Genomic DNA, 72089 nt, shown 5'->3' on the forward strand with positions numbered 1-72089 from the left:
AGGAACATTTATCTTTTCTTTGTACTTAACAATTCAAAGTTCTCATTTATGGGATTTCACAACATAGATTACAATATTTTGACAATTTGTTACTCCTTTTCAAGAATTAAGAGAATTATTAATTATACCCTTATTCAGAAGTCTAACTGAAGCTTTAAGTTAACATTTCCTAATAGGCATTTAATTCTGATTTAATAAGACAATTATTGCATGATAAACAAATATCAATTGATTATTAAACACATTTATTTTGGATTAACAGTGATTCCATAGATATCATAGCCATTAAACATCAGTGAAAAGACTTTCATTAATAAACTGATTTATTTACCGTGGCATAAGTGTCCTGTTCAATCTAAATTAAATATCTATTTGGGATCCTCAGCCTGTAGTGTTACCAAAGGCATCTTCATGTTTGAACGCTGCACAGAAAGCATTTCTAGTTCAGATTCGCAAGATGCAATCTCAAAAATAATCAATCCGTATAAAAAAGACTTTGGTTACTGCTAGATAACTAATTATACAGACACAGCCTTTGTGTATGTCTCTATGAGATATTCTTTGTTATTCTCTTTCTTCTGAACTTTGATGCTGTTTGAAAATAAATTTAATTACCCACTGGTTATTTACACTACATTTATTTCTTCCATCTAGAATTCTTTTCAAATTTTAAACCTGAAGGTCAATATCATTTTAGAGCAGTTTATTATTCATGGATATTGCAGAATTTCCAGAGAGAAAAATTGCTTTATTTTAAAATTAGAAGGCAAGAAAAGAATTGTAAAATGAACTGCATCAGGCCTTATCCTGCAGCACACTGTGGTAGCTGTTTTACTAAATAAAAGCTGCAGGATCAGGTCTTAGTATTTTTCTTCATTAACAACAATAATTTCAAAACTACCATTTAAGCTACGTGTATGTATGATACATGCATATTTATGAAATGATGACAGGATATCTATCTTTTCTCTAAGAGTTTTCCCACAAGACTTTATGGGCCTTACCAGGTAAATTCACACGAGTGAAAGCCCTCACGGGTACGAGTGTCAGCAGGGACGTGCTTTGTGTCCGTTTTTCTCAGCTTTGCTTTTTTAAAGGCCAAATGTTAGGTGCAGCTGCAGACCTCCTTAACCCAGTAAAATGATTTAGTGTGGCTTATGTTTGCCACATTGATTTTATTTTTTTTAATTTTTTAAAAAGTTATTTTTTGAGGAAGGTTTAAAAGCCCTTTATTGCAATAAGCCAGTTAGATGCTTAGATGACCTCAGAAAGAGCAAGCAGTTTTTGTCCCAGTGTTGAGGCTGTATGTAGACATAGCGATTCTTGTCTTTGGTCTCCTTCCCCTGCACTTGTGAAAAAAAAAAAATCTCAAAAAAAAACAAACACAGTCAAGAGGTGTTCAGTGGGGATACCCCCAGCCTGCACTTGGGGCTTGGGGCAGCAGCTGATGAGAGATAGGCAATCTTTTCTCAGAGAGCTTGTCTAGCATTTGACCAGAACAACTTCCTTGATTCTTTATTGTTTATGAGAAATAAGATTTAACAGTGGCTTATACTTGACTATGGGTGAAGGGATATTTTTTCACTTAGACGGGTTGTATATGTTTAGAATGAAAGCTGTCGAGAGAGGAATTCGAGTTGTAATGAGTATGTTGGGATGGAGAAAGTTGCTTCTGCCTGTCTGAGGGCACGTCAGAGCCCAGCCTCATCAGTGCAAACAGCTGTGGGGGCTCCCTGGAGGGTGGTGTTTGGGGTGGGGATGCTGATGGAGGGAAAGCAGCTCAGTTTGCTCCCAAGCCTTAGGCTGGCCGCCCTAGCCCACCTCCAAGCCAGTGCAAACCCTGCCCTTGTTTCCATGGATAGGATCCGACCTGTTCTTGCTACAGCTGCAGGAGATGTGGAAGTGGGTGTTGGTGAGCACACAGGGGGCTCCTTCCTGCTCCTGCAAAGGACTCAGAAAGGTTGGTGAGACTTTTGCATGAGGGCAGAAAAGTGGAGCAGAGTTCCTGGCTTTGTTATTTCTCCCCTCTTCCCCTGGTTGCTTCTGGTTTTGTGCATCACTTTTTTTTTTCCTTGAATGCCTTTGGATCAAATCACAACGTTTGTAATGGTGTTTTGCATGCAGTTTCCTGGGGCTAATGGCTTGCAATCACAAAAAGTGTTTCTGTTATGGCCTCTGTCAGGTGGGACCAGCCCCAGATTGGGCAGGGGGGCTGAATGCACCAGGTGAAACATCTCCTCCCAAACTAGCCACTGATGGATTGCCTCTTCCTGCTGCAGTAAGAGGTGCTGTTAAGACCTTCTGCACACTGAAAGAGGGGTGCAAGCTTGAAGTAAGAAGGAGTTAGGTGCAGAGCTCCCCTCTGTTTCCCTCAGTAATTCTGCAGAAGGGCCGTAGGGAGAGCTTGCTCTGTTCACCTCTGGTTTCACTTAAGCCTTAACAAAGTTGAGTGATCAACTTACAAATGAAGAACTGGCCAAATTGCTGTCGAACTTAAACTGTGATGGGAAACACCTACTTGGGGAACTTGCTATGTGTGGTGTAACCTGGTCTGGAGGTGAAGACAGAGATTTTGTCTTGCATGGTGAAGCTGGGATTTGGTAGAGATGCCCACCTCATTCCCCACTATGGCTGAGCACTGTGAGCAGTTGCTGATGGGGTCTCGTGCTGATGCCACGTTCGACAGCTTGGTTTTTGCAGGGCATCTGAGTTTCTTTACCACGTTTCCTATATCTTCCCTATTACTGCTTTTAAGTCATTCTTCCTTTAATTGGCTCAGGAGAAAGGACTCATTCCTTTGCCTCTAACTTTTCTTTTTTTCCCCCATGAAGTATTTAGGGAAAAAAAATTGCCGAGTATGTAAACTAGAGATCATTAGAGGTTGCAGGGTTTTTTGTTGCTGTTTTTATTTTTTTTTAAAGACTAGATTCAGCAAAATGTTTTCTCCCAGGCTCTGGGTCTCTATTTAGGTGATTTTAAGCTCTGTTATTTATTTATATATTTATTCATTAGATAGGCCCACAGTCAAGGAGAAGGGGAACGCGGGGTTATTAATCTTTCCTGTCATCCACTCACAGATGTGAAGTTCACACCACAGCAAATGTGAAGTCAGCAGTACGCAACCACAAGGTGGAAACTTCAAGCAAAACAGGCTGCGAGAAATGGGGGTGGGAGAGGGAGAACAGGAGGGGAAGAGGGGAAAAGGGAAAGGGGGAAGGGGAAGAAAAAAAAGGACAAGGGAGTGATGAATGGCGGAAGGGAAATGGAAAGATGGATGAACAAGGGAAATGGAAGGAGAGAAATGAGACGGATGGAAAAGGGTAAAGAGGAACAGCAGATAAGAGAGAAGAAAGTCTGAAGAAAGTGGGAGAGAAATGAGAGATGCCGAGACAGAATATTTAAGATAGGGCGTTAATGGAGCTGGGCCCGTCTGGGTGCTTGGATATCCTGAAGATGTAAGGGGTAATCACTCTCTCAGCATGTATATGCTATTGATATGTTAATATAATTTTCTTTTTCATCTGAAAGCAATGAAGTTTTCAAACTGGCTGATTAACTAGGTCTGGCTGGTCCTGTGTACGTACATGTATTCACAAACACGTCATATATAAATATTTATACTCTATACACAATAGTGTCTGCAGATTCCCATAAAGCAGCAGCCAGCATTAAAGGTCCTATTAGTATTGATGTGACATTGGACAGACATGTTTGTGCTGATATAACCTACTGCAATAGCAATCCCAATACAGCTTTTTGGGAATACCAAATGTAAACAGACATTATTAGAAACAGTGAGGATGTTATATTAAAAACAAGCCTGCTCTGATGTAATAGGAGGGGTTTCAACTTGTATTTGGCTACAGATCAGTTAATATGCACATTCTTTACTATGACATAGTTTATCTTTTGGGGTTTTTAAAAATGATTAATTTCTCTGTTGTCTTATGCGACTTAGCTATTAGAGCTGGTTATTTTTATGTAGTGAAAAGAACAGAGATAACTTATCTCCTCATGCATACATATATATTCACACATCCTGCAAACTACATGTTAAATCACTGTTTTAGTTAATTTACAAAGATGGCTGTATACAGAAATGACCCATTAAATATGGCAAATGGTCAGGTTGGCTCACACCATCACCCCAGTGAAGCTAGGCTGCTCGTTCCTCCTCTGCCCGTTTCAGCATCTCTGCAGGTCTGTCCATGGGTTTAAAGTGTAAGCTGCACGTTCGGCCCCCGGGGCTCCTGCACCAGCAGTGCCAGAACCTAAGTGGGGTGGGATGGGGTGGGGAGGGGAGGAGAGGAAGGGAGCAGGCCAAAAAGCCCCAGATCCTCTGTAACAGGCAGCAATGGTAGCCTGGCTCTTCTGGCTTGTGCTTGTCCCCTTTTAAAATGCTTAAGAGCAATTCTTGCTTGTGGTGGCCAGGCAGCGTGTGTCTGAGGTCTAAAGCTAAAAATCTGCCACTGAAAGTACTTCCAGGGTATTTAGCCCTTGTTTGCGAGAAAGGGAAAAACATTCAGTATAATTTACAGGAATCTTACTGTCTGCACCTGGAAACACCTCTGAAAGGGTCCCTTTTCTGGAGTTAACGGGCCCCTTCCCACATTCAGATTCTCGAGGAGTAACTTGTACACAAGCCTTGTGTTTTGGTTGGTTTATTTGATGACCTGCTAGATGCATTTATTTACTGGATTTTTGGTGTTCAGAAGATTTCTGCAGGCTTCTGTGAGTTATTCTACATTTGTTGTAGTATTTTTGTATAACGCACCTGGGGTTGTTAGCTTTAGGACTTAAATACCTGCTTTGTTCTTGTACCAGTCCATAATATTAGACTGCTTGGATAAATCAAGGAAATAGCTGTATTATTTATAGCACGTGTTATTACTTACTGTACTACTGGATCTGTGCTAGAAGGTGACTGAGTCTTTCTGTGGTTGAGCTCGCAGTGCTGAGCAGCACAATGCCACCTTACTTTCCTTTGCTTTATGCATGGTATTGGTTGGACTTGTTTTAATGCTATCAAAAATCACCCATGTAATCTTAACGCCGTTTTTTAGGACCTGAGGATATCTTCTCTCTGCTATCGGGATTCTTAAAAATGGGAATTTGTTATTCATATGTCAAGGTGCTTGCTCAGAGCAGAGGCAGCAATACTGGTTGTGAACGGGTCAGCAATAAGCCAGGGGATTTAGGATCAGTGGAATTAATTTGGCTTCAGTTATTTTAGTTTCGTTGGCACAAGCTGGGAATTTGGCCCTTTTCAGCTGAATACCGGGTTTCAGTGAGTTAATTCGGAAAGCTCTATGGCACAGGACACTTCATCTCCTCCTCTTCCTGGTCAAATTTTCCTGATAGATACTGCTTTCATGTGGATTTCTGGCTTTGGTGTCTTGTATGTGTGCATGATGAAAGTAGAGACGAGACAAACATCCCCTCCCTTCTGCAAAGGCTCAAGATAGAAAGGGATGAAAAAAAAAAAAAGGTATAAAAATAGAGCTGTATTTTTTCCCCCTTGGAAGGACCTCCCACTGACTATATCATTATCCGTCTCATGTAGGATATTGGATTCAGGATCTATAGCAGTGAACTGTGTTAGTATTGAATCTCATTTGATTTAATAAACCTCTCTTCTCCCTTGCCTGCTCAGTCTTTCCAGTCCTTTTCAGGTGGTAGTAGCTCCCCCGTAGTGTTGGCCATAAAGGGACACATAATGCACTGCCCCCTTTATACGGTGATGTGGGGACCTTCATGCTCCACTGGAAATGTAGAATTTTGTTTTGCAAAAATAACCCCTTCTTCTTTCCCTCCCCTTATGGATGTATGTTATGTATGGATGTATGGTCCATTCTATAGGTATGCTGTTTGCTTGCTGTTATTCTCTATGGTTGGACCTATTTCCAGTGAATTTGGTCATCAAGAAATATTTTAAGCAGACTTAAGGTCTGGAATTATTTCAGTTTTTTATTGTATGAAGTATAGTTTTGGAGATAAGCTGAAAATTTTGAGGGGGGAAGAGAAGGGGGAATAAGATTTAATTTCAAGTGAAAGGGAGCATCACAAACTGTTGTCAATTGACATTTTCAATACATTAGAAAGAGGAGGTTATTAAAGAAAAGAATAAAATTTCAAATCCTGCAGAATTAACGACATAGCAAAGTTTATGCTTCAGGAAGAAAGAGTTTTTGGAACCTGTCTTTAATTTTCAAATGGGAGTTCTTTTTCTGGATGTGATGAGGCTTGGTATGTCTCTTGGCATGTATATGGATATTCAAGCTTGGTGTCTTTGGGCTCTAATTTCCCTAGAAGAATTTAAATAAACCTTTCTCAAGCCAATCGGAGTTAACTGTGTAGTAAGAAACTGTGCTCTATGTCTATATTGAACTTGGAAAAAATGAATTTGTGCTCTCTGCTCTAATGTGTCAGGCAAAGCTGGCTTCAGTGAATGTGCAGAGGCAAGGCTTTGTTTTGAGAACTGGAATATACTGAAGCTTGATTACAGACAGTAGGCAAACTGGCAATCCATTTTAGCTTGTTTTTAGCATATACTCCATGTAGGTCGGAAAGATATTAAGTTTCTACAAATTTCAGTAAAATAGAGTGCCTATTGATAGAAAAGTTGCCTAGCTGCTGAAAAAAAAAGCTGTATTCTAAGTGCAATCCCATCTTTGACTCCAGAGACTCCATGAGACCAAGCCAATTCCTACCAGAAGCATATTAGAGACTGTTATAATGGGGGAGATCCAAAGATATGAGGTATGGTACTTTGTGGAACAACTTGTTTTGAAGACAGGATGCTGTATGGAAGTCAGGGTAGCTGAAGTCCTGTCCTCACTGTCAGTTTATACCAACAGGGTTTCTAAAATTTACCTGCATCTCTAGTAGGTTACTGACTCAGAATTTGCAGTAAAAAAATGGATCCCAGTGATTTCCAACATACTTTTTTTCAGACTGTTGAAATACTAGAAGTGATTCTTGGACAAGAGGACCAAATCCTTTCCCCAAACATAGCAATAACATTTGCGGTGCCTTGACTGGTCTCTCATTGGTCCCTTTGCCTTCATAAGGGGTGTGTGTTTGGCAATCCTAGAAGATGCAGCATCTCCTAAAGCATAATCCAATGATGCCAGGCAATGGGAAGGGTGAGAACTGTTGCTTTGAATTGTAAAATCACCATATCCATAATGCATGAAAGGACCTATGCCATAGCACAGGTTTCAGTCCTCCTGCAGCTCTGGAAAATTGGACAACTTCATAGTCTTTCATGAAAATATAATTTATCTCTGCTGCCTTTTGAGTAGTAAATTATGAATTTGAAAGTGACAAATATTAGCAACCTGCCTTTATTGCTAACAAAACTGGGCAGGAGAGAAAAGGAGTCTGCAGAGCCTTTGACAGAATGTTTAATAACTTTTGTGATTACTGTTTCCCAGAGGTGATGTGTATAATATGTATTTTCCCTCTTTCATTTTATCATAACACCTATGCTGGAGACTATTGTTGTGTCTCTGTATTCCTCAACTTCTTCATCAGTCAAAGGTTAGAGAGATTTGAGCAACCACAGTCAAAGCAAAGCTGTGAAGCCTTCTGCATCCTTTTTAAAAAAATGCACTGCTTTAGCTTGGTCCAACAGTATGAAAACGGGCCAAACCCATATCGTAAATAACCGGTATGGTATTAAAAGTCTGTATTACTGGGGCAGCTGAGAATGAAACTATGACAATCATTTTGTAGATGGATGGAGGTTAATTGCAGAACATGCCAAAATAGACTCTATCTCAGGTGTATTCTTCTAGAAGAAAATTAATTTCCATTTTGGGTCCCTTCCTGTTCAGGAAATGTAAAATTTTGCATGGCTTTGGTACCTTGGCTTTGAAATGTTCACAAGATTTTATATAAAAATTGATCACTGAGTAAGATTTCAAGAAGTAACATTCTTCAATTAAAAATCAGTATTTTGGACTCGGCAGCTAGCGTGCGGTTGTGGTTGACGTGAAGGAAGAAAAACAGATGGGGACCAACACGTGTGCCCCTTGGGAGAGAGAGGGACTGCCTGGGAGGTGTGCAGTCAGGGAGCTTGCCAGGGACGTAGCTCTCAAATCAGAGGATAACGGGCTGAGGTTACAAGGTATGTTTAGGAAGATTTTATGGGTAATGTGGACCAGTTTTCCTTCTGAATAGATACACCAGAAATGGGATGAAAGCTGAGTTCCCACTCAGTAAGAAATGGTCCCACAGCTTCTAGATTGGGAGGGAGGATCACATCCATTCCTTTACATCTCTTTTTGTAAGTGCAGGAAGAACTGTTCAGGCTGGCTTAAACTCAAGCAACCAGTCCTGCAGACTGTTATCCATGCTTGGATGAAAGCTGGTACCAGGAACAGGGCAAGGATGCACTTCAAACCACCAGGAACCATCTCTCCTGCAAGGCTTAATCCAACTGTAAAAAATAGCCACATTATGAAGAAATGGAGAATTTTTCATCCTTTAACCAATCTATCAGTTACAGAACACACAGACAGTTAAGGAAAGTATTAAAAGAGGGATCCTAGCTTTTTGCATCAGTGAATAGCTCAGCTAAAGCAGCGCACATTTGCTGGTGTTCCCTAGGTTTGTTGCTGGGTGGCTTCCAGACAGACGTTGGATCCAAAGCTGAACTCTCCCTCTGAAAACATGGTTGTTTTTTCATAACAGAGCTCAAGCTACAGCCAGACGAGCAGGCTGAAACCTAATATGAGCTTTTGCTGCCTGCAGTTTAGGATGGGCTGTTTCTAGTTTCACTTCACATCTATTCAGTATGTGTAGAACTATTAAAACCCTGGGTGTTGCCTCATCTTCAACATCCATAAGGCCATCTCAAGCACGCTGACGTACCTACTCTTCCTGGTCTCCAGCTTGCTTCTTCGAACTCTCATCTTAGTTTCTTTCCAGTCATGGCTTTGTAATGAACGCCATAGTGCCTTCAGGTAAGAAAGCATATTCTAGTTTCCATCACAAACCAGACTTTAGCACCTTATTTCCTAACCTTTTGTACCTTGTCCTTTGATTTTTGGTTTTCTTAACCATTCAGCAAGATGAGGGGTGCATGGTGTTCGTGCCAATGTTTTCTGTGCTCAGGTGAGTGAGATGGCACTGTTCTGCCTGTTGGCAACTTTTCTTGTTGGTAACCTCATAGAAATACAATTAGAAAGCAGAGTATTATCTTCACAGGCTCAAAAATGAGATCGGGTCACCAAGAACAGGAGACAGAAGTCACTTGAACTGCATTTCTTTCTAGCTGTAGAAGGCCCAGGAAGGGTCCAAGTCTGGAGATGCACTAAGTACAGAGAGTAAGACATGATGCAATTTTGATTTGGCTGCTGTCCTGTGGGAGGAACAACCAATGGAATGATGCCTACAACTCATTTTTTGTACAAAAGTGCTTACATCATTAAAAATCACAGAAACCCAGGGTCCTCAGTGCTTAAATCCTTTTGAAAACAGGCCCAGGAACCCCAACCATGCAGACCTTTTAGAAAAGTTTGTTTTGAGAGAACTTCTTCCTGGGATGTTCTCTCAAGGAGCAGCCCCTAAAACATCTCAGTTAAGGGTGAAGAACCACCAGTCATCACAGAAGTTCATGGACAGCACAGTTTGGAGCTAGTTATAAAATATACATAGCTTTTCCACTGTGAAATATTTGGTATTTTAAAAATTAAGACAGTGTTATTTACTTCCCCCACTGCCCCCCCATGACTGGTGTTGCTTATGTGCTGTTGGCAGATGGGATGTGGATCATTTTAATTAGATTTTATTGGACTGTTATACGGCCCGTAATTGTGATCATTACTCATTTTCACTGTGGTTCAGACAGATCCTCTATTTAGACATGATGATATTTTGATGAGACAAGTCCCATGTAACTTGTTATGTTAGGGGCCAGTAGCCAAAGCAGTGGAATTAGGTGTTTTCACAGCATAAAAATTAGAGTAGATTAATAAAGGACGTAATGGTCAATTTGTGTTTCTAATTGTGCCCAGATTGTGGATGCTATGGGCAGAGTGTCTCCTTGGGCTGCTGAGTTCTGCTGAAAGCTGCAGGAAACAAAGAGTTGTTGCAGCAAAAGCCAAGGTAGGGAGATGTGGCATGGAGAAGAGGCGAGCCCCGATTCACCCTAGGGAGAGGGGCAAACCTTGGTGCTGACAAACTTTAGCTGAAGCCAGAGACCTTGTGCTCGTATTCACATCAGCTCCACGTCTGGTCCCATATGCTTTAGGTATGCTCTTTCTGTACTGTGCTTTAGGCATGGCTGTTCTCATGGCAGGTCTGAATCACTGCAAGGAGACTGGGGCTGGAGGCTGAGTCTGAGCAGGGAATGGATCCATAATCCAACAGAGGCTTTTGTGGGAGCTGCGCCCTGCTCTCACACAACCATCTTCTCACCTTCACCCCTTATTTCTTGGTGTTCAGTCTTAGCTTTTTTCTCTTGGATTCTCAGACCCAGAACTGGTATTTGGACATAATACTTCTAGGGTGTGGACCCAGCTCTCCCTTTGTGTCCTGGGGAACATTGGTCATGCACCTCTGCCAGGGATCACAGTTCAAGCAAATTGTCAGAAATATTTAGAGGAAAGATTTAGGTTTTAAGTTTTTACTCCTTATTTGTGAATAAAGTTTCACTTGGCTAATTCCTTAAAATATATATTTCTCTCCTAAAACCCAAAATCTTCTGACCCCCAGCTGCACTGCATTTGCAGATGTCAATGTTGGAGAACTGAAAATGTTGGGGTTCACTGGTTTTGGGGTACAAATGCTATGAGTTGGTGATGCACAAATGTTATCTAAACTGCAAATGTCTCTATCCCAGTAACAAATCTGTGAATTTAGCTTAGCGTAAAAAACATCTGCAGCTAAGGAAATGGGATACTACAAATAGTCCCAGCCTTCTGTAACCCAGTGGGGGATGCTCCAGTGCTATTACCATACCAGTGGGGGACACACAGGGCACACCTCCGTCTGCTTCTCTTCTCCTGGACAGGTACCTCTACAGGGATTCTGGTAAGGGTTACTGTTGTAAATTATAATTGAACTTAATTTTACAAGTCAGATTTTAGCAAGGATCAACTTAGATCACATTGTGTATGCAAATGAGGCCTGTTATCCCTCTGGCTGTCCAGTTTGTGTACATCAGCCATCTTCGGGTGGCCTACAGATCAGCTTGTCCCATGCAAACCCGAAAGGAGCTGAGCTGCCAAGTAGAAGAGAATACCACCTAACTTTACCCGGTACCTTTTATTGGGCTGAATGCGGTTCTCATTCTCTCTCTCTCTCTCTCTCTCTCTCTCTCTCTCTCTCTCTCTCTCTCTCTCTCTCTCTCTCTCTCTCTCCCCCTCCCATCCAGACATATCCACTGATCCACTAGATGCTACTTCTGCTTACAGTTCTTGTAGATTCCTCCTGTGCTATTGCTCCTTAGAAACCGGGGCCTAATTTAGTGCTGGGTAATGCTTACCTTAACTTCTTGCTTCACAGTGTCCTTTTACTCCCTTGTATCTGCAAGTCTTGTCTAGATGCAATATACAGTAAGGCCTCACTTCTCACCTCTGCTGAAAAATAAATGTGATAATCTCAACAGAACCTTTTTGTACTTCTACCTTATCTGTCTTTTACTTCTTTTAAATGATGGAGAAAACACAGAAGAATATTACAACAAACGGACAGACATTTAACTTATAATTTACTTCACTAGCCATTATGCTTTTGTTATAGTTGATGATAGACTCATTTATATTTTTCACGTGTGAGACAAAATTAAATGTTCCTTGTACAGAATCACTTACAAACTAAGTCTCTTTTTTCTTGCTTAGTCAAAAATATTCTAATTTATTAAAATGCCCTTATTTTTTGTCTTTTTTATTTTTCTGGGAATCAGGCCAGCTCACCTGAGAAAATTATTTTTCTCTTTGGGTTAGTTCCAATAAACTCCAAATCTATGTTGCTCCACAGAATGAGAGAACCTTTCCTAACAAGAGAATAATAATCACCAAATTCTGGTATGAATTTTCACACAAAGAATGTGTACTAAAATGGATGAAACATCATGCTTCATTTTCTCATGCTGATTTTTCAAGTGAATAATTGCAAGCCATGATTAATGTCACCCCAGAAATCTGGCATGCTTATTTGTGAACATATTAATGAGTCTAGTTTTATTATTATTCAACCAACTCTAATGCCTTGGTATAAGCCTTGTATTTCCCAGCTTCTCTGTCCTTATCGGATTTTTTTATTTATTTATTTTATTTATTTATTTACTTACTTTTTTCTTGCCTTTGGCTTTACAGTCCAAATTTTAAGGACAGTAGGTTTTGGCTTTTAGAGATTTTAAGAGTCCCCTCCGTGCTGATGGTACGATAGAAATCACAGATACTTCTTTCCTTGTGCCGTTTAAACTTGCTAAGTCCCACTGTGACAGATGCTGTGGACATGTGGGATAGGCAGAACTATTTTACCAAGAGTATTGGACATCTCTCTTTTATCCGGCTCCTGATTGTGTTTGTGACTAAATGTTCAGATAAAAACATGACTTATCAAAATGGAAACCACCAGATGCAATTCACGCAAACTTTCATTGCAGACCAACTCAGAAGCCTTCCTGAGTTCCATGTGTTAGGGGGAGAAAAGTGCATTGGTTTTGCCTGCTACAAGGTAAGCCATGGCCTAGAATTCAAGTGATTTTAGGTTAAAATTCACACATTATCACACTTCAGTATGCTCTACAGCTTGCTGAGCTTCTCCCACGATGAACTCCAGGACAATTAAGTTAAAACCATTAAGAAGTTTTAAGTTAAAGTGTGACCTTCTAGTTTTGACTAGGTGAGGGTTTTGTTTCGTGAAAGCTGTTTTGTCAGCGGTAAGTCCTGCCAGCTCCCAGTGAGAGGACTGAGATGGAAAGAGCTGAGATTAACTATTGCATTACATTGGACAAAGAATTAGGAAACGTCATGATATTGAGTGGATGGTAAAGAGGTGTTTAAAATTTCAAGTTATGAACTGGGAAGGAAATGGGGAAAATCGGTCCTAAGTTTGTATGCTCAGTCATGGGCTTTGAACAAGGTATTAGTACTCTGGAAAGAGACCTGGGAGGCATTTCGTAGAACTCTCTCCTATCGACTCAATGTACAAATCTATGGTGTGCCCACAGTTTGAAAAGTCTGTGACATTTCTGTTCTCTTGAGTGCATAGTGGGAATAGAACAGGCACAGCAAAGGACAACAAAGGTGATTAAATGTATGAAATAATTAGTCACTCTGTATGGAGATGTTAACTTTGGATTCTTCAGCTTGGAAAAGGAATCCCTGCTGTGACAGAGGTGAATAACAGCCTGAGCTACCAGGAGAAAGCATGTAGGGAGCAATTGATCACTGTGTTTCTCACAAGAGAAAATAAAGAATATCATAATCATTTGTCAGGTTGCAGGTTGAATATAAACAAAAAATGATACTTTTTTCATATGACACCTGGGTACACTATGGAGCTGCTTGCTGTGCAGCAATGAGATGTGAGAGCTTGCCTGGGTTCAGATACTGGTGATCACATTTTTCCCATGGATTAGGATATTAAATATATTGTTATGTATCTTGCACTGCTAAGGCTACTTGACTGTCTCCTAAGTTTTGCTTTTCCCAGAATTGCTGCTGTTGGAGGAGGGTTACAGGAGCAGCCAGACTTTTAACTTGCCCTGGTTCTCTCATAAGGCTCTAATGATTTCAGGAGGGATATAAAAAGGACCCCAAAGGCCTGACATCTCAATGATTTCCCCATCAGGGTACCAAAATGGGGTCAAAGAAGCAGTTAACTTGGAGGCTAACACCTTCAGGCCTGAAGGCTGCCACTTGGATTAATTTGTTTGCAGCAAAGCCCTGCTGAAGTTTCTCAGAAATACTTCCATGCAAGGTGCTGCAAAATCTGGGTTTGTTTCTGCTTTGCCCTGGACAAGGATGAAATGAGGAGTGTGTCATTAGAATGACAGAAAGAAAGGGAAGGAAGAGGGGAAAATCAGCAAAAAGAGAATTCCTGCTTTACCTGCCGAGAACGAATCTGATAAGGAAATATCTGGCGATGTTCACAATAAGTTAGACATTGTCCCAGACCTTAATTGCTGGCACAGGCAACTGTGGACCTGGTAGGAGGGATGTGGATGGTGTCTGTGCGCTCCATCTGCTGCCTGCAGAGACGGGAACGTTCCAGGCCAGGTGTTGCTGAGCATTGCTCTTGTCTAGCAGCAAGATAAGTTTAATTAAAGGGCTAATTATTCCCACTCTGGAACGGACCTATTTGTTGTACTTGCAACCGCTTTCTAACTCTTTTCCTCTAGTGTTCATGCATTACACATTTATCTTCCATTGTCACACTACAGACTTGTTTTGCTTAAGTGAGGATAAGTCTTTGGTGTGTGTGAAAATTGGAAACAAAGGGAATTGGCTAGTCTTGAATTTAGGTGATACTTCATTGTAATGGCATTTGTCAGCACAAAAAGGCATTTCATGCTGGTTTTCTAACTTTCTTGTGAAATAGGTATTTTGCAGTTGTGGTAACTAAAGTCTCAGATCAGTAGGGAATTGGACCCAGATGTTTGTGTTCTGCTGCAACTGTTAAGAGCATCAGGCAGAACTCCTCTTTCAGTTAAACAAGGAGTAACCCACTGATTTCCAAAGAGTTTCTGGATTTACTTTAGCAGACCATAGGATTATGTCTGAGTTGAAGTTTTATCCTGTTTTATGTTCAGTTTGAAAGCTGTGGTGTAACCCATGCTTGCTTTCTCTAGCTTTGTGGACCATGCACAGCACTGAACATTTGCACTAGTAGTGGCAGATAGTTTCCTCTCTCAGAGTGTTAGGGACTTGCTCGTCCAAATGCTGTGGTCTTGTGGGTCACCAGACCAGCCTCACTGTTCTATTGACACTTTGTGACCTTGCTCAAAGACACAATCTTTAGGTGAAACCTAAGTTTAGAGTCAGGACTTTGTCCTCAAGCTCTTGCTGTCCTTTCATAGACAAAGGTTGATGTTTTAGTTTTACAGCGTCCATTGAAGGGGTCAATGTGGATCACCCTGTACTTGGACAATGGAGAGCTATTTGTTGGGAACAAAAGTGCTTCAAGGCACACCTATCTTTAAAAAGAGGCAGCTTAATTCCTTTTTCATTTTTCTGTTTTCTACCATACAGAGAGGACCTTTGGATTTGCGTATATCCTGGTGGACTTGGAAGAGAGAGGGAATTCTCCTCTGCCTAGTTCTGTGCCTATGAGATCTAAGATTAAACACAAATGACTTTTTTTTTTTTTTTTTTTTCCCTTGGCTAGAACTTTTATTTAATGTCTTTTTTAGGTCTCTTGTTGGTTAAAGCTTTGAGTCAGGTCAAATTGATATGCGAGATTCCCCCCTCCATGTGGCCAAACTTCAAAAGACACATTACTCATACCATTTTAGCATTCAAGTCTTGCATTAATTACCCACTAATGGCTTTTTTTTTCTTTCCTTTTTTTTTTTTTTTTCCAGGAAGCACTTTATATCTTACTCATGGAGCCAGGAGAACTATCACTAGGATGGATAAGGATATACACATAGCATTTGTAACCTTAATATAATCTCTGAATATTCCATGACTCTGTAATGTCTGTCATGCTGGGATTGAGCCCTGGTTCTGATGAACTGCCTGGGGCACTGTGTTGCAAATGCATTCTTTCACAGGCTAAAACAAAGCAGAGAAAACCATATAATGAATTCCAGTCATGTAACATTATGGGCTAAGTAGAAGTGCCACTCCTTTACTAGGATAGTTGTAAGAAGACGCTTTTGAAACCACATAGCTTAAGTGATAGCAGCCACCAGCCAAAACCCAAACATGTGTCTGTGTATGAAACAGGCGCATGTGGAATGTAAAAGCTGTGGATTGTTTTGTAAACCATATTTGTAGAAAGACCATGAAATGTGAGAGAGCAGTACAAAATACACTGTGAAAATGATTTAATCAAGAAAACCTAGAGAGAGGATTTTGGCTTGGGTGCTGGTCAGAAAGGCCATGGTGTGAACAGTTCCGGAGAGCAATCTTTTTTTTCACAATTTATGTCGTGGAAGGGAGCAAGGGGCTTTTTACGTCCTTTGTAAACAAACAGGATCTGCTGTTGACTCCATCTTCAGTTCTTTCCCCTTTATGCTAAAAAAAACATGCAAGTACCCAAATTTTTGGCTAATTATTGAGGTCAAAAGGGGATAATATAATAATCTTTCGAAATCCATGCAAGCTATATAGGATTTATGATGCTGTGGTAGGGAATAATTAAGCTATGAGAACTTCTATGAAAGTTTTTGATATAAATATGTCTAACTTGCATCCCATAAGTATGATTGAAGACCAGGGAGGCATAACCCCCCAAAACCCCAATAAAAACATTTTGTTCCACAGGGAGACCTGAAAATGTAAAACAGTGGCAGTGGGACTCCAGCTTTACAATGTTTTTCTAAGGCGATGTTCATTTGTTTTAATCTAATTTTGAAAATAGATCATTTCAGTGGGAGCATATGTTACAGCAGTGTTGTGAAACCAAGGAAAAGGTACATGATGTTCTTGTCAAAATTGTCATGGGAAGGAAAGGGGCAGCCAGCAGCAGAAGAACAATTATTTAGGGACCTCTCAGAGAAGTTGGATGTATTTTAATTTATGGGGTCAAATGGAATTCACCCAAAGGTGCTAAAATTGTCAGCCAATGTAATAGTGAGGCTGCTGTCTATCATTTATGACACATCATTGTGATCTGGGGGAGGTCCCTGATGACTGCAGAAAGGCTGATGTTACTCCGTCATCATGATGATACTCTGGTAGAAAGGTGAGGAACAGGACCCAGGCTAGACCAGCCAGTCAGCCAATGTGCCAAGGAATATACCTTCTTGCAACCCTTTTTCCAAAGTGGGTTTGAAAGGAGAAGGTGACAATCAGAAAAATCAGCATGGATTTATGAAGGGCAAATCATGCTTGAGCAGCACGATTGCCTTTGATTAAGAAATAACTGCTTGTATGGGTAGAGTACAGGATGAAGTGGCCCAACACATCCATGGAACCAAAGCCATGGCTGACCTGGCCTAGTGCTGGCAATAGCAGGAGGTAGGATCAGAGACCTCCAAAGGGCTCTTCCAACCATCATTTCTATGATTTTGTGGATTGCAGTAAATCATACGCTGGACTGAAGCAAATGATGAGTAGTGAAAACATTTGTATGGCTTGATTTTTGGGTGGTCCTGTGTGGAGCCAGGAGGTAAGGTTGATGATCCTTGTGGGTCCTTTCCAACTCAGGATATACTCAGGATATGGTACAGTGCTCCGATGTTCAGTGCCATGAGGAGCTATTAGCTTTTGTAAAAGACCTTGTATATGCATTTTTATAAGAACAGAGGTTTTCTCCCAACATTCAGAGGAAGAATTTACCTTCTTAACTGAGTGTGGTCAGAGAGTTTATAATCAGGAAAGAAACCTGTAATGGGTCAGCAACGTCCAACACATAGGGACCCAAATTATTTATATTACCTACGTCTTAAAATAATTAAAACTTCAAACAGGTTTCAGAGCTTCCAACAGCATTCATCCACAGCAACGAAGATCTCAAAGATTTTAATTTCCCTGGCCTGTGTTGCTCAGGCAGTTCGGAGCCCTCCTTTCGTCAGGCCGGGAGGCTGGGCCTGCTCTGATCGCACTGTGTGCGGCCCTGATGTGCGCTGTTTGCAGCGGATGGACAAAGCCATACATCACTTCTCCAGCATTGGCTGGTGTGAGGGTTTGATGCTAGGAGGCCCAGGTCCTACACCGAGGATTTCAGGTTATATTTCAGGAAGCACCGATGCATGCAGCTGGCTCCAAGTGGACCAGTTCTTCAATACGCCAGGACCACTTTTGCTTTGTTTTAAACTTTTTCAAGAAACTTGTAGAGTAGAAGCAGGTTAAACCAGACTTGTATTATCAAATGGTTGGTTCTTCTGTTATTCTTAGACTACATCTACAGGTGGGGCAGCTTTTTTGAGCTGATAACGTCCCCACATATGTTCTGCCCAGGAAATGCAGGTGGAAAGCCTGTTAAAAGCAGCCCCTGGCACTGAGTAAACACTGCCCTGAACAGTGTGTTGGAACCTGCATGTAGAAATCATTTGTGTTCATTATTATTGAACGCAGTATGGCATGAGGATCTGTGATCCTTATGGGTGTTGAATTCTGAACTCCCCAGGAGAGAGTATTTCCTATAGAAACCTGAGTCCAGGAGCTGAACATGCCTAGCTGGGGAAAGCACACATAGAAAAAGTCTCTCATTTCTGACTGAAGCTCATACAGGCAGATAGCTTGTTTACTCAATCCGAATATTTGACCTTTATACTTTTTGGAAATGGTGTTTTTTTCCTCTTAATTACGTGGAAGGAGCATTTCCTTTCAGCGCTCTGATAGACTTCTCTATAAATAGCTACTCACGTCCCAGAACCTCTTGCTGAAGCCTTCAGCAAAGTCAGCATCCTGAGGACTTTTTAAGCCTCAGATAGGAACCACGTGGAGTTTAATCATTAATCACCAGCCTTTAATTAACAGCTCTGGGCTTTGAAAAAAAGGCGCTTACTGCAAGGCTGCCGAGGGGCCCTGAGCTTTTCAGCGTGCTTCCATTTGAGGGACCCGATAGCCTTCCAAAGGGGGGCTGGTGGAGCAACCTTCTCCTCGTGGGAAGGGTCATGGTTCCTGGGAAGAGCAGATGTTTGTGGCCTGATCTCCATTTTCACAACTGTCCCATTGGCTGGCTGCAGGTCTGAGCTGGCTCAATGCAGGGATGCTGCCAGCTTCCCAAGACCTCCTTCTGGAAAGGGCTCAAGCATCTCCTGAGCCTTGTTGCCTCCATCAGGTGAAGTGGGTTTTAACCAGAGAAAGGAGGAAAGTTGCTCCAGGCTTGGAAAATTTTATTAGGAGAGTGTTCAAAATTGAGCGCTCGGGAGAGAAAGAAAACATTGCTATAAAAGTTGACTCGGCCAATATTTTTCTGCATTCCTGCTGCTGTGATTGAAGATATTTGTTTTTAATATAGGTTTCTCCCGTTTGTAGTCTGGTTTTCCCGTAGTAAAAACTAAAGGGCAGATCCTCAGCTGATATAAATTGGCTCCACTGAAGTTAATGGAGCCATGCTGGTTTGTACCAGCTGAGGGATCTGGCTTGTGCTGCAGTGCTTGATACCCCCATTATACTGCCATGATTACGATACTAATTCAGTAAAATGGCTTCACAGTGTAATAAAACCAACCCAGAGCATGGAAGATGAAAGGGCTCCCTCTCCAAGTGACCTGGTATTTTTCATCAGAATGTTTTCCTTTATTTTCTCTTTTGTTAGGAATTGCTCTAAACCAAAACTCTTTTTTTTTTTTTTTTTTTTTTTTTTTAACAGTAAATGTACCTACTCTGCTAAAACTTTCCCTGGGAAAAGCTTCTCGGCTTCAGCTTGAAGGCTGCCGCTGTGTGCAGAAAACAGACACAGTGTATGCAGTGGTGATGGGTCAGGACACGTCAAGGCTTGTGCAAGAAAATGAATGGGATTTTCAAAGGGCAGGGGTGATCTTCTGGAGCAGTTAAAGCCCTGAGCTAGCCTTGACTTCTGAAAAATAGGAGTTATCATGCTACAGGGTAGGGCATTGATCATTTTACTTATTCTCTGCCTTGTCTAGTTTTTCTTGATCTGTCTGCACTGGGAGAAGCAGCCCATGGAGCTGTATAAAGCTGTATCCTTCTCCATCCCAGGAGTAAATGACATGTCAGTGGCTTTCCTCGTTGTCCTCAGCTCTTCAGCAATAGCAGAAGGTGCTGGACTGAGGACTGGGGAGCACAATAACCTGTGCTGCCTTTTTGATTGGAGCTGTTGAGCACAAAAGGGAATACAAAGACACAAAGACCTAAATAAAGGCGGATAGAAGTGTAGCTAGATCCCTAGGATGAAATGTTTTGTTTGCCATAGCACAGCTGAACTGCACACGGGTTTTTCTGTGCCAGAAAGGATTTTTACAGGGACATGGCTAAATGGAGGCAGTAAATTTAACTTTAAAGGACCATGACTTGAAGCTTTTGGCTAAAAGTTGAAGTACTGTTACTCTTTACTGGGCCCTTTTAACTTCACTTGGAACAGGACAGTATATTTTACCTCGAAGGCCCCTGGAAGTTGAAGGCTCTGCCTGCAGGCCAGGCTCCTGGCAGCTGGGCCCAGTGGAGCAGCAGTCTGTGTCATGGGAGCCGGCCCAGATCTTCTGGGCAAAGGGGAAACACAAAGAGATCACACCTGGATCCACCCAAGGAGAGTCGTGGGTTAAATTGCTGCTGGTTGGGGGCTGTGCCATTGCAGAATTAAACACTGGTACAGTTCTGACTGCCAGCATAGCTGAAGGGTTGAAAGGCACAAAAAACAATGTGCAAAGTCCTGAATTAGCGTGTTTGGTTGAATCCTGCTTCCAGACCTGAGCTGGTCCCCTAGCATCATCATATTAATGCTGATTCAAAGAAGAGTTTTCCTATACTTTGGAACAACCTGAATTGTTGGTTTTGATGTTTCCACTAGTAAGATCTAATTTAAATCTGTTTATACCCTCTGTTTCTGTTAGGGAAAAAACATGTGTTTTGCACTAAAGTGGCTTCAGAAGAAGCAAAACTTTTCTTGCTTATATCTAGTAGCATCTCACTGCAAACACTTTAAAAACATGTCCTGTGTTTGAACTGTGCCTGAGACTGGGATATTCAGTGGGAGCATGGCAGACTGCAAGTCCCTGTTAAAGGTAGAATTTGGCTGCCTTTAGCATCCACATTCTTCTCCTCCAGGTTTTAAGGAAATATCAGAAAATCTCATATTTGGCACAGGATGGCAGTGGAAGCTGTCCTGGACTGAGAGGTCCATTTCTCACATCACATGCGTTGTGTGGTTGAGGTCGGAGAGCCTCGGCAACGGGAGGCTCTGCTCACCCAGAGAGAAGATGGACCCAAGCTTGCCAGCTGAGGGGCCAGTAGAATGCCCGCAGACCTTACTTGTGGGCTAGGTGTGCTCTTTTCTTGCATTAATTGGAGAAAAGGATGATTGATCTGGAAACCTCTGCAGAACCCAGGTGTCACTGCTTCCTTAGCCAAGAGTCTGTGGCCAAGTGGTGACTGTGCAGAGCTCGGATCCTCTGTGCTCCTGGGCATTCGTGCCCTGTTCTGAGAGGAGGAGGCAGAGCCTCCCAGCCCAGCTGGAGCAGTGGGTGCAGGAAGTCGTCGCTAGACCTAATCAGGCAAAGAAAAGCTTTGGAGCATATGGACCCCAATGTGTGGTCCAAGTACAACAGCTTGGTGAGTGTCCTGCAGGGAGACTTTTACTAGCGCTGCAACAACAATTCATCACTGCCTGAAGGTTTGATGGGTCTGGTACTCCTCGTCTTAATTGACCTCGGCTGGAGACCTGCGTTTCAGTCCAGCTTAGTCACAAAGGACTTGGGCTGTACTTGGGCCTTAAAGAGGATATTTATCAGGAAATCACATGATTAATGGAACCGAGTGATGTCCGCTTGAGAGTGGCCAGGAACTGAATTAACAAAGCAGGGATTTTGGCAGGTGTGAAGTGCTGGCAAAGCCGAGACTGATGTCTGGGGAGACAGAGCACCCCGAGCCTCAGTGGGGTGCAGCCACTGGCCTGGGGGCAGCTGGCAGAACAGGGAATGCCAGAATCTGGGCTTGTATTTGGATAAAAGCAGGGAGTGCAGATTATTAACCCATCACACAGCAGTGCCAATGCTGGGACTGCTCCGTGTCCTCTCAGAAAGGGTAAACGTAAAGAGGAAGCTGATATCCCCAAGAAAATGGTGATAGAGGGGGAAGAATAAATGAATAAATATCCAGAAATCATCCAAGGCTTTCTTGCCTGCTTTTTTTCCCCACTCTTATTTCTTTTTCCCTCCATGTCAACACCAAACAAGACAGGACTAAAATTAATGGGGAAAGCAGCAATTAGCAAATTAGGTTAGCGGCGTGTTGCAGTGTGCCATGGCTGCCAGGTGTGAGGGGCTCTGGCAGTATATTTATTAATGGCTGTCAGAAAAGTGACACTTTGATGAATGAAGCTGGGTAATCGGCACCCTCCGACAGCGAGCACTGAGAGGCCTCAACATGCTAAACTGCAAAATCAAACCTTTTTGAACCCCCATACAAAAATACAACAACAGAAATCGCTGCGAGAGGAGTGTTTTTCCATCAGGAATTGGAGTTTGTGTTCTCCTCTAAATATGTCTTTTCTGTAACTCACTGGGAAGGAGTTGTCAGCTTGGAAGGTTTTCCTTTTCCTTGGAATATGGGACTCAAGAATTTATAAATGCTGGCAGCTTAAAAATGTGTATCTAAATGTGTATGGTTTGGGTGTATCAGTTAGCACTGTCAAAGGCTACGCTCATGCTTGCGGGAGCTTTGCCATTTAAATGTGATGGCATCAAGAATCCATAAGCTGAGCTTGTGAGCTAGCCCCATGCGTTAGGTGTTAGTGTCTCTTGACTGGTGGTCAGCAATGGCACTGCTCCTTGATAATGCCACCGACGTGCAACATCTAGGAGCCCCAGCTGCCTACAGAGAGAATGTGCAAAGATCTGTAAGGGGAAGCACGTCTCACACAGTTGCACCAGCAGCATCATGGCATGCTGATGTTGCCACTCTTGATAACTTCAGATGTGAGTGAGTACCCTGTGATGAAGATGTGTGTGCTGTGGGAAATCAGCCACGAGGTGGCCATTTGGGAGCGTGGCTATAGGGCACATTGCAGGTTTGGCTCATCAGGGCAAGGTTGTTCTGTAAATGGGGATTCCAAACCCTTGGCTGACATGAAGTGAGTTTAGGGGAAAGTTTCTTTAGAAAAAAAATGTTTTGGTAGTAAAGCTCTTGGACAGATCAGTCTAGCTGCTGGGGTAGCATCTGGATAAAAGATTGCTCTGCAAAATGCTGCAGTACATGGAATTTTTTTTCCAAGTTTCAGACTTTGCATTGCATGCTGGAGGTAACTTTTGTGCAGTGTTTCAATAGCTCAGCACAGAGCTGCCCAAATCCCCCAATTCCATGGAGAAATTGAATCCGTTTTTACAAAATCCTGGTTCTGGGTTTGGCCAGCTAAAAGGACTGTGTAAGTTTTGATTAAAAACATGAGAATAAATGTAAATCATATCCCAGGCATTCATCTGGTCTTCTAGTTGGAAATGAAGTCGAGTGATCTTTCTGGAGTTACTCACTGGGATCTGTGGGCTTGTAAAATTTGGATTGGCACTTGAAGCAAATTTGAAATTGTTCTCTTATGCTTTAATAATTGTATTTAGTTTCCTAATTTGGCTGGTGAGTTTATCAGAAGATAATTGAACTTTTAAAAGTATACTCTGTCCAGACTGTAGGAAATATTTTAAAATAAACTTTCTTTCTGAAACTTTGCTCTGTTTTCATGCTTTCTTATGAAAGCCGTCTGTCTGCCCAGATCCAGCCTGCAGAGGCGCACGTTCTTAAACCAAACAGCTCCTGAACGAAACCAGGTCACTCCCTGTACACGGTGGAAGTCAACGCGTCCCTGCCAAGAACAACCAGCAGTGTGTGGGTGCAGCTGGCTGTGTGGGTCGGCTCCTGCTGCCAGCCTGGGTGCTGCCTGCACCCTCTGTGTGGGCGCAAAAAGTCACTTGTGAACTATTGTGAGCAGAAGGAATGGATCTCAGGTCCCTTTTGTTCCTTAATGCAACTTCAGCTGTTACTAAAGGTGAGGGTCTTGTTTTCTTGTACACCAGTCTGGCAGCAGGAGATCAGTGGCTTACTTTGCACCGACTATCCCAGCCTGCAGCCTGCAAGGCACGACCTGTGGGCTTGGAGCCCCTCGCTGGCTGCTCTTCTTGGGCAGGCAGTGCCCGTGCTCCAGCAAGGCCTGGCCAAGCTGTCCTGAGCAACTTGGGTTGGGCTCACATGCCATGGTTTCGGGTGCCGGTGAGCTTTCCTGCTGTTTGCAGTCAGCTTCCAGGAAGCGAGCATGGTTGCAGTTGTAGTGAGATTTAACCCGACTCCTCGAGTTCTTGTAAGTAGTTCCTGAGCTCTGGGGTAAGTGCTGTTCTCTGGTTTCACCGGTAGTGCAGGGAAGTTTATGGGTCTGTTGCAGACCTGTAAACTCAGGTTTCCCAGGTCCCACATTAGCATGTTAACTATGGGGCTGTTTTTCCCACTCACCCTAGCTGTTTTCCTTCCTGGTTTAAAGAGGATTTGCTGCTCTTCACGTTCTCCATTTTATGATTTTGCAAAGACTTCTGTTGCTGTGAAAGCCAAAGATTTTTTTTCCACTTACTTCAGTGCTTATGGTTTACATTTACTTCCCATTGACTTGCACAGGTGTCAGCAAGGGGAAGACCTCTGACTTTCCTCTTGGTCCGTAGCACGATTGGGAAGCCCCCAGCTCCAGCAATCAATCATGCTGCATTGATAGCAGCTCAAGGAGTAAGCAAAGATAAATGACTTGTCCAGACTGAGCTTGTCTTGGCTTTAAAAGGGGAAACACTGTGCAGAGCTCCCTCTGTGTGTGCCAGGAGGGTGCCTTTACCCACTGCTCGCTGTGGCTCTGCTGCAGAAAAGGTCTGTTAGCATCAGCACTGCTGCTGCTCTTCCCTGGGCTCCGGCCATCCCTGCCCATGTGAAGATGAGCATTTGTCCATGGCTGTGCCTGGTATCCACCTGCACAAGCTGTTTTCTGTTTTGTTGTTGCTGTCAGCTCAGTAGTGCTGTCATTTTCCAGACACATGGTGTGTAATTAATGAGAATGTCATTTCTGAGTTGTTTTCAAAGACTAGATTGAGCATCTGAGAAATTATTTCACTCAATGCCTTAGGATTTTTTTTTTTTTTTTTTTTTAATTAAGAAAACTATTGTCTTAGTTGCTTGGTTTGGGGACACTTCAGGAGGGAAATAGCTGTACTTATGTTTCAAGGACACGGCCTCATCATAAAGCCACAGAGCAGGGGTTCACATGCTGCTGACCACGGGCAGTGGTGTGCTTGGGGCAGGATGAGGCAGGCTGGCTTGCCCCAAATCGTGGCAGCCCCAGCAGTGCCAGCCTCCTCGCTGTGTGCTGTGAGTGTGGTCTCCTTGTGATGGTCCCCAGGGTCAGTGGTTGCATGTGCTGTGGGTCAGATCCTGCCCCGTGAGGGCTGCAGGGCCGGGGGGATGCAGTGTGAGTCCTGCCCGGCCCCCTCGCTGCCCCTTGGGGCTGGCTGGGCTGGGCAGAGGTGTTGGCCTGGATAGACGTATTTTATTAGGCCTGTTGTTTCCTTCACAGGGGCAATAAGTCTGCTTTATGGGAGACCCCGAGAGACTTTGTACAGAGCACAGAGATTGGTTTTAGCCACCTTTGCTCCCCAGGGCAATGCTGTCCCAAAGGCTGGATGAGAGTGCCCAGGTGCAGGATCCAGTGATGCACGGCGTGCAGCCGCACCGTGGGGCTGTGGCAAGGGCATCTTCCTCAGGTTCTTCCTAAGAGCTGGGCTTGGGGCTCATTTAGGGATATTCTCTGCTGTTCTCCTGAGCAAACACCCCCAAGTGTCTCCACTGTGCCTTATATTGCTCTATAATTTTATTTTGCTATTTGTGAAAAGGAGGGATGAAGGGAAGGACTCAGGCAGCAAATGCTTCTCTTTGACTCCCTTCTGCCTCAGTCGGCTAAAGCAACGTTCACTGCACTGATCGTGCCCCTAGGCACTCCAGAAATGCTTTGCAACAAGGCCCCCTGCAGAGCTCAGGTCTTAAGGGCTGGCCAAGGCTTTGCTACGTGTTGGTGTCATGATCCATGCTTCTGGACTGACACCTTTGTCAGGGGACATGGGACACACTGACTCTATGTACCGTGTGGGTTCATGGTTTTATTTTTATTTTTTTAATCTTTTATTATTATTTTTTTGAGAGGGTGAATATTGGAAAGCAAGGAAGTGGTTGCTTCACTAAATATTCTGAGCATTGCAATTATTTTATTCCCCATGATCTGCAGGTGCCTCTCGGGTGGGTGAGATTCATGCAAAGCTGAGCGCGTCTGTGTGTCCACGTCTCCTGTGATATACGGAGCTTTGGTGCTGCAGCTGCCATTAGTGTTAATGGGCTAAAACCCTTCACATCAAGCTGAGAATATACTCCTGCTAATTGTGTACCAGCCCTCCCCTGGGACTTTCATGAGAATGATGCATCCGAGGAGAGGCGCTTCCAGTGATACAGTGCTTTGGGATAAATAAATAGGGGGCTAAAGTTAGATGCTGGTTCAGCGCCAGCATTATAACACTGGGAAATCAGGTAACAGCGATGCCAGCCCCTTTATCCTCTTGGTCCTGGCCTGGTCCACTGCTGCACGGTACCATCTTCAGAGCCATACATCACCCCTCAGCCTCACCTTGTTGATGTATGATGCCCATAGATCCTTATAGCGGGAGTGCACTCTGATGTATTGCGCCAATACATCATGGACAGGGTTCGCCCAGGTGATGTATTAGTGCCCTGAGAATGTATTACTCAAACGCTGGTATTGTTCAGGGATAAAGCCAAGCCGAGGAGTGGATTCAATTTAATTACAGTGCAAATGATATCCCAGTGCCAGGAGCGCTTTGGTGCTGAGATGCTGGCACCCTGTGGAAATACGAGCTGTGGCTCTGGTGCTGCTGAGTCACGCCACAGCGTGCCATGAGAGGAGGTGCCACGTTTTAAAGGAATGGTCATTTTTCAGAGCAATATAGGAGGACGGTTTTGAGAACTTGTTACTGGTAGGATGATTTCATAAGAAATTTGGAGAGCTGATTCTGTAGTTTCCTTGGGATGTCTTATGAGGATACCTCTAAAGAAGAGAGAGAGAGAGGGAGAAAACACTCAGACCATTAAATGCAACCTTGATTATCATCAGTGGGAAACTGCCAGGTGATAGAATCAAAAGAAGAACAGCTTTTTAAGGAATCCAGAAGTGAGAAAGTAGTTCATGTGAAAATGCACTTTGGATGCTTGTCTCTGGTTTCCTATCCCTTCCTCTTTGTTGCTCTTTTTTTACATCTTTGTCTGTTGCACAATATTGAAACAAGAATGTTCATCAGATTTACTTTAAAGTCAGCTTTACTCCCAAATAAGCCCCTATTAGATTGTCCCCTTGTCCTGGATTTTTTTTTTTTTTTTTTTTTTTTTTGATAAGGGAAAGACTTATGTGGGTGTTATCTGGATGTCACAGGACAGTGTGCCCCAACCATTCTTGTTTTGTAATATTCTGGGTAACAACAGCAGCTCCTCTGGGAACACATGGAACTTGGAAATGAAGGTGACATTTCAGAAATGATCGGTTTTGTGCTCCACATCTATTATGTTCCTGTGAAGGCTCAGAGTGTGTCACTTTGACTTCAACAAGAAATGAAAATGTCTCCTCTTTGGCTACAAAAGGTACAATCTTGCTTCCTCTGAAGTCAAGAAGACTTCTGTGTAGTCAGGATTTGACCCAGTCTCTTCCAGGAGAGTTTCTGATCACTGTCTGTCTAGATAATCAAATATGTAGGGATATTTTATGTTTCTTTTAGAAAAATGTTTACGTAGACCCAGGGGTAGCAAGGTGGCAGTAATACTTTGCTCATGTTCAGTGTTTTTAGATCTATAAATCCAGGCATTTTCCAAGCAAGGTAAATATAGATTTGCAGATGAGAAACTTGCAGTACAAACAGATAGTGACTTGTGCAAGGTCACACAGCAAGCTGGTGGCAGGGCTTGGAAGAGAAGCCAGTCGGTCTGACACACTCCTCCCCTGGCATCCCTGTCATTATTTCACTTCTATTATTATCTTATTCGCTCCATTGTTTCAAATCAGACCTGCTCCTACCTTCCTGTTGTTCATGGCTCTGATGTAATTTTTGGTGCTCTTTAATGGAGAGAAAATGTCTTTTTTTTTTTTTTTTCTTTTTTCTTTTTTCCTTACTTTCTTTGCCATTAGTTTCACTGTCGATAGCTCAGAAATGCTGATTTTTTCATTATTTTTTGGCGCAGATTGCGGAAGCCTCAGTCTGATGCACAGGTACAGTGGATGCTCACAAGAAAACGACTTCTTTGCCTGGCATTACAAAGGTCCCTCTCCTGCTCCTTGACTGTCCTTCCCTGTCACAGCTGTACTATCCAGTAAAACAACACGGCTACCTTTCTGTTAGTTTGCCGCTTAAAATGCGAAAGAGAAGTGGTGTAGCCCAGGACAGCAGGAATTTTTACTGCCTTTCACAGATTCTGGGCTTGCTGTCTTTGGAGAAGAGCTTGCAGTACTCCTGAGTACGTTCCTTCAGGGCTAGTCCTCTCCATGCTCCAGGAAATCTATTGGTGTCCCCATCCATGAACGACCCTAGAAGCTGTTCGTCCCTTCAGAGTTGCGTTGCCTCCTTCTGTGGCTGGTTTGTTGCCACACTACTCCTCTATGGAGCCTATGGTACGTAGTCATCCCTATCATCCTGTGATAACTGTTGTAAAAGTTTCTATAAATAGAATTTCCTCCTGTCCAAGTCTTTTTGCTAACTCAGCTGTTTTATTTTTAACGGAAAGTCATGTTGATGCTAAGCAGAAATATATTTTTTTTCAAATCTCTCTATTAAACATAAGAAGATGCTGTGTCTGAGTAAAGAAGAAAGGTGCCCCTTAGATATTTTTAACACTTCCAAAAATAGTCTCAAGTCTGTGACAAAGATTATTGGGTGGGAATAGTTGTGGACAGCAATTCTGCAGTGGGAAGGATCGTGCCTCCTCATGCTGCTGGCTGGGACCTGCAAGGAGGGAGAGCAGCTGGACAGAGACCTCTAAAAGGAATTAACTGAGGGCTGCTCTTTAGAAGGCAAAGCAGCAGCACTGCCCAAATAGTTCTGCTGGTGATCTCATGTCTCTCTTGGGCTTGTGACTGGCCTCGAGGCTGGGATCCCATTTCTGGAACTGAGTCTTTGCTGGAGATCTGCAGCCCCACTGCGAGAGCCACTGCTGTGCAGCAAAGGGGTGACGGGAAAAGGCAGTGAGTTCTCTGCCTGGTATTTTGGAGTATAAAGGGAGCAGGAGGGGGATTGCCAATTTTGCCTTGTAAGCACAATTGATATTTGACTTGAAAAAAAGATTAAGACTGGGTTATTGTTTCTGCCCCTGCACCCTCCGGGTCAGAGTACAGCCATATAAGCAGTTGGTGCAGCCTCCAGCGCAACTGGGGAGGCAGAAAATTTGGAGAGAGAAGCAGATGGCAGTGGGGCTCTCCAAGGAGATATGTTTTACAAGGTTCCCAACACTTTTTCCTTCTCCCCTGTAGCGGGGGCTTTTGTTTCCTTGCTCGTGGCAAATGCCAAATCAACTTCTTGTGTGTTCACACCCAGCAAGAGGAGAGAGGTCTCTAGAGAACTCGTGAAAATTGGAAAAGATAAACTGATTATTATTGAAATTGCAAATATTAAATTGGTGACTGCTGAACAGCTTATAAGGAGAAGAAAAGAGATCATTAGAAAACAGAGGGAGATCTTCTATTGTTTGCAGTTAGGAGAAAAAAAAAATAGAATCAGAGGCAGTAAATATTAGCCTGTTTCAATCCCAAAGTGACTGGTTAGCTATGCTAAAGCAGCCCGCGTTCGTGTGCAGGCTCAGTGCTTACTGTAGGTGAATTGCTGACCATGCGACCATAGGGTTTTTCAGAGGGGCACGGTTCTGATCTCCGGTATGGCAAGGCACAAGAGGTGTTTTTTTTTTCCTTGGACTTCATTGGTTCTCGTAGCAGAAACAGGACTAGGCAATGGATTACAGTTCTTCTCCTGTAAATATCATACATGTCCTCAAGAAAACTGATTTATGGCTTTCAGCCATGATTCCTCACCTGTAAAATTGGAAAAAATACTACCTTAGTGCCCCATTTATTTATATGGTTATCTCTTCCTATCTGGTACTGTGCTTAGTGCAGCGACAGCTCATTCCTTCCTCGGCACTCTGTACAACAGCTTATATTGCAGCAATCCTTATAACTATCAGTAAAATAAAATTGCCAGGAACAGACATAACCCGTGTGAAATGCTGGTGCTTGAATCTGAATGTAAAGCTCGCCTGGGCTGTCCTCTGCCCGTAGCTGTCAGCCTGCACCGGCGCCTGTCGGGGCGAGTGATGGATTAACACCCGGGTAATGATCCGGTCCCTCTCCAGCAGCGCTCCCCCAGTACCTCCAGGTATGCAGAGAAGGGGGACATGTGGCATCGTCTCACCCGATAACACGGGGCTTGGCAACTGGCAAACACGATGTTTGTTAACCCATTTCAATGCGCTTAAATAGGTGGACCCTACAAAATTCAGGCCGGAGAGATGAGGGTCTGGTTTAATTTGTTTTTGTTTTTAATCTTAGGTTGCGCTTTGGCAACAGCATGTGAAACTTCCAAGCTGAAAGGCTTTGCGCTCTGTTTTATTCCAGACAATGTTAGTGAGGGATCGGCTGGGTTCACTGGACTCCACAAGGTACCTTTGTTTATGGATGAAGCCATGCAGATGGGGATCAAAGGTTGTGCATAGCTGCTGTAGAGCACACCGGGGCTGAGAGAGGTCAGGCACTGGAGATTAATTTCTTGGCTGGTTAGAGCCAAGGTTTAATAGCAGGCTTGGAGAGGACAGTGATTGAGTTCACTGCTAGCAGAACCTATAGCTCAGGTCAAGTGAAAGGAAGGAGCTAAGGGGCTCAGTGCTGCCGGAGGAAGCCTAATGGCTTAACAATATGGGGCCTCCACAAGACGTATGAGAGCCAGTGCCGGTGGCGAGCCCCACGCCGCGGTGCTGGGGCTGGGGGCAGCAGGGGCACAGCCCTGGCTGCTGCATGGTGGGGCGAGGTGGGCACGCAGAGGAGGCCTTGATAATTCTGGAAGCAGACAAGAAAGGATGGAAAACATCAGTGTTTTCTAAATAGGGAAAATGGTGTGTTCGAGCTGTAATGGAGGGGATGTAGTTATTGTTTTTGAGTTGCACGCTTCAGCAAAGCCATATAGGTATCAGATTTCCCAGGATCAGGGCTGGGTGACCTATTTTGGCTAAATCAAGAACTGATTTTGAAGCTGAAATTATATTCTATTCTGCCTTTTCAAGCTACTGTGCCATTACACTTCAATTTCTAGGTTTTCAGATTTTTTTTTTTCAGTTGTGCCCTTTATTTATGTAATCTATATAATTGCATCTGAATACTGTGTGATTTTTCCTCTCTCTGCCTTCACGAATGCTTTTTTTTTTTTTTTTATATATATATATATATATATATATATAAATATAAACAAAATTTATTTATTTATCCATTTATGCTATATGTTACAAAAATTATGCCAGGAGAATTTGCTTTGAGCTCTCATATTTTATTCTGAATAAGGCTGAATATTTCCATAAATAAGTCATGTAATTTAAGGGATTTGTCAAATGATTTTAGGTTGATCATCCTGGTGGAAGGAGTCTGGCTGTGTGTGGAAGAGACTTGGTGTCAGTGGTAACCCCAGTGCTAAGGACCCCAGATCAAAATCTGCACGCAGTAAATTTGCCTTTCATTGGTGATTTGTTCTGGAGTTCCCAGGGGGACAAGAAAAGCAGGAGAGTGCAGCAGGCAGGACATGACCACAGTGCTCGTAGCACTACCAGGGTATGTCTTGGCTATGCAGAAAGCAGCAGCATGCCCCATCTTTGGAAATTCCTCATTCTGTGGCTTGAAGTAAAGTGTTTATTGGATTTCCTATCAAAATGCTTTCCTAACTAGTCCTGCCTTAAATCTCTTCCTTGGAAGTCTCCTGGCTCACGTAAAGTTTTGCTCACCTTGGTGTGCTTTTCTCCAAGGAAGGCAACAGAACCAGCACCAAATGTGAACGGAGTGGCATGGATTTGTGGTTAGGCACAGATGGGATTCCTCTCCCAGAGTGATCTTATGTTGTCTCCGTTCATTAAACTCACTAGAAAAGCTGTTGACACGACTCTGCAGTGTCTCCTGTTAGAGTTATCGCACTCTTTTAGAAGTAAGCACTTGTTGGGTCACAGAGAATTACCTGATAATGTAGTGATTAGGATCCTGGCTAGAGGTTTGGACCTCTACTTCAGAGCAATTGAAGAGGGGTCTTTCACGTCTCATGCGGTTGTTGGGATGAATTCATGGTGACTTGCAGATCTCTGAAGACATTCTGCTGAAATGTTTCTGGTTTTGCCATCATGTAAACTGAGTAAAACATATAAATATTTTTATTTTCTTTTGTTTGAAGGCTGTTTTTCTTGTTCAGTTCAAATTACCAAGGTAGAAGAAGCAGCTTAGATACTTGTTTGGAAGCCATTTATGAAATGTTTTTAGGTTTTGCCTTCTACAGAAAGAAATTTTGGAGAGGATTTTTAATCTTATGAATCAAAGCTTGAATCAGTGTCTAAATTGGTCTGCAGCAGTGGAAGGGGCAGAGTATCCCAGGTTTTATGCTGCAGGCTTTCTTCTTTTTGAGAGCACCCTGCGGTAGCTGCTATCACAGGCAGGACAGCAACATAGACAGTGCCAGGTCCACTCGGTACAAGCTCTCATTTAGGTGGTTTTCAGTGGCATGTCATCTTTAATATACGTATTTTTTTTCTTTTCTCTTTTTCTAGAACATTTATGTTCCAGCTGACTTTCTCTAACAGAGCAACCGATGTGCTTTTTCACCAGAGCTAACTGAAGCACGAGCTCCTTGGGACTGAAGGAAAACTGTCTTAGAGACAAAAGGTATGCTGCTTCTCTGGTTTGCTGGCTATATGCCTGATCTGAAATCTGTGAAGAGTTAGTCTGCCTTGAGTTTTTCAATTTTTGGTCACCCTCTGTAGGCATTACCAAGTTGTTTGTGCTTTCTACTCTGATTTTTTTTTTTCCTTTGGGGAAAAAATTACACAATGGTTCTGCACACTCCAGATGTTGACAGTTCCTGACCTGAGTCCCATGAAAAGAACACCCAGCCCATGCCCCTTAAACACTGTTTGAGAACTGTGGGGTAATACAGTGGCATTTTAGAAAAACATATCATGTCAGAATGAGAATTTAGTACAGCTGTAAGTTTACCAATAAAATTGCAGAGAACAGTGCTGCTCTGGAAAGTCAGAGCCCTACTTGTGCATGAGCCTGATGTTATTGAAACACTAGGATAAGCAACTTTCCATTTTTACTGTTAAACTGCCGCTTCTCAAACCAACATCAGCCCATTTTTATCATTTTTTTTTTTAACCCCATCTCAGTCAAACTTCTATTTAATCTGATGTGTAGCACTGGCTGCCTCTACCAAGCAGGGTAGCATTGTACAGGATGGAATCAACACTTTAAAAACTTGCTTTCATTGCCCTGTGGATGGCTGTGTACATTCTCCCCTAGCCTGCACCACCCAGTTCCATAAGCAGGACCCCAAGTTTGGGATTTAGCCCCTCCATTGAAGTTTCTGGCCATGTGAGCTGATGCATTAGGGTGCTTTCCTGCAAATTCTCCTCTAATTGCTCCAAGTACTGTGGCGCAGAAATCCAGTTGGTAAACTCTGCAGCTCGTGGACAACTTTTCTTGCCAACCATGCATTACGAAGGGCTAATTGTAAAAGTGGTGCACCTGCTGGCTCCCTTGGTGGCTGGAGCCAACAGGAAAAAAATAGTAATTTATTAATGATCGAGTCACAAATAGTAATGAAAACAATAGGAGCATCTGAAGGAAGCGCTGCCGGGGGCAGAGGTGCAGGTGCTCTGTGCCCTGAGCAGGCTTGTCGGCATTTTTATAAAGCTACTTTACAGCCCTTATCAATTTCCTACTGCTTTCTGTGTACCCCCTGCCCCTTTGCAAATGTTTTGCCTGCACAACAGGCTCAGCATTTCTTGTTGTAAGTGATAAAATAGCTGTCACCCTGTGGAGGGAGAAAAGAGGCAAAAAGAAAAAAAAAAGGAAAAACAAAGTTAGGTCCAGAAAAACAGCACAGAGGAACGCATTTCACAGCAAACAAATGAGTGCTAATGAAGCCGCTGAGTCGGCACAGGGAGAGCGATGAAGGGATTGGAGCTGAGGAATGCGAAAAGATTGGGGGTAACAAATGCTGGAGGGCAGGAGAGGCTCCTGCCTTAAACTGAGGCACTGCTTTGTGCCAGCACTTGGATTTCGAAGGTGACTGGCATGTACACACCTCAGCCAACGCCCTCTGTGAGGGGTTTTGGAGCTAGAGCAGGTCTCTGAAAATCCCAGCCATAATTTAAATAACTACATTGCTTTGGCAAGCCCAAGACTTTCTTTCTTAGCAGGCAGAGCAGAAGGTGCATGGGCATTGCCAGCTTTGACAACCTCCTTGTATCAGCTGAGTGTTTCAAGTAGTCATAAGACATCGTCCTGCTATCTCTCAAAATACAGTGTCTCTTGAAATGTGGGAATAGTATAACTGATGTGCATAAATGGATGTAAAATCCTTGATAAAACAGTATTCACCACATTGGCACTGCACTGCGGTGCCTGTGAAACCTGGTGGCTGATTGCAGAAGGACCAAAAAGACCCTGAGGTCTGCTAATATTGCAGCTTTGATAAGCTTGCAATGCAGGAAAGCTGAACTAAGTGGAGAATTCTTGCACGTGAATATATACCGTGTCTTAGCTGGGATTTGGGAACTTTTTACACTGTTTGAACTTGCTTGTGTGTGCCTGAGCCCATGAACTGCTAAAAGTAGTCTGGAGGTCTAACAACCATTAGTTCTCCAAATGCTGCAGGTTTGGATCTCACAGCAGAAAGGAACCAAACTGAGGTCAGACTGAGTCCTTACGAAATCTGTGTGGGTCCCATCAGAGCACTAAATGCAGGGCACGGGGTTTAGTCAACTAACAGGACAGTCAGCACAGAGCACTCACAATACCCAGCCAGTGAGCGTGGTGCAGCAACACCTCCCAGCATTTACTGCCTGCTCCAGCTTCCAGAGAGCAAGTGGTGCCCTGCCCCTAACGTGGTTTCAGTAAAGAGAGGGGAAAATAAATAAATACGTAGCTCTGTAAGAGAAAAAATAAAATGCAACCCCTTCAACAGGCAAGATGCAATTCTCTCCATAGCTGAGTTGCTGAGCATACAGGGTGTTAAGTCGAAAAACCCAAAGTATCGTGGTGCTCTGCATTAAATGGGGAGCTGCTGTGCCTCCTTTTTTGTTGTTGCTACTGTTCCTGTGTATAGTACTTTCAAGTACTCAAAAAAATTTTATTTTTTTCTTTTCTTTCTTTGCTTCTCTTATTCTCTCCTCTCATTCTCTCTTTCCTTTCATGCACCCCCAAATCCCAAACCATCAGACAAATGCCAGCAAGTTCTGAGACTGACTTAAATCACACAGTTATTTGCTGTAGGGACAAAGCTTCAGATGTTAAAGCTTTTATTTTATTTATATAATTTAATCCATAGGACCTAGGAAACTAGGAAATTTCTCCTGAAATTCTTCTGAATTAACTTGAATTCAGGAGGTGTGTATTTTAAGAACTGTGCCTCGTCCTGTGAAAGCAGTGCTAAGAGCGAGCATTTGGCAATTCTAATTATTGCCCAGTAATTTGAGGGGACCTGCATAAAGTGTGGACGTGCTAACACATCTGTGATGGCATGCAGCATGATACATGAGGAAAGGTGAAGGCAAGGCTCATATATCCCCATAACATCGAAAGCATATTCCCCTCCCTAATAACTTACACAGTCACCATTTGCTGTCTGCAAAATTAACCTCTTGTCTCCTCCAGCCTGCTTATTGGGTGCATAGATATAGGATTTAAAGCTTCTCTGTTGAAAAATGTCCCTGCAAAGCTGTCCATCAGAACTCCTGGTGCTTTCCGGAGAGTGTTATTAATAAAGTTCTCCATAGCAGAAATGGGACCCTTTTAGAGCTCAGATAAGTTTTTTTTTTTTTTTTTTTTTTTTTTTTTTTTTTTTTTTTTTTTCCCCTGTTAACCAGCTGGGTTGTTTGGCTGTAGACAAATGCAGTGATGAATGACGGGTCAAGGATGGAGCAGGCTGATTTCTCTCCAAGCTTGACCTTGTCTCTGGTCCGACATCTGAAATGACAGGTGCATTAAAAAGTTATTTATTTAGGGGAGCTGCGGTGCTTTGTACCCTTTGCAAGGTAGCACCTGGTTTTGTAAGGGTGTTCGAATAAAGGCTGCTAGAGCCATCCCCTCTGTGTCTATTGCCTCATGTACTGCTTACCTTCTCCAAGCTGCTGCTCTGAGAGCAGGCAGAGAAGTGCTGTGCATTTGTCAGAGCACGGGAGATGCTCTGTGAACTGAAAGGAAAAAAGGAGCAGGGCCTGAGCACGCCAGCAGTCTGCTCCCGAGCGAATCGCCTGTGTTATCTGCAAATTGCCTGGCTGTGGAACAGCAGTAACCAGCTCTGGAAATGCACCTGAAGCTTTATGGGCTGTTGAAGGCCCAATGTTGTGGATAAAATGCAGCACTGAGGATTAAATGACTTCTGCTGTTCAGCTTCTTATGGCCTCAGTGCACTTGTGTGACTCTTTTTTGACACCTGGATTCTTTGTGGCTAGTTGCACCATGGCTCACTTCAGTCTTCACTGTTGCTGAAACTAAAGCAACACTTCTGCTTTTTTCCTTCTCACTGCAGGACACATGGGTGGAACTGTAGCCACGCTGCATCCCATGAGCAGTCACTTTTGGGGAGGACAATTATTGCTGAATGGCGAGAGACCTCAGCCTAAACCTGCAGAAAAATGTATGCATAACCCATAGTGCTTCTACTCTTGTCTGTCTGATGCTGCTGCAAGTATGTAAGCTGCTTATATTTTGAAGTCATGAACTTTATGTAGAAAAACAAACTGGTTTATACACACCTGGTGGTGCTTGGCCAAGTGGGGATGCAACATCCTCCTGATAAGAGCTATGGCATGGATTTAACTGTAGACCAAAGTTCATGGAAGAGACCATGTGCTCTGATTTCTCCATCCTTCTGGAGAACTGGTAGGACTTAGATTAAGTAGGGCTTAGGTTAGGGAACAGCATGGGAACATTAAGGAGCTGCTACTGGGCCACATCCTTAACCTGCTGACCTCAACACAATTACAGTAGTCAGCACCAGCTCTGAATATACCCATTCCTTTTTTTTGCCATATTTCCACCTCCTCCAAAATACGCTCTGAAACAATTGCAGTAGAGATTGTAAAATGCATGCAATAGTATGTTTTGCATGGTGGAACTGTTGGAAGTGCTGGATGTTGGTACGGATCCCACAGACACTAACTTCAGTGTTGGGCTGCATCCAGATTTGAGCGACTTTGCAAGCCCTTTCTATGACTGTCCAATTAAAACCAATTTGTGCAGTAAATGTGTAGTGTCTTTAAGGTATTTTATATCTCTGTTTCATATCAGGATTCTAGTGGTGTGGTCTAGTACATGGATGAAGCTTGCCTCAAGGCAGCATCTGCAGGGTTTTTTTTTTTCTGGTAGAAGAATGAATGATCTGTGGTGTAATGAATGATTTTGTATAATACCAAAGAAAAAGAGTATCAGCTGTGCACTTCATATACAGTATTGATTGCAAGTACACTTGTTAATTTGTGTAATACAGGAAATTCCAGCCAAGGTTAGGAAGGCTTTGCTCTGTAGTGTAGCTGTGACTCCTATTGCCTTCAAAGAGGTTTCGATTGGGTTGCAAAGAGCCAAAATTCATACTTGAATTATCCAGCTATGGAAGCGTGTTGTCACAGGCTCTTCTTCTTCTGGTGTAATAATAAGGGAAATTGGAGATGTCCTGTTCCTGTTTTGCTTCTGCTTAAAGGTTTGATCTTTACTATTTGGGTAGTTTTGGGGGAACAAAGGATGCGCGAAGGACCCGGGCTATATTCTCCTTGTAGAACAACAAAGAGAGGAGCTGGGCTGGGGGATGGGAGGGAGAAGGTATGTTTTCCACCATGGCCTGTTTAAAACATTACGAGCTACCTCTCTTCCATCATGAGTCGTGGTTTAAAACTACTGCCCTGGGGCATAAAAATCAACTCCTAACAACTTCCAGTGGGACCACTATTCCATCAATGCTCCCATCAAATGTTGACTCCATGATTAATATTCACCCGCTTTCTTCGTTAATCATCAGTCTTCATTCATTTTTTCGTAACTTCCCGCTGACAGGGGCAGTGTTCGTAGAGCAGCTGGTAGGGGAAACAGAAAAAGCTGAACTGCTGTACACAAGCTGCGAAGGGAAAAAGCCACCTCAGTGCACTGTGTCAGCTCAAAATGATTCCTAAGGATGCATTTTTTTCCCTACAAATCCTACAACCGGTGGGGCTGGATTTTCAATACCCTTTGTGAGATGGAACCTCCAAACAATCCGTGGTTACTATTGTGTTGCTTTACCTTGAGTGTCATAGCACCCTGTAATTTAGAGCAGGAACTCCAGTGACAAAGAATGAACTGTCAGAATTTGGCTCATCACATAAAATCTGCACGCGATGCTAAAATAGACAGTTTTGCAATTAACACTTGCATTGTAATTTGTGAATTGCAAGCCCACTCCAGGCTTTGCCACAGCCTTCTTGAATGACCTTGCATGTGAGACTAAATCTCTTCTTCATTGTCCAACCTGTGAGCTGAGAATAGTCGCTGCTTTTTCTCTTGTTCTGTCTCTCTGGGCAGTTGAAGTCACCTGTTCTGCATCAGAGGGACTCTGACTGTTGTGAAAGGTACTGTATAAGGATGAGCGTTCGGTGAGTACTGGGGTAGATACACACTCTGAAATAGGTGATGCATGTTGATCTATTTTCTAGAAAGCGTTATGGCCACTTCTGCGATCCATTTCAATGCTGGTGACTTCCTACAGAGGTCTGCAGGCTGCGTTCCCCAGGCTTAGAGTTTATCCCTTGAGATGCTTCATAATGTGCTTCAATTTGTTTGATAGAAATGCTGAATAAACTGCCTTACCATTGTGACCTTGGCAATATAAGCAATAATGAAGCATCAAAAAGAGAAATAGTTGAGAGTAAAATCTGGAGCTTGGTTTGCTCAGACACATCAGAAATTCTGTATGAATCAACACTGAGGACAATGAATTGGACAGCAGAGTCAAAATTCACAGGCCAGCCATGCTGGTGAGAGGAAGATCCGCGTGTTATACCTGGTTTTGCAGTAAGCAGCTGGTACATGTGTGATCACTCCTTTGGTATAGGCTGGCAGGATGCACAACTAACTAATGGCCATTTCACACTAGTTTGGTGGTAGCTGGTGGGACTCTGCTGGGAGTCTGTCTTCTGCTTCTCCAAGGCAGAGAGACCTTCTCACATCCCAGATGTTTTTTTTTTTTTTTCCTTCAGGGATGTCTTTATCGCACTGGCAGTTTTCTGCCTCTGCCATAGACCATGCATTTCTGACAGCAGTACTGTGCACAGGCTCAAGAGCTGTGCTGGAGGACTGAGCCCAGCTGGAGCTGGTTTCCCCATTCCTTCAGGCAAGCAGGGGTAGTTCTTGGTTTGAGTAATGCTCAACATGCTCACTGAAAAAAATCTGGCTGTGTAGCTGCAGTATGTGTTGACTGGCAATGAAAGTGAATGTCTATGAACTTCCAATTATGGCAGCATCTAATGCAACCTTTTTTTGGGGCGGGAAAAAAAAAAAAAGAATGGCTATTGTATCCTTGGCTTTGCAGAACAATAGTGCCTTGCACACAGAGCTTGTATTTGTCTGCTTCTTTTCTGCTGTGGTGTTTTTTTTATTTATTTTTATTTTAGGATGCATCTTTATAATTAAAGATAAGAATTATGGAAAATAAGAACTTGCTCATTGTAAACTGCATCTTTTGCAATACAGATAAAGAAATAATAGAATGTGGTAGAGAGCTGGTGTCATCTGAGAAGGCATGCTAGATTCAGGAAGGGTCAAAACATAGACAGCAAGATGACAAACTTGCAGTGTAGGGCTGAAAAAGAGTCCACAGTAGCATTTGCTGCTTTGGTCAAAATGATACAAACTTTGCTGCAGAAAGAATTTAAGAATGCAGATCCAAAGTAATTTTGACTTTGACATTTTACAGTATTTTAAATTAGAAAACTGAAGTTGCAAGAAAATGTTTGCATTATTATGCTATATCTCCATTTTTTTTTCCTACTCTTCTAGAGAGAATTCTGCAAAACAGAAAAGGCCACCACTGCAAGTATCTAAAAGAATTCTCTATCTTCCCAGTAGTTTCCCCTAAACTGAAATAACATTCTGTAGGCATTACTTAATTTTTCTCTCCCATTTTGTTCTTTCACAAATATCTTCCCAAAACTTCCTCTACATTTTGAAATCCCATTTGGCATTAAGAGAAATGGAGCAGTAAAATAAATAGATGAATAAATAAATAAAATTGAAATATTTAGATATCATTCTGGATGAGGGGAAAGAGGGCAGGAGCCAGGACAGTAGTCACTTCACTGCATTTGTTGAAGAGAGAGAGAAAAGGTATGAACCATATGCAGCGTTCACAAAAATTATTTAAAATTGATGTGAGAAATTTTATATTATTAACTGTGAGCATTGAAAATTCAGTTTGGATGTTTGGTTTTTGTGTGTGTGTGAAAATACAGGTTTTCCATCTTTTATATTTTTTTTATTCCTGCTTTTTAACTAATTCTAGCTTAAATGTCATTATCAGAAGGTCTTCCTCTGAAAGCCTTTGCTTTCCTGACAGTTTAGTATCTTAATATTTCCTGTTTTCAGATCAAAACCAGACAATTTATCTGATATCAGAGAGAGACTAGTCTTTTACTCTTTTTTATTTTATTTACTGATTCAGAAGACAGAGTGAAAGGATATAGTGTTGCTGTAATCTCATCCACAGCCTGATTACACACCAGCAAGGTATCTAATTCATAGACTCTTTTTTTTTTTTTTTTCCTGAACTAGTGTGAAAAACTGCAGGAGCCTGCTAGGAATGTGCAAGTAAGTATTTTCATTTTTTTACATGAACTCGGACCTGTATTTTGAAGGTGTTTTCAAAAATGTAGATTACTAAAGGGGTAATGCTCCTGTTCTGGTCGGCATCCCTCTCCCGTTTATGCAGGAGATAAGCAAGGTTCACCCCATTGTTTGAAGGGGAGAAAAATCACCAGGCAATTTGTACAATACAGCACCAGTATCCTCACTACTAACTGAATGTTGTTTTTTGCTCTTTAAGCATGGTTTTGGTTTAGAACAATCTTCTCTTCTCTGCACCCCAGTATTTGAAAGCTGCCCAGGACATTACCTTCCTAAATCCGTATCTGTCTTCAGCTGGGGAATTGGGCCCTGTTCTAGCATGTATGATGCCAATGAATCCTTCTTTCTTTCCTTTTTACTTTGTCATCTTTGCCTCGGTTTCCCTAAGCAGAAAACCATTAGGGCTCCATCTCTGCTGTGCAAAGTGACTGAAGCTTAAAGGAGAAAAGATTTGCATGTGTTGAGGCACCCTCACTTGAACAATGCTGTGCCTTTTGTCCCACAGGAACAATGTAGTGTCATTTTAAATGGCTTAATCTCTTTCATTTTTCAGTGATGTTTATTATGGCTTTGCATTCTGCAAACAATTGGAATAGCAGTACATCAATAACAACTTACTTGTATGAGAGGTCCTTATCCCTTTAGTTACTACAATAGTAGATCACATTTAATATTATTTTGGGGTAAGAAATAATAGTGGGAGCCTAGAGGAAAGTTTTCTTTGATTGTGTTCTCTATTACTCCAAAGATTGCATTGCAGGAACATTAATAGCCTGAGTAGGAAAGGTCTCCAAAGTACAGTTTACCAGCTCGCTCAATACCTGGCTACAGCAGCCACTGCTAAAATAAAACAAACCTCAGCCATTACTAGCCATGCAATGGGAAGCGCTGCCATTAGCTGAAGGGACCAGTTAAGCTCTGTTAGACACAAGTGGCTGGGCCTTAGAGAGTGCCAGTTGCTGGGCCCATTCCCTGATCCATTCTGGGAAAGGAACCATACTGAGCTGGAAGTGCAGCACTGGAGTAAATCTGCTGCCACACAACAAGTGAGTGGGCTAAACCATATTATTTAGGGCTTCTGACCTCTCAACTGTGCAGTGTGGGTATGTAGGCAATTTATTTTAGATCTGTTTTAATGAGAGATTTGGTGGAGAACAATAATCTTTTCAATGCATGTGCTTAAATACCAAGTGAAAAGAAATGCACACAGAACAGCAAGGTTAGGGCACTGAATGGGACCTCAGAGTCTCGTTGCACCCTGTCCTTGCAGTGCAGTCTCGGAGACCACCTTGCAAATGGCAGCTTCCACCTTGCCATGCTGCTGGACAGACTGCGCCTCGTGGCACCCTGGGCACTCCCAAGCAGGTAAGGCACACGTGAAAGGGACGCAGAGGAGGAAACGTGCTCAAGTCAACAAAGATGATAAGTAGTAATGATTTTTTTTAGCTGTTTATTTTTTGAATGCTGGGCTGTTCCTCACTAGACTGCTTAAGGACTGGGGAAAGAAATCACCCTGTATATACTTCCGTATCACCAGGAACTGTGAATACAGAAAACAACACATCACTGTGAATACAGAAAACAACACATCAATGCTCATCAGCAAGGGCAGGACCTTTATGTCAATGTTCATTTGCAGAACAAATGCACGGCGGTATCCTCCCTGGGGTTGTGAATATCCCCATTGTGCTAGTCCAGGAAGGGCTGCTGCCTGAGGTGGCTGGGAAACCTGGATTAGCATAAAGAGAGCCAACCCATTCCTTCCTCCTCACCAATCACACTTTTTCAGAAGACCCAAACACTGTATAACCCCCTCCCTCAGTATCAGCCTTACTGCCTCTCTTTACAGTGATCGTTTTCCTCCAGGTGAGACAGCAAGAAGAGAGGTCTTGTCACTGCTGCCGATGTGCATCATGGCTGTGCACTTTGTAGAAGAACTGAAGATAGGCAGAAGCCAAAGGGCAGTGATCCCACACAAGCTCCCTCTGCTCCTGCAGGGCCTGAGGGGACCCCACAGCACGTCAGTGGTGTGCTTGTCCCCAGGTGAATGCTGCACAGCTTGAAGCAACAACAAGCAACTTGAAGGCGTCGTGGCAAACTGGTGGTTCTCATCCCTCTCTGTGTGAACAGATCGTAAAACACCAATTTTATTTTCCTGCTAAGCTGCTCTACCCCAGGTTGCTGTGGGACTGTGAAGCTCTTGCATTTATCAGCATTAAATAAGAAGCAATAAGCTCCTGGCAGTGCCGTGAAGAGCCTTCCTTTCCTGGGTAGTAAATCTGCAGTAACTCTTACAGTTTTATTGAGGGTTATCAAGTGTTTATTTAAAAGGCATTTCCGTGCATTCAACATTCTTCTAATTGGGCAGTGAGTGGTAATGTTCTCTCCGGACACACTATTATTGCTGTGGTAAAATTCTCTGTGTTTAGTCAATAGACTCTCAACGTTGTTAACTTGCAGGGTGGAGAGAGGAAGTAGGGCCATATTGGCATGTGGTTTCTTTTGCATGGAGTTGGGACCATGTCACTTAAGGAATCAGCTTCCCCAGAGTGCTTGGATCATGTCCTGGGCTGTCTTGAAAAACAATGTGAGATGTAAAAACCTATGTAGAGATGCGTCTTCTCCTTTGAAGAACCCTTATGTTGCATCTGCATGATGTGCAAGCAGCCACACTGGTGTGCAGCACAGCTGAGGTTCAGCCCGGGTCTCTTGTCCTCAAATAACAAGTGCTGCAGAGGAGCCCTTGCTGAAGCTGGCTCCTGCCGCTTGCTGGCCCCTTGAAATGTGAGCGTGGTCACCTGCTGTGGTGGACAGGGAGGTTAAAGAAGGTCTTTATGGTCTGAGCTCAACACAGAAACTGTGAATTAACAGGGTGGTTTGGAGTTGATGTCCCTTTGTAGGGAAATCTGGAAAACTGGAAAGGGAACTGGGAGGGGGTAACCTTGTAGCTTGGCCTGCTTTATTTGGGGAAAAGGAGTTCATTCAGCGTTTGTACTGGTTGTTGGGATGAAGAAGTCAGAAGTGAGGTGGCCAAAAACGAGATGGAAAAGAAGTCACCCAAACTTGCCATGTAATGGCACATTACGTTGGACACAATAAAAGCAGGCTCACATTTGGGTGAGGTGTGGCCCGTGCGTGGCTGAGCCCCCACCAATGTCTTCTGGGCTCTCATGTCGCTACTGCCGTTGAAACCCCCCCTTGTGCAGGATGTGCTCCTGCTCTGCCTCGGAGGGAGGCGGGAGGAGGAGGGAGGATCAGCTGTGCTGATGCAGCGTGTACCTGGACAGCTGGCACTTCTCGGCGTGCCTTCATTTTAAAGCTATCCATCATGCTCAGGGGACCACATCCAGGCCCTGAATTGCAGAACTGGCACCTTGGGATGTGTTCAGCTGTGAAAACTGACTTGGCAGGACAGCTTTGCCATATGAAAAAAATGCTTTGACTTTCTTATTCTTAAAAGGTGGGGTAAACAGGAGAGGCTGAGTCGAGTTGCAGGCTTGTTTGGAGGATACGTGCTTCCCCTGTGCCCTCGTTGACGGCCACTGGATGGAGAGAGGTATCTGGTGTCATGCTGAACTTCAGTCTCCCAGCGATCTGTGTGCATCCATGGCAGAATGGATCAGTGAAAAAGAAATGAGAGCTCTGAGGTCAGAGCTGCACATTTTGGGGCTGAGTCTTTGCTGCAGTGGGGTACTATGGTGCTCTTGGATGAGAAGTTTGGGTTGGGCTGATACTGGACACAATGGTCCTCCTAACTCCTAAGTTGTCAGCATGTAGTGTATTGTCATTCAGGTGAGAAAATCTTCTTGAGGTGCCCACTGACCTCAACCTGATGATCTGGAAGTGAAGTCAGACCAAGGAATAGCTGATGAATTTTCTTTGGTTTTATTCCCAGTACTGCAGGTCGCACTGGTTTAGCAATTTGCTGGAGGAGTGGATTGCACAGAGGGGATGTGAGGCTTAATTAATGTGCATAGTGCTTGGAGATCTTTGAAGAAAGGCAGAAAAGATACAGAAAGTTACCTTTCCTCCTCCTCAGAGGCTGTATTTCAGTAATGGATGAAGTGACCCCTAAAATATAATACTAATACTGCAGAGCACTTGGGAGTTGTTCTGAATCAAAGGTGCTATGCAAATGCATCCTCACTTGTCTTTACCAGTCCCCGTGAGCCAGCCAGTCCACCATTAGTGGCGATTCTCATTTAATCAGAATTCAGCCTTCAAATTTTCTGCAAGTCCATAGATAAATAAAGCAGCAGCCGTGGATGATCATTTATTTATAAATCTATTTATAATCTATGTTTTGCATATTAATCAAACCCCCCTCCATGTGGCAATTCCTGATTAAGAGCCATTTTTTTGTCTCATCTCTTTTGCCCCTGGATAATATGTGAAGAATTAGATTAGAAATAGTTTTTATAAATAAATTATGATAAACTCCTGCTTTATTTATATACTCAGACAAAGGTGCTGGTCTTCCTAACACTGGATTTCCCCCTCCTCCTCGTCATGCCTCCATCTGCCTGCGACATGGTAAGCTACATCTGGTGTGGCACTCGGGGGGGATCTTTGAGCAGGAAACTCTTGGTTTCAGGTGGAAAAATGCCACATCCCACCTCAGGTGAGACAGCCCAAGGCCTGACCAAGGCTGGCAATGTAGCATGAGTTGAGGAGTTCACAGTACTGCTTGTGCACACAGAAACTATAGATGAAAAGTTGATAAATTGAAGAAATATCTTGCAAGGTTTGGGGTTGCACAGTGTGAGCTGCCTGGTGGGAGAAGAGCTAGAGACAAGGTGGAACCAGTGGTTCTGGAAAAGCAGGAGCTTTCCCAACCTGCACCTGCGGAAAAGGGATAAATACATATTTTTTTGTTAAGGTTGGTTGGATAAAGATGCAGAAAGCAGGCTCCTGCTAGGTCTGTTAAAGTGTATCTATGTGAGAAATTGGGAACTCAAGTACCCTACTGCGGAACATAATTAAACACTGATAGTATTACACATATTGCACATTCGAATTGGCCTTGGTGGGACCACAATAATTTTATTTTAATCTAGGGGTTTTGGTTATTGTGCACGTTACCTGTTGTGTAAGCATTTTAGATCGTTAGGGAATACAAACGCATTGCAACCAGTTGGCATGAATTGAGAGAAATTACCAGATAGTGTTGGTGCCTGGAGCCATGTGTATTTGTGGTTCAAGTTAAGCTTCTAGCCTAAAGGGCTGAACGGAAAAGGTTTAAAATAAAACATAAATACATTCTGAGTACAGGAAGAAAAAGAAACAAAGGGGAAAAAAATCCCTGAATATCTTAGGTCATCATGAAGGAGGTCAGGAACTGGGGTATGACGAGGGCCAGGAGACCTGGCTTCACTTCCCACTCCTGCCACGTGCTCTCTGTGACTTTGAGCAAGACAATGCTCTTTGTCTTGGGCAAGTGGGAATAGCAACAGCTTCCTCTGTTGTGACAATGTAAGATGTTCCAGCAATACCCACAGTTACTTACGAGAATTTTGGATACAAAGGGGTGATTCTGAAGGTCTTTTCCATGCACCTAAATCTTTTCTATCAGCAGTGAAATGCAGTGGCCTCTGGGGTGGGACGTGGCATGCCCAGGGACTGGAGCTGTCATGTCAGAGGTTAAGTGTTGGACTTCGTGGGGAGTTCCTGTTACTGCAGCTTGCCTGAAGACACCAACTGAAGGATTGCTGTGTACTCGTAGAAACTGAACTGCAAATACAGCTTTTGTGTTGCATGTTTTATTTCTGTTTTGATGCTCTGCTTTGTACAGGCACCTGTCAGAAGCGGAGGCAATATTGTATTTGCTAGTCAGAGTTGAACAGATCACCAATACAGAGGAACAAACACTTACTGAGAGTCATTTCTCAACCAACCGAGAGTTTGTATGAACAAAATGTTGTGCTAGAGTAATTTTGTGCAGCAAATTTAGGCTAAGAAACTTTGGGAATTATTTATCCAGCCTTATTTCAGCTGACTGCTGAACTTTAATTTAAACAAGGCCTAGATGCAGGAGAGCAGTGAGATATTGTACTTTGGGCTTTCCACTCATTAGCACTGTTTCTCCAGCCCCTGGCTTGCAGCCGTGCACTGCCCTACATGGAGCACTGCGGTGCGGGGCCTCGAACACCTGATGTTGTGTAGGGCACAGCGGACAGGCCCAGGAACACATTCCCTGCTGTGTTTTATCTTGCTTAATGAATACTCTTCCTTCAATAACTTTATTGCCCTATGTGTGTTCCAGGATCCTTAATTACTTTCTGCTTGGCAGACAGGATCTGCTTTTTTATTTTATTTTTTGGTAAGTATTACCAGATTCCCCAAGCATCACTATCCGCTGGGAGAATGTCATAATAATTGAACCGCAAATAAGCTATATGAAAATGAAGACAAAAGGGACAAATTTAAAGACAACTCTTCTTTCACCTTCAAAAAGAAAAAGAAACATAGAACTGGAGGCTCCACTGTATTTTTGTTACCTTTAGAATGACGTGAGACATCTCCATGTGTGCCAGCTGTGCACACAAAGCCTGTGGCACAGACAAAAGGCCTAACCTGGAGGCTAAATCCAGACCTGGTGCAAGATTAAACTGTTCAGTTGTAATTATGGCCTTTGGCAATAAGATCTCTGTTGAATTATCCCCACTTTGTGAGGATGTTAGACTCTCCCCTGCTCTGCCTGTGCTGTTATGAATGATTTGGTGAACTCAGTTCTCTTCTTGTGTGTTTGAATTCCTTTCATATTTGCAGCCAAATATTAAGTTGATGGTTGTGATTCCAACACTGTCAAATTGTGCTTTTTCTCCCACTTTTCATCCATTTGTAGACCTCGTCTCTCATGATCTCTGAATATTTACTTGCATGTGCTGATGTTGATTTTTTCCACTTCTTTCATTCACTATCCAAAAATGTCTTTCTTCATCTCATTTCTGAAACTCAGAATGTTTGAAATAAAAATGCAATTTTTACTGGTTATTCAGAAATTGGGTTTAGATGAGGATCAGTGTTTAAAGGTTTTACTCTAAGACTTTCTGTCTACAAATTTAGAGCTGGGAGAACAAGCTTTATTTCAAAAATAGCTTTATTTCATGATTTTTATCACGCTGAGATATGTCTTTCTTTGTCTTGGCATTTCAGATCAACTACACTGCCGACAATTTTTCCCCTCCACAGGCACAGTATAGGATTTACTTTGTGCAGTGGTTTGAGATTATTCTGACTTCCAAAAAATAAGAATTACGTTTTTCGCAACTGAAGACCCATTCACTAAATAGAGCTGGAACAGAGCGAACTGAAGTGAGGTTTGGTGTAGCAGGGTAGGATGGATTCCTTGACCTTAGTTTAGTGGTATTCCAGTGCCCTTCCCTTTCTTGTTTAGTCACTTCCTTTATACTAGAACCAAATCTGGGTCAATGTATGTGGAACTGGAATGGGCAATGCTGGCAGCGATGTATTGCCTGCTGCTATGAAATAAAAGGGCTGAAATCCCTCACAGAGGGGAAAAACAGTGTTCCTCAGTTGTTCCTTCTTGGGCCCTCCTGGTGCTGTGCTTCAGATGGAGACAAAAGCCGTTCTGATGTGTGCGTTGTGCTCGTCAGTGGGCCTGGTGTGGTGGCTCAGAAATAGTGCACGGGAGTAAATTAAAAAATCCTGCCTAGGTGCTTCCTCAGGGGTTTTAAAGAGAGTAAAAAGCCTCGTAGCTGTCTCGGAGGTGTTCAGCTGAAGACACTGCAAAACAGGCAAGAACATCCAAAGTGGTAAGAAACAGAAGGAAAGAGAACAAGATGTGTCCTCCTGTGAGCATGCAGCTATTTCACACAGGAACATGCAAGTCTTCCACTGAATTGGGATGCTGTTGTAGGGGCGCTTCCCTCTGAAATGGTCCTGATTCATGCTTCATCTGCTGATGGGCACTGGGAGACATCTGGGGGCAGGGGCAGGGAGGGAGGACAATTCCTGTTTGTCCAGGGCACCTCTGTCCTTCATGGTAAAACAGAAAAGGCCCATCCTGTGCTGTCTTCTGCAGTTGTCAGGTGCTGGTTTCAAGCAGCTCTCCAGAGCTCCAGCAACCAGCAGGTTACTGGGTCAAAGGCTTGGCCTGGAGGAAGCGAGCCAAAGATTTGGTTGTTCGTGCAGAACTTGTCCCAGGAATAGGTGGTTAAAGCATTGATGGAAAGGCAGGTCTGTGTGCCTGCTGGCAGCAAGTGTCTACCAGAATAAGCTCCCTCGTTGGGAGGCAGCAGAAGAAAGTGTTTTCCTTTTACATCAGCCTCGTAGCTAGGCCCAGTGCTGGGTTAAACTGTGATCCTGGTTCTAAGGAAACATAAGATGGGCAAGTGGTGACTGAAAGTTCAACTGGTAGTGGTCTCCGCAGTGTCTGTCACCTTGTTTTTGTGCAGATAGGAGATAATGGAGCCTCCTCGTTTACAGAATCACAAAATCACGGAACTCGTATAGGCCAGTGCTTATGCACATCACACAGGACTGAGTAGTGAAGGAGAAACTCCTCAGAATGCTACTTTTTGGGTGTAAAGGGGTAACTGGAAGCTTGGTGCCTGGTAATGTAGTCATAGGAAATAGATGAGGTAACCCCCAAGGAGTGAATATCATGGATCTTTGCAGAACTGTCTGCTTTTCTGGTGTATCATAAGTGACACGGGCACAGCTCTCAGAGCTGCCGTCTGATTCACACCCCGTGGATGCGGATGGAGGTGCTTGCAGAAGCTGCCCCATGGATGCAGGCAGAGGGAGGATAAAGAAGGCTGCTACAGGTGTGATGTTTTCTTTAATCCATGACCAGAGATTGTCACACTAGCAGTGAAAAAGAAAAGCAAGCCAACAAGCCGCCTGCTGTTTACTGCCAACAGCTCTTGATTACTTCAGCTAATTTCGGGGCCTGGAAACATTGTTGACAATGTGATTTCGGAAACATAGGAAGTGTTATTTGGTCGTGCAATCTGCGCCGTATCTGTGTCAGGAGTTTCACTGCTGTCACTTGCAGCAACTTTCACTGCTCTATCAACATCTCCCAGAACTAATTACCTTAAACTGATGAAAGTAGATTTTTAAAAGTAAAATGCTTTCTGTTATTTGCGTTTCAGGTTGCTTATGAAGTTGTTTTAGCATGCTCTGTTGAGCCATACGCTTACCTACATCAGAGAGTGGAACAGAGCTGTGGCGAGACATTTTGGAGGCTGGCATTAACTGAGGGAAGGATTAAGTAGGTAGCAAAATGTGTTGCCCACATTGCCTCTGCCTTGCTCTGTTTCACACAGCTCTCTGCTGTCTTTGCATCTCCCTTCCATTTGCTCCCCACGGCCAGCTGAGAGCCATATCCCTCTGCTGTTGCTGCTTCTGCCTGCTGCACCCCTTGCTGGCCCCAATTTCCTATAGATACATGTATAATGTGTCTATGTATATAAAAATATATTCTTTTCCCTGCTTGGAAATACTGTCTGCATCAGTGCTTGTCTTTCACATCCAAGTAGAATACTACTACAAAGCATCTCTGTTCTTAAAGTGAATTTAATAAAATAAAATCTGGCCTTGCTTTAGCACCTCTTAGTGCTGACTTCCCATGACTCTTACAAGTGCTGTACTTTGTATGCCCTGCTACAGGATCAGGAACATGCAGGATCTCTGTGTTAGTACGGGTTGAACAAAACCCTTGAATTTTAGAGCATTCAACATGATGCACTGCAGGTTTTCGTTGTTGTTGTTTTTTGGGGGGGGGACACAAATGCTAGTATTTAATTTAAGGAAAAAAAAAAACCACCAACAATGTGTAGGCATTTTGGTAAGATGATAACTGGTAAGTACCTATACCAATTTGCATGATTACTTGGCATATGCTTCTTCCTGGGGCAATGCTTAGGTTGAACTGACAGTGTTGCTTAAGAAAACAAATTTTGTAGCACCTGAAGCTTCCTTGCTGTAGAATTTGTACATTAGGATATTCCGTATCTCACCTTCTGAAGCAAAGTTATGGGATATAAAGTGAAGGAGTGAGTCTGCCCAATAGATTAGAAGCTAGCATTCCTATGGGGTGTTAAGCCTGAACCCTACTAGTAGCTGTTTTTGCCCGAAGATCAAGTTTGTTTCAGTGAGTTATTTCTTGTTAAGATGAATCACAAAGCTCAGTGTTTTTCACTTTCATTTGTATTTGAATATTAAGGAAAAGCATCCTTTCTTCTTCCTCACCTAGTCGATTTTTTTTTTTATTATTAACAACATTAAAACTATTTTGATTTAATGCTGAGATATTTCAAATGACTAAAGACAGTTTTATGAAAGAGGAAACTAAAACTTAGACTCTGTGTGTTCATTGCTTTTGCGGTTGCTCAGAGATAATGGTATTTAAAGTAAAAACTTGATTTCACTCATATAAGACCTTTTTCTGAATAGTCACTGCTGAGCTGCTGGTGTTTACTGCTCAATAAGAACTGCTTGCTCAACAGAGGGGCCACGTCACCTCTGTCTGGCTGGCATCAGGCAACAATTTTCTTCTGTCCGGGGCTTGCCTCCTTTCCCTGGTGTCTTCAGCCCAAATTTTTACCCTCTCTTTCCCTTTCTTAAATCAGCTTCTTGCAGTCTGACACTTGATACACATACATTCAGTCAGTGTTTAAAAGCCGCCCTTGCTCTCCAAACAAATATTACATGTGGAGAACAGATCTCCAGATCTCTGTGTTATCGCTGGCTGGCTTTTGTCTTTTTTTTTTTTTTTTTTTTTTTTTTAAATGGATCTCTTAGAAAATAAGTGGGACTTTTAGTGTCCATTAACTCTCACTTAACTAATGCTAAATTGCACTTGAGCACCTATGGACACACTTGTGCGAGCCATCCTAATACCAGGTGAATTCATTAGGAGTGGGACTATTACTTCCAATGTAAAATGAATTCATAATGATGAGAAATCTAAAATAAAGGTTTACAAAAAAAAATACTTGGTACCGCATTAAGACTCCATCAATGCAATGGGATAACACTTGGGCTTTTGCATATACAAATGATATCCCCATGAAGAAGCATGGCACCAGGGACCTCTGAGCAGGAGAGTGTTCATAACATAAAACATGGAAATTCATCCCCTACCTATGACCTGTGGTGCATGTGCGGGGGAAGAAATTAACACAATGCTTCCCTGATTACGGGCTTTTATATTATAAATCACATCAAAAGTTTCCTTTGAATTTCAGGATTTCCCTTTCTTCATTAAGAGAAAAAGGTTTGTTGTTGTTTCTCCATTTTTCCTCTATTGCCATTGCGAAGAATCAAGATCTGAGTGGAAGGGGGTTAGAGGCGACCCAGTGGCTCTGGGAATTCCTGTCCCATGGTGTCACCAGAGCCATGGCCTCTGGGGGCCCTCGCCCAGCGTGGGTGTTATCAGCTCTGCATCACCACAGCTTTGCTCTTGGTGCTTCTTGTCACGTGCGCACAGCTTGCCAGCTCTGCTCTTCAAGGGCTATGGCCCTTGCTGCAGCTGAACCTTTTGCTGTCCTTTGCAGATGTCACGAGTCCCCATTAAAATGTTGGGAAAAAAAACAACAGTGCAGCAAAACACAACAAATAGTGTTAAAAATGTGTTGCAGATGTGGTAACTCCTCCTGCTTGCAGTAGGCAGATGACTGCTTTATTCTTGTTTTGATCCTGCTACTGAGTCTGAAACCAGGATTTTACATGTAAATACAGTGAGAGACCTTGCCCAGCAGGGCTTGAAAACTGTTAGAAAATGGTGAAACACATGTCCCAAGAGATGAAGAAACTTGTTCAGTGGCACGTGGCACCGCTGAGCTCTTCTCATCCCCTAAATACCCCAATGTATGGAGGCAAAACCTTCCTGCGGTTCTGTGCTGCAGAGATCTTATGCTATCAGACCTTCTGATGACCCTGAACGGCTTCTGTTCTTTGAGGGCTCTTTTTTGTCTTTTTTTTTTTTTGCCTTTTTTTTTTTTTCTGTTGTTGCTCATATTTTCCCCTCACATTAATTATACAGATGTACTGGGGGCCATGTGCTTTGCCACATCACAAAGAAAACCACAGGACTTCAGATCAGAGGAGCTGCCAGATGTACTTGCCTGGCAGAACACCATGCAAGGGTCACAGCTCAGGCTGCCAGACCGAGCAGGCTGCCTCAGCAAAGCAGGATGGGGACATCACCTGTTTCCAGAAAAGGGGCCACAGAAGAAAGAAGGTTGGAGCAAGCACATAGCAAGATCTGGGGACTGATTTATTGTGGTGTTTGTATTTTTTTTGCCCTTTGGTTACTGCACTAGCTACCAGGATTCCTTAAGGTCAGAGCTGCCTGTTTGTACTTAGGCTGAACATTATCTTGTTTCTTGACAAGGTGCCCTTTGCAATTTCAAGTCCAGAATTGAGACTTTCAGGACTGTACCTGCTTTGGAAAATGTGCCGTTTGTGTATGCTTCACATTGTTCTTATGTATGCCATTTTGTTACAGCAGTAAAAGATATTAAGGACAAGGGGTTTGAAATGATTGTTTTCTTCAAGTCGCAACTCAGGACCAAGTTGTGCTTTGTCTCCTTTGGTGCTCTCATAGCTGTTTCTCTCCAAGCAGTCTGCCAGGGATGCATTGTAGAAATGGCAGACAGAAATAGTTGGTTTCACTTCCAGGACTCTGCTTATTCATCTTTTCTGCCTTTGGAAAGGTGACTTAAGATTTATTTATTTTTTGCTGGATGAAGCTGGTCCCAGCAAACTCTTGGCAAGAAGGATACCACGTGAATTGGTATTTCTTCCACTACATTTCTAACCTACCTTGTTCTGTGTATGTGGAGGGGCAGGGAGAGGGAAGAAAGCCACTATGCTGTTTCCATTTCTCTCTCAAGAAAAATGGAAAGCCAGTCATTATGTATATCCAGCTGTTATCTCTGAATCTTGCTCCTGTTCCTTATTTATTCCCTTTCATGATATTGGGGTTTGTGATCAGCAGACACACGATTTTCTGTAGGAGCAAAAAGTTCCTTTTCTGCCTCTGGTCTGTGGATCTGGATTTCTACTCTGGTGGAAAGTAGAAATCATCACTGAAGCAAGTCTTGGGGTAAAATTTTCAGAAGCATGTGGCTCTGGAACTTAAGCCCTGTGTTTTTCTCAAAAGTGAGCTATCCGTTTATGATGCCTTAACCCAGTAGTTGCAAAGCCTGTTGAGACTCTGGAGCTATCCATGCAAAATATATCAGTGGTGTATGGAGGTACTGGCCCCTGGGACCAGCAGAGGTGCATGTGTACAGTGTTGTTCCCATTCAGTGTGTCTGTACCCTCGTGCTGGCCTTGCCTCTGGTTCAGGACCAAGCTTGCCCAGGCTTAGCTGGACACTGCTGTATTCAAATGCTCCTGATGGATGCCAGGTCTGTAGGAAGCCTTTGGTACAGTGCTAAAAGCTCCACTGCACTTTAGGCATCCTCAGAAATTGTACTCTTCCTCCTCTTAAACATGGTGACTTTGTCTTTAATTATGCTTGTCTGAGGTTTCTATTAAACAGATTATAATTTCAAATTCCCCACTTTAAAAGTACCTGGGAGTTGCCGATGGTAAATGGATTTGCAAATCCATCTGATGCATGTAAATACAGTATATCAATTTCAATTATTTGATAAATTCAGTGCATCCAAACTAAGTTAAAATCAATGTGATATTTCAGTAGTCAAAAAAGTGAGGAGCAAAATACATTTTTATTTTAAAATGGTTTACAAGGCTTCCACATTTTTCAGAGAGGTGAAATATTGGCAATTGGGGATTAGGTTTGTTTCTTGCTGTTCTTGGAAAATTCAACTGGTGTCTTTTGCTACAGGACACAGGATAAATGAAGATCAATCCCCTATCATCCCTCACAGTCAAGTAATCTGTGATCTACAGAATTTTCTTCCCTGTAAAGAAAAAGGAAGGCAAGAGAGAATCTTCTGCCAGACACAGATAGTGAAAATGATTTCCTTTTCTTGCTGGAAATGGTGCCTGTGGGAATTCTATGGCTCGCATTTAATGGTGCTGCCGATCTTAGTGTAATTTCACTTGAGCCTTTGTATGAATCAATGATGAGGGCTTTTCTCTTTCATTCCAAAGCTGTAACTTTGTGTAGTCCCAAAGAAAAGAAACCTCTTCATTTTCACCCTCATGTGTCATCCCTAAAGAATGCTGTAATCTCGTGGTGGAGTTTTCTCCTTCTGGGCTCCTCAAAAGCACACCTAGGAAAAGGAACCTAACGATTTAACAACAGGCACCAAAGCTCCCAATCCATCACAGACCACAGGAGCAACTTCAGTGCTGTTTTTATCTGTGAAGCAGGGAGTTCATATTGAGTAGTATTCCTCTTCTGCCTGACCAGCCCAACAAAGCACTGACACCTGCTCTGAGCTGATTTTGGGGGTGCTGAACCTCTCCCTGACCAGTGGGCACCCACAGCTGTGCCCTGGCCTCCGAGGAGGGCAGAAATCTCCTGGGCCTCATCATCCTCCTCAGCCTTCCTGTGGGTGCCTCATGGGTGCTAGGTGGAGAGAGTCCTGCTGTGCTGTCTGTGGGTTCCTCTTGGGACAGGGCAACAAGCAGCAGCTGAAACCATTCTGTGGATGAGTGGGTAAGGTTTTCTCCTAAACTTCTCCTAAACCCTTTGCATTGGGGTGAGCAATATCTTCTTTTATCTTCTTTGCTAACAGAGGCTTTTTTTTTTTCTTTTTTCTTTTTTTTTTTTTTCTTCTTCTTCTTTCCCCACTAGTAGATCATGCAAAATGTTGTAAATTCTCATGTTGGTTCTGCTTTCTTGTGTTTCTAACTCCCTTGTGTCAGGGCAGATGACTGTGCATGCCAACACTAGCAAACTTGGGATGCCATTCTTGATTGCTTTTTCAGGACTTTGTTCTTTGATGTTACTGATACAACGAAACTGATATGAACCATGGTAGTGGTACCAAAATGCCAAATGACCCTGTTTCACTAGGGCTAGCTAGCTCAAAAGCCAAGGAAGAATGCACTGTGTTGGTGATTTTTTTCTCTCTTTTTCTGTGAACATGGGACTAGTAGGAAGCACTACTGCAGTTCTGTCTTGGCCTGTGGACCTGATTACAACAGCTGACTGAGAGCTGAATGTAACTTGCTTCAGCTATTTCTGTTTTAAATGCTCCTGGCTGGATTTTGGTAACTCATCAGTATACTTTGTCTGCCAAAGAGGCATTCGTTTGTGAACTTAGCCTGTCCCGTGGTTGGGGAAAAGGCTGGGATTGTCACTCGTTTGGAGTTTCCCTAGAGAGTTTTGGCATGCAACAGATTTAATTACTAAGCTAAGAGTTTCTTGAGTTCACCAATGTAGGCTAGAAACTGTAAATGATGGAGAAAGCGAGACAATGGCTGTGGGAGAGTGAATAAAGAGGAACAAAACTGTGATCTCTCCCAGATGTTAAAGAAATTTCTGTGCAGCTGAACAAAGGTGCTGCCTGTCCAATATCATTTTTATTCCAAACCTTCAATATTGCAGCTGACGGCAGAAAATGTGCAGTAAAACATGGGGAGGCCACTGGGTAATATCCACTGTAAAGTGTTAATTGCCTATTGAGGCTGTAAACTATGTCAATATGCCTGGATCTGAGTTATTGACAGGCTCCTATTTATTCCAGCCTCACAAAGCTGGGCTCTTTAGAACTGGGCTCTAATCAGTCATGCTTTACTGATCCCACCAAGAAGCACCAGTCAATAAATGTGCTTGCTGTCTTAACCCTTTGAAGTTTGTAAAATTACAAGTGGGATTGATAACATTGATTTGGGGAGAACTCCTGACAGTGGAAACTCTGGAAATAAAAGCTGCCTGCAGTAAATGATCCCTACTCTAGGGCAATGGTTGGTTGTGGGGCTGAACCCAACCTGAGTCCTTCTGCCAGCACCCAGCTGAGGGCAGAGCTAGGGGAAGAAGGAGCTGCATGTCCCTGGACTGAACACCCCCCAACTCCCCAAAGCATTTTGTCTTCCCCATGTCAATGGCATCATGTGTTTGAGCTTTCTTGTCTTAAACTGCTACCAAGTATTGATGTACAGCAGCTGTGGTGGCATTTGAGGTGTGAAAGAAGCATTGAGGGCCAAACACTGCTCAGTCAGGGTTGAGGGAGAGGAGGAGGCAGCATGCTTTTGTCTGCAAAGTGCAGGTTTTGCAAGCTTCTGAGATATGGTCTGGCTTGTAGCATGCTCTGAGTTGAAAGATGCTTGCTGATGTGAGTAAAATTTTACTAGTGCATTTGGTAGAATTCACCTTATTTGGTTACTTATGAGTATGGAAGCTAATATAATCGTATTAATTTACTGCATGGCTTTTTTTTTTTTTTTTTTGTTTGGTTTTTGTTTTTTAAAAAAGTAGCTAAAGCCTGGGGATAGCTGCTTTTTATTTGCAAGGAATAAAATCCAGAGAAATACAGATTAATGTTACCCGTGATAGCTAGAAGAGAAACAAAGCAAAGGTGCTGCTACTGCTTAAAATAATCTGTATCCAGTAAAGGTCTCAGAAACATTGCAAAAAATTTGAAATGAGGCAGAAAGCCCTTCCTGTTGCGTTTCCTTATTAGAATAGCTGATTGTCTTGCAAATGAATCCTGGTTAACTGTTTCTTCCTCAGCCTTTTTCTAACCGTATACAAAATGGTATTTATGCTTTGATTTTTTATTTTTATTTTTTCCCCAAACTGATGAGTTTTCATGCTAAAGTATGGGATCAGAGTCCATTCTTGTTTAGACCCCAGCACTATCTGGGAAAAGATACTTCACTATCTGTCTTTTTTTATTTTTTATTTTTATTTTTCAGACTTTTATTTTGATGTAGTTCCAGGTGAAGGAAGGAAAGAGTGTTAGATGGTCCAGGCCTTGTGAGATACAGTGACTACACTGACCAGCTAATGTGTTTGTTTTTTGTTTTTCTTAAACATTATAGTGTGCTTGTACTGCATGCTAAGTGGCATTTTAATCATACTAATTAATTTGCACTTGTTAAATTAAGTGCACCTATGTTTCAAGCAGAAGGGTTAGACTCAGATGAACTCTTTATTCTGGTCCTTTTCAAGTAGAAATGTAAATCTCGTGTCTTTCAGAATTAAGCCAAATGTCTTCACTTCTGTTGAGAGATACAATCAAAATTTGAACTCTGTGTCTGAAAATATACACTTGCCTGGTAACTTTGGGATCTGTTCTGCAAAGTGTACTGCGTAAATATTTCTTACGGTACCAACAGCTATGTATGCTATAATCCCACTCAGTAGTAAACTGGTACACTTGCAGTTGCTGATATTAATGTCTCAAAGAACCTGTGATTTTAAGAAAATCAGAGGTGGGTAGAGTTTATGCGTTTGTGAATTAAGCAGCTGTTTCAAATACTTACAGTGCTTTTGCTATATACAGAATAATACTTTAAACAACCACTCCCAAGCTGCAAAAGAAAATAAGGAATTAATTTTGTTTTCAGTTCTTTCCAGTCCATTTTCTTGCAATAAAGCTTCATGGATTTTAATATAACTTTTTCAGTCTGGTGGATTTAGGAGGAGTTTGGCTAGCTGCTACTGTCAAACTATGTAAAACTGAGAGTGGAGGTGCCACTGTCCATGGGTTCTGGATGAAGCAGGCTGTTGTCACAGCCTGTTGTCTCATGGAAGCATCTCCTGATAAATGTGTTAATTGCTCTGTTCCTGCACACCCCTCGTGCAACGTGCGTATTTTGGGGAACGGGTACAGGTTCTTTTTTTGGGAAGCTGTGAAACAGCAGCACTTCTTGAAGTCAAATGACTAATATAAAGCTTACCTGTCAGGGATTTGATTTCTCTTCTTTACATTATGAGGGCAGGAGGAATATTGGCAGAATACTAGGCTTCTTTATTCCACTTATACTGCAATCCAAAATGTGCCACTGTCCTATTAGCCAAAGAGAAGGATCCAGGCAAGTTTATAAACCCAGCCAAATGAAAACTTTGCATACATTGCAAGCAAAATGCAGAGACCTACTCAGACTTGCCAGCAAGTGACTGCAGGTCAAAACCCCGGATGATGGCTGAGGCAGAAGGTGGCCGTGCACGGTTACGGACAGCGGGGTGTACAGGCTGTTTTCCACATCGTTCAAAACTGTTTGTACTGATTGGAGCAAAGTGTGTTCGATTTGACATAACCACAGTTAATCACACTTCTCTCTCATGCCGATGGAAATGTAAGTTTTGGAAGGGATGAGAGTTTTGGAGTAAGTTTGGAGGAGATGAGAGTTTTTATAAGGGAAGAAATGCTCGAAGTTGCAGTGAGCGTGAAGGGTTTTGCGTATTGTTTTTTTCCTATTTAATGGAGAGGCTTTCAGCTACACTTACGATAGTGTTTTCCGTAGGCTTTGTATATGCTGTATTATGTGTGATGTGACCACTAGAGAGCAGACTTAACCTAGTAACAGGAGCTAATTAGTTCTTGGCCTCTTCCTTTCCCTCGTCCCCCTCCCCCTGACTAGAGGCAGAGGGGGCTCGGGTGGCTCTGAGCGGGGCCTCCACCGCTCTGCAATCTTGGGCCTAATTAAAACGCCACAGACGGCCCGAACCCAACATTAAAATTTGATGAGGAATTGATCAGCCAAGCAAACAGGAAATTTAGCTGTGTGAGTGAAGGTAATGTTTGCTCAAATGTGTAATGAGGTCCATGGGGAATATTTATGGGGACCTCAGTGATGGTTTCAGCAGTTCCTTTTCCTTGAAGCCATCCTACCTGCCTGCCCTCTCCGTCATCAGGCTGTGGGCAGAAGGAAATCCAAAGCTGCGTCAGCTGGGGTGGGCAAGCTGAGGAGAAAGAGTTATGTTTGGCTAAGCTGGTGCCACGTGAAGCTTGGCAAGGAGAGCGATGAAACTGCAACCTGACCTTTGTGTAGTTTTGCATTTAAACAACAACAACAACAAAAAAGCCCCTAACATAAGGTAATGTGTAGCACAATTGCTGGTGGAACTCCTTGAAGTGTGTCAGTACACAAGCCCCTAAAAAAGGATCAGGCGTTGTGTTACAGCAGATGTCAGCCGTATCTATGCAGACTTTAGGATGAGCCATAAAAGCTGTCGACACACAGGTATTTGGAGGAAAGGCAGCATGCTGTCTGAGGGCAGGGAGGAGTGCCTTCCTCAGGAGATTCTATTTCTAATAATTAGTCAATATAGAGTTTAAATGCCTTCCACATGCAGCAAACAGATGAGTTTTTCCTGCTTATTTATCACTACTCTGTCCAAGGTAAATCAGCACATGAGACTAACAGTGAGCTGTTATCAATATCATCACCTTCAAACCAGTATCTGCAAACCACTTCAATTGAAAACTGCCCTCAGCCTCTGGCAGTGGTTCAGCGTGCTTCTGGAGGCTCCTCCTGCCTTTGCAGAGCATCTGGAGCTCACCCGGATGCATCCCAAACTGGTTTCCTTCCTGTGCACTTCCAACTTTTGACTGCTCACAATGAGAGGTGAGGTTGATACCTAGAAGGACTTCACTTTGAGCAAAAAGCAGAGGATGGATGGATGGTCCAAGTCCTAAGGCACGAAACAGGCAAGGAATCGTGGCCCTCTTGGTGTGAACAGGGTGAAGGCAGCTCCTGGTGTGAGCCCTACAGATGAGGGTGGGTGTGCTGGTGATCTGGGACTGCAGTCCCTGCCTGTGTGCAGTTCGTTGCTTTGCTTTCTACTATGAGAATACAAAAACAAACAAACAAAAAAAGCTGTTTAGAGCAATACTGTGAATTGCTGTGGATATGGCAGTCAGTAGAGTTGTAGTGTTTCTTACTTGCAATAAAGTCCAGGAAGGTTTGGTCAGTTTAAAGTACACACAGAACAGCATGGACACTGGGCAATTTTACATCTTTCAAATGTAGCAACAGTAGTGATGAGATTTGTGCAAGAGAAAGCAATTATTCTTACTTACTAGAGGCAAATATTGAGGAGAGACGTTTGGAAATATTCTTATTCTTAAACAGATCACAAAAAGCTGCAGTGGCATGGAGTCTAAGTTTTCCTTAGTTGCCCAAGGAAACCCATTGCTTGGTCTTGTGCTCGGAGTGTTGGAATAAAACGTTGATCCTGTACATCTAGGTTATGGTTTACGACAGCACCTCAGACCATTTTCCAGGAGGAGGAGCAGTATAAACGCAGTGTCAGCACACTCCTGACGGACTTGGCTGTCTTGCTTTCAGAAGCTAGTGTCTGCATGCTGCTGACAAAGCCATGGGGACACCTAACCTGCTATATCTTCAATATGTTACTCCATTAATGACCATTTAAACATACATTTATGAGTTGAGGTCTCACCAGAAGAGCAGCTGTACTTAATTCCTGTCTACCCGGGGATCAGAAAATGTTAAAATGAAGGACCTGGCAGGACATACCAGTCAGACTGCAACCCGCCTCCTGTGGAAACTCAGGCCGTTCAGCCTGGTTTAGTTGCATAGGAAAATTAGTTGTGGAAAAAGCTAAAATGTGAACTAGAAGTTGAAACTGACTATCCACGTTACAGTTGTTTATATCCAGCTCAATATCCATTCCTGAATGCGCTGCTTTCTACCTCACTGACACTTCATTCAGCTTAAGAGATGTGGATTTTAAACCAAATATTAAAATTTCAGGGACTGCTAATAAGTTTTATTTTGCATTGCTTCTGTCTTGCTAATTACCAATACTATTCAGAGACAGCGGTGGGGAGACACCAGCTGGTGTGAGCATACATTAAGTAACCAAGTAGTGATTGCATTAATTCTCAAAAGTAGGGTAATTCATAGTTTAGGAGAGTCTACTGGAATTCTTTTTTTTGGATATTTACTCATTTTGGCCTCTCTTACTGGGAGCATTGCTAGAAAGTGCCAGGCAGTTCTGTACTGTGCCAACAGTTCCGACCAGGCTGGAGAGAGATGCACAAGCCAAGAGGCATAAGATTTAATTGCAAGCATATCTGGATGCAGGCTGAATGCCTGCATCATGTGCAGGTGAGCTTTATGAGTCGTATTTTTCTTCTGAAGTGTTTTGCACTGAGTAACTCGTACTTTGTTTTAATGATAATGGTCTTGTCACTGCTTATACTAGTCTTCAAAGAAGAAGAGCTTTCCCCTACTCCAGTCTTTGTCATCTATTAACTTTATTGACAATCAGTTTCATTACTACCTTGATCTTTTTACAGAATACTGACTAGGGCTGGACCAGAAACCGACCTGAGTGCAATTGCTGTACACGCCAGTAGCTCTCCATTAACAGCTACAGTTTGAGGTCAATCAGTGAACCATTTGCTTTATCCACTTGCTGACTAGAATATGGGGTTTTAAGTAAGAATTTAGGTATAGTTGAGTCAGAAATCTTGGAGAAGTCCAAGTCTACTTTATTCTCACAGCTGCCACTATCAATCAGACTTGTAATCCTGCCAAAAAAAAAAAAAAAGATAAGTGTGGCTTGTTTAAACCAATTTTCCATGAAACACAGCAATTGTAGTTTTAGTCTGCAATTTTTTGTTGATAGGTCATGAATAAATCTTTTATTATTTTGCCAATTATTAAGACTAGGCTAGCTGGTCCACAGTTCTCTGGAGTCATCCCTAACTCTTTAAAATTGAAATTTTGTTGGCAATCCTGTGACTTTTGGCATTTATGAGGTTGTTTTCCATGATGTATTAAAAAGTTAACAGTCCACTAGTTCCTTTAAAACTCTTTGGTCTTTGTTATCTTGACCTGCTGATTTAGTGTGTTTTGTTTTTTTTTTTTAAACCTTTGGCAGACATCCCAAGATAATGCAGGCAATTTAGTTGCTTGATTATCAGTAATCTGATCAAACCAAGTTGAGCCACGACTCTTTGTTAAACTCTCTAATCGTAGCTATAGATGAAGAGAATCTGTGAAGCATTTCTGCCTTTTCTGCATCTCTGTGTATAGCTTTACCATCTGTATTTAGCGATGGATATATACTTGCATGTAGAGTTTTTGATGTGTTTTAATACATTGCTTATTGTTTATTTTTTCTGTTGATATTCTATTTATTCCATTATCTGCCTCTTATCAGTCTAACATATTTAATATTGGTTGTCTGCCTTAAACAGGAATATTTTTTGGCCAGCATATCTTAATTATTGTTTATGTAATTATGGCTTTTTTGGTCCACCAGAAAGTCCCTGAACAATTCATAATTATCACTAATGCTTTCCATGTGAGATGTGATGCTCCAGGTCAGCTATGCTGACAAGATTTTTAGGCACAGAGAATAGTTCTTTCTAAAGATCTTATACTGAACACTGTTCAGGAAATACAAAATATACTTGTCATATCAGTTACTGTTTGATTCTCCTGGCTTTAATCTTTCAGACATCTCAACAACATCGGTCACTTCCTCTGCTTGTAAAGCTCCTGTTGGTTTTAAGATACTTCTGTCTGTGCAAGTATGTTTGAAGGATCTGCCTCTAACAAAGAACCTGTGTCAAAGGAGAAGCTTAATGTGAAAGTAATGTGATCAAGCACTAAGTTGCCTTCACCAACAATTAAGTGTAACAGCACCTAATGGAAGGCTAGGAAGGATCAGCCTGAGGGCAATTTCTACCACTGCTTCTCTGCGGCATCGCTGTCTAACTTAATAAACTTTTCATGCACAAAGTTTCAATTAAAGGGAACACGCTTTGTATTTAAAATCAAATTTGGTACGTGTTCTCGATAGTCATGTGGTAGCTGAGATGCTATGGTGAGAGCACTGCCTCTGTTACAAGACCAATTAGAAAGGACTGCTGATATGCAGCTGTACCCAGCAGATACAGCACCACCACGAAGCATCCTACGGGAAACCACACCTAACGTGGCAGAAGAGCTACCATGGATCTGAATCGCACTGAGCAAGTTTGGCACCTGCCTCACAGTGTCTTCCCTTCTGTGCCTCAGACAAGATGTTTCTGCCTGAAACCCCAGTGTTTCTTTCGGAGCAAGGGGGAAGATGGTGTGTGTTAATTAAGTGAACAATTTGGTAAATTAGAAAATGACAGCCCTGAGTTTTCCTGGCATTCCCAGGGCTAATATTAAGACATATGGTAAAGGTGAAGGGATTTTCTTTCCTTTTAAAGGCAGAGAGCTAACTTTCTGTTTTTAAGCACCATATTCTCATTGTCCTCCCATACTGCTGCTCCAGTCTGAATCCCCTGTGGGCATTCCTCTGCTCTAAGGCACAGCAGAAGTGTGTCTGCTTGAGATGTCTTTGTTTTCTTATTGTAAGAGAAAATACCCAAACTCTAATTGTTCCAGGAACATTAACAAGCATGTCTTTGGACCCCCATGTGATAGTGGCAAATGTGTTCATTTATAGGCAGGGGATGTATCTGGGCAGGCCCATGCTGAGTTTGTAAGTGAAAGCAGGAACAACTTTCATCTTTGCTGATTTTTAAAAGTGGGCCTTTCTTATGGGGTTATTCCTTGCTTATCTTTATAATAAATCCAATACCAAGGAAATAGGAGCCTGTGCAGTTTTCAACAAGCTCAAGTATCCTTCTTTCCAAATTCCTCTATATTGGCAATGCTGACTGTGAGCATGGAAGTTGAATGGTGACTAGTCCAAGTAGGGAGGGTGCAGGGAGGTGAGCTGGGGAGGCTGACCCACAGGATGCTTTCATCATTTGAGCCTTTGTAAAAATCTTAGTTGGGCAAGAGTCTGAACTACATTTTAGAGATAGCAGTCTCAGAGATTAATGGTAATTAGTGGAACAAGGTAGGTGGCAGCTGGGTAGTCTGAGCTGAAAAAGCTCATACTGAAGACTTTGCAGGACAAACCACCTACTTTTCCGAGTGCTAGTGCTCTGCTCTTACATCCAGACTAAGAGCAAAGAGGATGCTTTTTGCTCTGGTAATGTTGCTATGCATGATTGTATTTCTGGTAAATCAGAATGCTGACTCTTTTTGTGTCTTTAGCAGTGCAGTTCCTGTACAAATATGTTACAGAGGCTGATCAGCTTTTGGAGCAGTGTGGACCACCAAATACTACAATACTGAAACTAACGCTGGATTCTTCTTAATTATTGTTTAAAAATCCAAAGTAAAAAATTCACACGTGTTTCAATACCTTTGCGTAAGCTAAGGCAATGGTAGAGTACTCACCAGTTGCATCCTGGAGTGTGTGTGACCACTAGCCATTTGCTACGGGGACCTTTGAAGCCATGGCAGCTGCTCTGTAAGGTTGGGAGCAGGGGACTAGTCAGAAGGTTGTTGTGTAATGACACTTTAAGGCTTGTGGAAGAGTTTGTTTTATCAACATTTCTTGGTATATATGTGTGAATGGGAAGTGAGTAGTTGTAAGCTATAACTTACAGATTTATCCATTGTCAACAATGTCTCATTGGGAGAAGGGACCCTCCATAGTATCTCCAGTTTCTTCTTGTAATCTTTTGAAAACTTATAGAGAAATTATGCAAACTGTACCTGGTGAGTCAAGCTAATGCTTCAGCAGACAAGGTTTTCTGTTTTTAACAGTGATATCAGTAGCAGCAACATTATGAAGGTGTTACTTTTCTTCTTTTCTGTGTTTTCCCCTGACCCTCAACCTGCAGACTGACCAGTCATCCAACCTGGCAACTTCTCTTCTGTAACCCAGGGATGTACAAAGAGTTCAAACCCGGCAGTTCAGCTCTTTCACTATTTCAGAGGGTACCTGTGTTATTCCTTACCAAAATCCTTCAGCATTTTTTGGAAGGACTCCTCTTGACTGAAGGCCTCAAGAGCCCAATCTTCAAGTTGATTCCTTATGGAAGTCCTTCAGCATCCCAGGAAAGACTTACAAATGTCCTGTCATCACTTCAGATTCAGTTCTGACAAGAAGCCACAAGGGTCCCATTTATAAAAACCTTACACATCATATTATATGCCCACAGTTACTGTAGACATTTCTGGACTGCAATAAACTTGCATGACAGAAACCATTCTTTCTTTTTACAGGTGACATCCTCAAATTGCTGGGTCCTATTCTCCATTGCTTTGCATCTTAGCTGGTCTTATGCAGCTGTGCAAACTCCTACCAGATGAGAACAGTAGCATTTCATCCTCCTTCCCCAGGGAGTTAATGTTGGCAGAAGTGAAAGGCAATGGAGAATTGAGTTATACAGCCTCACTCTTCTCCCAGAGTGAGCGTTTCAAAGTTGCTCATTCCAGACATAAATGAAGGTGTGGGATTTGAAGATGTCTTGGACAAATGCATTTCTTTGTGTGACCTCTAAAAATGAGGGGACAGATTTGCTGCAATATGTTGCAAGTTGCAGAGCAGTAATTAGCAGGGGAAAGGTCAAACTGTTTGTCAAAAGTACAAAATTAGATTAGAGAAGGCATTTTGGCCATGGGGCCTTCCTTAGGCTAAAGAAGAACAGGATGTTGTTTAGTTTTACTGTGTCCTAGTTTCACCATGCCCTGAGGAAGACCCCCAAGGCTGAAACCTTAGTTCTAATTGTTTTATAAATGACTTTTTCTTCCCTTTTTGGTGTTCAAGATAACACCAGTTTTGAACTGATGCATTTCTGTTGGACAGACGCTTCCTGAAGAAAGATGAATTAAATTTAATATTTAGCCCCCATTTTGTTGACACTTTCAGTTTTCTTTCACAATCTATTTTCTTGCTAGACTGAGTTTGTTGCTTACTTCATAACCAAGGTGTTTGGTAAGACTGGGTATCTTTCCCAGAAAGATTAAAAATTCCAAAGAAACATAAGAAACACTAAATGTCTTCTATCATTTGCTTTGTTCAGTTATCTGCCCCTGGAAACTTCCATGGAACTAATGAAGTCTAAATCAATGCTGTGCAGGAGATGAGCACTGCCATCCTTATTTCAGGAACAAGACTATCAAGGTGCACCCGATTAAGGCCAGAATCTCAGCTTTAGATGGTCTAATACTCTAGTGGTTGGTTTCTTAGTAGTTTTTCCATCAGAGAGCGTGTCCATTTCCACCATTCATGCTCGTAAGGTAAATTAGTTACTTGGAACACTAAACTTGCTAGTAGCTTATGTGGCTTTCAGTGTTTTTGGACATCTCCGCAGTAGGAATAGGGGTCTGAATATGTTGAAATACAAGGTGAGATTTGCTTTGTCTAACAATATTAATATTAAACCATGAGTGATATATGTTCTTATGCAATAAATTGCTTAGAACATTTTGTAGTATGGTCTCAAGAGAAACTCAATAGCCTGAGAAGCTGGGAACATCCAGAATTTAGAAATTTGTGTAGTAATTTGTGTAATACAGTACACTCTCTTCAGAACCTGGTGATAGGCAAAAGATCTAGAAATCTTGAAAATGTGATGGGGGACAATTCTTGTGAAGAAGTTGAGAATATTTTATATGTATACATTATTATATATAATGCATATACATATAAAATATGAATACAAATTTGGGATTGGGAAAATACTTGTAGCTGCACAGATAATTTATCAAAACCTAAATTCATTTATACTTTGAAGGAGAAAATTACATGCAATTTGAATTAAAGCTCCTGTAGTACTTTGAGGTGTATTTATGAAGATTTTTTCCTCTTGCAGAGCATTAAGTATGGAGCACACTAATATATACAGGAAAATGGGAACAGCATCCTAAAATGAAATAAATTAAAATAGAAATATTAGTGTTTGTGAGTTGAAAACAGAGCTGGACTGTAACCACAGGGCTTGTAATTTGTACATAGGGACACCTGGTTTTGTTTTTGTTATACAGCCTATCTGTAGTTTCAACATATGTAATGAAAACAGTTATCTTAAATGTGGTAAATCACTTCCTAACAAACTGAGAAAACAGTTTAATCTTAGGCAATACTAAATAGAAACTCTAGATCTTCCAAAGATGTACTGAGTATGAACTTTGTTTTTTTTTCATATACTTCAATTTTTCTCTCTTCTGAAAAGTCTATTTTCAAATACTTAAGTCCTCGGGAACAGTCACAATTTGAGCTGCCAAGATGTCACCTGATTTATGGTTAAAATTTCTGATGTGTACCCGTGTCTTTCCAAACTGTTCTGTGATTTGTCATTTTTAGTATTTTTTTCTTTAATGCATTTTATAAATGGTTGTGCTGATGTTTTATCTACAGCTCACCTTAGGTTAGGTTTTCGTGATGTTGGTAACATCAGTTGTGTGAAGTAGCACACCTATATACAACAACACTTAGGAAAATGAAATATGTGGAGAAAATGCTTAACAATTAGCTACATTTTCTCTATTTAACTGCAACTGACTATTCTGAAAACTTTTCTGACTTGAATTTTTAGAATTGGAAGTCTCATGATCAGAGTATCATACTGACTCTAGAAATGTGCCTGGATTTAACACTTCAATCCAAATCTTTTTAAGTAGCTGCTGACGTAGAATCATAGAATATCCCAAGTTGGAAGGGACCCATAAGGATCATCAAGTCCAACTCCTAGCACCACACAGGTCTACCCAAAAATTCAGACCATAATACTAAGAGCACAGTCCAAATGCTTCTTAAACTCTGACTGGCTTGGTGCTGTGACTACAGCCCTGTGGAGCCTGTTGCAGTGCACGACCACCCTCTTGGTGAAGAACCTCTTCCTGATATCCAGCCTGAACCTCCCCTGCCTCAGCTTGACACCATTCCCACAGGTCCTATCACTGGTCACTAAAGAGGATTGATCAGTGCCTGCCCTTCCACTCCCCCTCGCGTGGAAGCTGTAGACTGTGATAAGGTCTCCCCTCAGCCCTCTGTGGGGGGTAGGTTGCCTTGCCTTAGGCAACCCTTCCAACCAGGATGGGCTTTCATCTACATTGTTGTCTTGAATGTCAAGTTCTAGAGCAGAAACCTGCTTCTATTTCCCCCTGGACCTAGGTCCCCTCCTACCTACTGGTGGGATGGGGGAACCTGTGTCTTTTGTGTAGTGGCAGCCTGGTGGGATAGGGGAACCTTTGTTTCTGGCGTGGTGGCTGGCTCATGAGTGTGTCTCAGGGAGGGTAGTGTGCTTCCACCAGTAAATTTCCCTGTCTGACTCCCTGATCACCTCCTCCCTAAGCTCTGTCACCAGGCTGAGCAGTTCTTCAACCTGGGCACACCTCCCACAGGCATACCCACTGCTGTTGCCCTCAGACACAGACAGAAGACTCAGGCACACCCTGCAGCCTAACGCTCGGACAGCCCGTGTTTCCCTGCGACCTCTGGCTAGCTACAACAATAGCTGTGGCTGGAGAGGGTGGAAGAGATGCAGGGGCTGTGGCTTTCTGCCCATGGCTGGGCTCTTCACAAGCAGGTTACGACCACCATTGGAAAAGAGCCGTGAGGGCGCCCTCCCTGCTCGCCCTGCCCCCCAGGGCTGCCTTTGTACAGTATGGATGGGGCGCTGCCTGCCATGCCCGCCCCTCCTCAGCCTCCCTCCCGAGGGCTGCCGGGCCTCCCTCAGCTGCCTCAAGTGGTCTAGATGTTGGGAAAAAAAAAAAAAAAAAAGCCATGCCTGCCTTGATTCCCGTTCCCCTGCAGCATGTGGCTGCCCCGGAGCCGATCGCCTCGACATCAGGTGAGGATTTCTGGCTACCAGCTTATATTCAGAAAGTGGCAGCCAGCACTGCTTGAAACCGATCCTCCTTTTAGGAGTGCCTTTTAGATTAAGGTAAGAATATTTTTAAAAGCGTGAATCACGGGTTTTTGTGTAGGCCCAGCTTTGGTGGGACTTTGCCCTGACAAAGGCAGAGTGAGTAGATAGACCCCTGTGTGAGATTTATTAAGCAACATGCAAAAATTGCTGTCACAGTTAGACGCTGAAATACAGAATAAGACAAAGTAAAAGCCAAAACTAACATGAACTGATGATGCGTCAAATAAAAATGTCTAGTGTGGTGCCCAGAATGTCAGCCTGTCCTCTGGGAAGAATGACTTCCACAGGGGCAGGAGGCCTGCGGGTGAGAGCTGGCCTGCCAGCCCTCTGTACACTTCCAGCAGATATTTATAGCATGCTTAGAAATGTAAATAGAGGGCATATGAAAATGCTGAGTATAAAACATTATCGGAGATGACATGAATCGTGGTTCTTAATGAATCTAAGCAACCAGCTTTACTACTTTTTTTTTTTCTTTTTTTTTTTTTTTTAAATGTATCTTATCGTACGCATAGATCTTTAATGAATGGGAAGAAATGCAAAAGGTTGCCCCAAGCTATCATGGCAGAGCTGGACTGATGCAGCCGAGTAAGAACAGGAGGGTTTGGAGGTGAGGGAATGAGTTTTTCATGGGTTTTGCGTTTTATTTAGAAACATACCCGAAGGCATCGCTGACTTTGAGGCTAAGAGGGGGTCATTAGACTGTATTATCTGATTCCAGTGTAACTGGGAGCATATAAAAGCATCTATTTCCTTCATTTTGGAGCAATTTGAAACTTTAGATGTCAGGATCACCCAGCCCTTCCACAGATTGCTCAGAGGGATGGGGGTCTGGCTTTGTCCCAGTACAGAAAACGTCAAGTACTATTATACGCTTTATTATGAAGTTTCTCTTCTGGTTGTTACTTCTTTGCAATGAATTTATGGGGAGATTTTATTCAGGGATAGCATAAGGATGGCAACACATAAATGGTAATTTAAACTAAAGGAGAAAAACCTAGCCTGAGTATCAGGAAAAAGCTCCTGGTACAGTGATTTACCAGTCAAAATGTGTCCATGAGGAAGCCATGGTGTCCCCATTTCCTGGAATAGTCAGCAGATTGGACAGTGTATAGCCAGGAACAACGCTGTACTCATAAGAAAATGCCCCAAACAAGCTTGTTCTGAGATCAAAAACCTTCAGTAGTCATGTGGAGGGCTTATGAACTGACAGGTTGATTTGATGTCTACAGAACAAGTGAGTAATGTTTGAGCAAGATGGTGTCTGCTGCTCGTGGTGGCTGTCCTGACTGGATTATGGGTCAGGGAAGAGGTATGTTTGCTTTGTAACCCTCAGACAAGCTGGGGGGATATGGGAAGACATACACACAAATGGTGTTAGGACTGAGGAGGCAGTGCTGCAGCACTGGGAGATGGGAACATTTGGGGAAGAGGGAGCAAAGCAACTCATTCTGACCCAGCGGCACAAGCATCTCTTTCTAATAAGCTCTTAGGTGTTAGTGATCTAATGGCACACACAGCAGGTGTTTGTGGACATATGTCCCTGTCCAGGGGCAGCAGTCACCATCTTGACTCTGGTACCAGGCCTGAGCTGTGCTGTGGGTGCTCTTGTGCCTGATCTGGTTCCCTAAATATCATCCTAAATATCCTGGATTTCCCAGGCTGACATCAGGGTGGATTTGCCACTTTTTGCTGCTGTTGGGCCTGGCTGTCCTGCCCCAGGCCCTGCCCTGTCAGTGGGGGCCCGGCCTGGCATTGCCTGCACCTCCCTTGGCCTTTGGGTGCTGCAGCCCCGATGCACTGGGACACAGGGCCCTGAAAATACGGGGGTCAGGAAGGATCCGTCCATCTCCCTGTGTGTGTGCCACAGCTGCAGCGGATGCAGGTTGCTCCCCAGAATGTCCTGGAGTTGGCTGCATCTTTGAAAGTATGGTACTTGGCGATATTTGAGCTCATCATGCAGCACAGCTGACTTGATACAGCCAGAACAGGTGAGCCATGTCCGTGTGTGTTACAGATGGGTGAAGGGAAACAAAACACTGACTTTTGAGATAAGATTCTGGGTGAGAAAGGAGAATCTGTTTAGTAATGTCAAGGCCTAAGCACGTTGTGTGTGGTGGAGGAAGCAGCACTGCAGTGTGTGCTGGGAAAAGCAGCTTCATCAAGGACTGCAGCCTTCTTGGGGAGAAAAGGGGAGGATCTGGGAACCTGAACTACTGCTCTGGAGAAGAGTAGCATTGCAGGAAGCGTAATGTGGTACTGAACCGACTCTCCAGCAAATCACTCTGCTTCAGTAGAGCACACTAATGTTCAAACTTGCTTCAAACCTGCATGAAACAAAACGCTTCCTTCCACTGCCCTCCTTGCATGTGGAAGTTTTCAATTTGGCTGAAGCTGCTGGAGGTGGGGGAACAGAGGTGGAAAAACTGTTGTTTTTTTAATGACAGATGCCTAGACTGTTACAGGCAAAAACCTTAACTATGGCAAAGAAAATAGAGGGTGGATCTGCATATT

The sequence above is a fragment of the Aythya fuligula genome, chromosome 16 (genome assembly GCF_009819795.1).
Source record: "Aythya fuligula isolate bAytFul2 chromosome 16, bAytFul2.pri, whole genome shotgun sequence".
Lineage (NCBI taxonomy): Eukaryota > Metazoa > Chordata > Aves > Anseriformes > Anatidae > Aythya > Aythya fuligula.